Source organism: Crocuta crocuta, unplaced genomic scaffold, assembly GCF_008692635.1.
Source record: "Crocuta crocuta isolate KB4526 unplaced genomic scaffold, BGI_CrCroc_1.0 scaffold317, whole genome shotgun sequence".
Taxonomy (NCBI): Eukaryota; Metazoa; Chordata; class Mammalia; order Carnivora; family Hyaenidae; genus Crocuta; species Crocuta crocuta.
The window spans coordinates 617,692-689,780 of record NW_027530984.1 but is presented as its reverse complement, the minus strand read 5'-3'; positions in this window follow the sequence as shown (position 1 = coordinate 689,780).

Sequence of the window (72,089 nt, the reverse complement as noted above, 5' to 3'; positions counted from 1 at the left end):
ATTTTTATGTCTTTTGTATCAGGTAAGAATATTACTTTGCTCAGTATGTTTCTTTCTTTTTTTTTCTTTTTTCTTTTTCTTTTTGCTGTAGCTGCCAGGAAATTAAGCCAAATTGTGTGCCCAGCAGTAGTAATGAGGTCATCTGAGAAATCTGGTGACATAATCTACTTATGCTTCTCTAAACTTGTCTCTCTTTCTTTTTATTGTTATTGAATTTAAAGTAATTTAAAACTCTGTATTTCATGTCTAAATCATTTGAAAATAGGTGAAATCAGGTGTCCAGGTGGCTCAGTTGGCTGTGTCCAACTTTGGCTCATGTCATGATCTCATGGTTCGTGGGTTCAAGACCTTCATTGGGCTCTGTGCTGAAAGCTCAGAGCCTGGAGTCTGCTTCAGATTCTGTGTCTCCCTCTCTCTCTCTGCCCTTCCCCCACTCATGCTCTGTGTGTGTGTCTCTCTCTCTCTCAACCTCTCTCAATAAATAAACATTAACATTGTTTTGAAAATAGGTGGGATTGAAGAAAATAAAAACGTAACTTTAAAGAGCTATAATTAAACATTATATCTTTCCATAAACATAAACTGCAGATAGAATGTGATCTATCATTTAAAATTTTCTTGATGTACTTCAGCTATACATCTCAAATCTTTTTATTCATATTGTTCATATATCCATTCTTTCAAAAATACTTAATGAGCACCAATAATAGGCCAATTTTAAAAAGACTATGTTAGGTAGGGTTGCCTGGGTGGCTCAGTCGGGTAAGCATCCAACTTCAGCTCAAGTCATGATCTCACATCTCATCAGTTCAAGCCCTGCATCGGGCTTTGTGTTGACATGACAACTTATGCCTAGAGCCTACCTGAATTCTATGTCTCCATCTCTCTCTGCATCTCCCCCACCCATGCTCTGTCTCTCTGTCTCTCTCTCTCAGAAATAAATAAACATTAAAAAATAATAAAAAGACGGTACTAGATACTGTGGTGAGAAAATAAAATATGAAAATACCATTTAACCCCTTACACTAAAAATCTAGCTGGAGAAATGGCAATCTTAAATTTAAATAACATCAAAGCCATAGAACTATCAGACAATCCAAAGCATTCCAGAAAATGAGAGCATTAATTCAATTTCTCCATATGGGGTCATTATTGCCAAGTCCCCATGAAAATATATACCTGACACTGTAATTTACCCTGTAATCAGCAAATTATGGTTTTACTGGCTTCTGGATTTATCTTTTCTGTATATTCAAAACTGTTCTAATGATAGAACCACTTACGCTTAGAGTATTAGTCTTATTAACCTGGCTTGAATTAAAAGCTTGTCTAATAAAAAATAAGATACTAATTGTAAAAAGAAAAACCAGAGCAGAATAAACAAACCAAATGACTTGGCAAGTGGCCAAAGAGAGGAAAGCAGAATATGGGTCACTGACTCTCAGTGAGGGAGAATACAGATTGAATATAACAGAATATACTTATTTATGATGATATGATGGTATGTCATTTTAGTTTATTAGTTTGAATCCCTGTCTTACACCACTAGAAAACATGGGGTAGAATTTTTCCCCATCTCATTCAACCTTTGATAATTATAATAATGTTGTTCATGGAAAGAATTACAGTCTAAATGATTGATACAAACAATGAATGATGCAGCAGTCTGGAAGAAAAGAGGATTCTCTGACTCTGGAGTGTTGTCTTAGGGTTAATTATCTCCAGGTAAATAAGGATTTGAGAGCAAGTAGTGCCTTTAGGAGGTAATCAAAAGAAGCACTACTTAGGAGGTAGAGAAATAAGATGAAGAAGAGAGAGAAGTCAATATGAGTATGTTGTTGGCAGGTTCCTCTAGCAGATTACCACCACAGGTAACTGAGGAACTCTGAGAGACGCTAGACTATAACTCAGAATTATTCCTCCTAAGAGATGAGAAAGATGAAGCATTTATCCTCCAACTGCTATCCAACATTGGCTGAGGGTGAGTTCTTTGAATATTAGTCACTACCTCTTCCAGGACTTCATTCCTCCCCAGTATGGACTTAGAGAGAGGTCTCTGTCAGGGAGTTGAAAACACCTGAACTAAGATGCAGTTAGTCATGTACTGAAATGATGAGTGCCAGGAAGATATGGGTGAGGCATCAAAACTGTGTAACAAAACTCTTAATGAAACAGAGGAGTTAAAAATTTCAGTGTAACTATTTAATTTGAATCTAGCTGAAAAAAGGGAAGGATTCAAATAGACAAAAGAAAAGGAAAGCAAGAGACATGATACAAATAAGACATATTTAAGACGCCAGAGAGAAAACAAAACTAATAGAGAATTGGTTAGAGTAGGGGAGGAGGGATGGGAGAGAAGAAGAATGAGATTTAAGGATTCAATAGTTTCAAAGTTCAGGTGTCTTAAAGGTNAAATAAATAAAACATTTAAAAAAAAAAAAAAAAGGTCACCAATGACTTTGGATTTTATCCTGTAAACATGGAAACTCTGGATGATTTTGAGTACTAGAATAATATGAACAAAGTTTAACAAAAATTAATTTGTGAGCTATAGGTAGGAAGAAATGAGACATTTTAATCTTGAAGTGCTGATCTAATGATATTATAATTCAGGTTTGAGAAGCCTGGCCAGAAGGGTAGAATTAAGACAGGAAACAACAAAAAGGTCACTGGGAAATAATGGATTATATGAGCAGAACGAAGGAGGATCTTAAGACTACCAAAGTTCAAATCAGTAGGTCATGGTATATGTGCTTTCTTAAACTAATCCTAAATTTTAGAACTAATTAAAACATAATTTTCACTTTGGATATATTTTTTATTTATTTTTTTTAAATTGTTAATGTTTTATTTATTTCTGAGAGAGAGACAGAGACAGTGTGAGACAGGGAGGGTCAGAGAGAGAGGGAGACACAGAATCTGAAACAGGCTCCAGGCTCTGAGCTAACTGTCAGCACAGAGCCCGATGTGGGACTCAAACCCATGAACTGTGAGATCATGACCTGAGCCGAAGTCGGATGCTCAACCGACTGAGCCACCCAGGTGCCCCTGTATATATTCTTTTAGAAATTTTATTAGACATATGCATATTTCCTAGTTCTGATATAATTTCACAAGTTAAAATGTGATTGAGGGGTCCAAGATGGTAGAACAGCATGGAAGTTTCTTTTGCATCGCATGTCCATGAAATACAGCCAGATCAATACTAAACAATCCTACACACCTAGAACACTGTTTTAAGGATTAACACAACAATCTGTATAACCTGAACCACAGAACTCAGCAGGTATGCAGAATGGAGAGGTGAACAGGAGAGAGATAAGCCGTGGAGGGCAGAAAGCTGTTTTTGCTTGCAGAGAGAGAATAGACTCAGTGGGAGAGTATAGGAAAAGCACCCTCCCGAAAAACACCCTCCCCAAAAGCAGTTGGAGAAAAAGTGGAAAAGTGGAAACACCCACAGGGACTGAGAAAAAAGAGAGGAAGGAGGAAGGAAAGGATTTAAATTCCATGAAGCCTCTATAGAGCCCTGCGATGGGCTCTGTGCTGACAGCTCAGAACCTGGAGCCTGCTTTGGATTGTGTGTCTCCTTCTCTCTCTGCCCTCCCCTGTTCATGCTCTGTCTCTCTGTCTCTCAAAAATAAATAAACATTTTTAAAAAAATTTTTAAGAAGGAGGGGGCACCTGGGTGACTCACTCAGTTGGGCATCTGACTTCAGCTCAAGTCATGATCTCGCGGTTCATGAGTTTGAGCCCCCTATCAGGCTCTGTGCTGACAGCTCAGAACCTGGAGCCTGCTTTGGATTATGTGTCTCCCTCTCTTTCTGCCCTTCCCTGCTCACACGGTCTCTTTCTCTCTCTCTCTCAAAAATAAATAAACATTTTAAAAAAAGACTATAAACAGGGGGAGTGCAACGTCTAAAACTCTGCAGCTTGATACATGGTGGTGCCCTGGTGGGAAGGGCAAATCCTCAGAAGCAGAGAATGAGGTACAAGGGTCCTCAGGCCACATGGGGAGAGGTGGTTACCATGCTGGGAGGACATTTGATAGAAGCTGGGAGGACATTTGGCCACTCCACAGACAAAGGTCCATCAGAACCCAGAGAATAACCACATTTGCTGGTGCTAGAACAAGGACGTTAGGACCTCAGGTGAGAAGCTTGGTACCAGATGTGTGCTGTGACTTACCATAATCCATGAAACGCTGCTGCTACATGATCACAGGTACTTTTTCTGGGGCGGGCTGGCACCCAGCCATAGTATCTGGTCAGCAGCAGCAGCACAGTTCCATGAACATTCCTGGGTGTGGCTGTCACCTAGCCATTACTTGGTGAGCTCTCCCCCAGAAGGTCTGAGCAGGTCAAAGCCACAGTCCCTCAGAAGTGCTATTGAAACAAACAAACAAACAAACAACAACAACAAAACAGTAGAGCAGATCAATATAACCAGAAGCTGGTTCTTTGAAAGAATTAACAAAATTGATAACCCCTAGTCAGTTTGATCAAAAAGCAAAAAGAAGGGACCCAAATAAATAAAAACAAGAATGAAAGAGGAGAGATCAAAATCAACACTGCAGAAATACAAAAATAATAAGAGAATATTAGTAGCAATTATATACCAATAAAATGGGCAATCTGGAAGAAATGTAAAAATTCCTAGAAACATATAAACTACCAAACTGAAACAGGAAGAAATAGAAAAATTGAACAGACCTATAATCAATAAAGAAATTGAATTAGTAATCAAAAATCTCCCAAAAAGCAAGAGTCCAGGGCCTGATGGCTTTCGAGGGGAATTCTACTAAACAAAGAAGAGCTAACACCTATTTTCTTGAAGCTTTTCCAAAAAATAGAAATGGGAGGAAAACTTCCAAACTCTTTACATGAAGCCAGTATTACCTTGATTCCGAAACCAAAGACCTCATCAAAAAGGAGAACTATAGACCAATTTTCCTGATGAACACGGATGCAAAAATTGTCAACAAGATAATAGCCAACTGGATCCAACAATATATTTAAAGAAATGTTCATCACAACAAAGTAGGATTTATACCTGGGATGCATGGCTGGTTCAACATCCACAAAACAATCAATGTGATACATCACATCAATAAAAGAAAGGACAAGAACCACATGATCCTCCCAATAGATGTAGGGAAAGCATTTGACAAAATACAGCATCCTTTATTGATAAAAACCCTCAAGAAAGTAGGGATAGAAGGATCATACCTCAAGATATAAAAGCCACGTATGAAAGACCCACCACTAATATCATCTTCAGTGGGGGAAAAACTGAGAAATTGGTTGCAACACTATACACCAATAATGAAGCAACAGAAAGAGAAATCAAAGAATCAATTCCATTTACAATTGCACCAAAAACCACAAGATACCTAAGAATAAATCTAAATAAATCTAAAGAGGTGAAAAATCTATACATTGAAAATTATAGAAAGCTTATGAAAGAAATTGAAGAAGACACAAAAAATGGAAAAATATTCCATCCTCCTGGATAGGAGGAACAAATATTATAAAAATTGCCAATATTATTAAAGGAATCTATGTATTAAATGTAATCCCTATCAAAATAACACCAGCATTCTTCACAGAGCTAGAACAAACAATCCTAAAATTTATATGGAAACACAAAAGACCCCAAATAGCCAAAGCATTCTTGAAAAAGAAAACCAAAGCTGGAGACATCACAATCCTGGACATCAAGCTGTATTACAAAGCTGTCATCATCAAAACAGTATGGTACTGGCACAAAAACAGACATTCAGATCAATGGATCAGAATAAGGAACCCAGAAATGGACCCACAAACACATGGCCAACTAGGTTTTGACAAAGCAGGAAAGAATATCCAGTGGAGGGGCGCCTGTGTGGCTCAGTTGGTTACACATCAGACTTCGGCTCAGGTCATGATCTCACAGTTCGTGGGTTCTAGCCCCACATCAGGCTCTGTGCTGACAGCTAGCTCAGAGCCTGGAGCCTGTTTCAGATTCTGTGTCTCCCTCTCTCTTTGACCCTCCCCTGCTCATGCTGTCTCTCTCTCAGAAATAAATAAAACATTAAAAAACATTAAAAAAAAAAAAAAGAATATCCAGTGGAATAAAGACAGCCTCTTCAGCAAGTGGTACTAGGAAAGTTGGACAGCAACATCCAGAGAAATGAACTTGGACCACATTTTTACACCATACACAAAAATAAACTCAAAATGGATGAAAGACCTAATGTAAGAAAGGAAGCCATCAAAACCCTAGAGGAGAAAGCATGGAAAAACTTTTTTGACCTTGGCCACAGCAACTTCTTGGTCAACATGCCTCCAGAGGCAAAGGAAGCAAAAGCAAAAATGAATCATCTGGACCTCATCAAAATAAAAATCTTCTGCACAGTGGAGGAAACAATCAGCAAAACTAAAAGGCAACAGATGGATGGGAGAAGATATTTGCAAACGACATATCAGGTAAAGTGTTAGTATCCAAAAATGTACAAAAACTTGTCAAACTCAACACCCAAAAACCAAATAATCCGGTGAAGAAATGGGCAAAAGACATGAATAGACACTTCTCCAAAGAAGACATCCAGATGGCCAACCAACACATGAAAAAATGCTCAACGTGACTCATCGTCCAGGAAATACAAATCAAAACCTCAATGAGATACCACCTCACACCTGTCAGAATGGCTAATATTAAAAACTCAGGCAACAACAGATGTTGGCGAGGATGCAGAGAAAGAGGATCTCTATTGCACTGCTGGTGGGAACGGAAACTGATGCAGTCACTCTGGAAAACAATATGGAGAGTTCTCAAAAAATTAAAAATAGAACTACCCTATGACCTACAGTAATTGCACTACTAGGTATTTATCCAAGGGATACAGGTATGTTGTTTCAAAGAAGCACATGTACCCCAATGTTTATAGCAGCACTATCAGCAATAGCCAAAGTATGGAAAGATCCCAAACGTCCATCAATGGAGGAGTGGATAAAAAAGATGTATACATACAATATATACATACAATGGATATAAATATACAATACTCGGCAATCAAAAAGAATTAAATCTTGCCATTTGCAACTATGTGGATTGAACTTGAGGGTATTATGCTAAGTGAAATTAGTCGGTCAGAGAAAGGCAAATATCATATGACTTCACTCGTATGAAAACTTTAAGACACAGAACAGATGAACAAAGGGAAGGGAAGCAAAAATAATATAAAAACTGGGAGGGGGATTAAACATTAGAGACTCTTAAATATGGAGAACAAACAGAGGGTTTTTGGAGGGATTGTGCAAGGGGGAATGGTCTAAATTTTAGGAATCTACTCCTGAAATCATTGTTACACTATATGCTAACTAACTTGGATGTAAATTTTAAAAAATTGAAAAATAAAATAAAATAAGATTTAAAAAGTTAAAATGTGATTTCACAAATCTAAAATTATGATTCTGAGGGGCGCCTGGGTGGCTCAGAATGTTGAGTGTCTGACTTCGGCTTAGTTCATGATCTCATGGATCCTGGGTTTGAGCCTCGCATGGGACTCTGTGCTGACAGCTAGCTCAGAGCCTGGAGCCTGCTTCAGATTCTATGTCTCCCTCTCTCTCTGACCCTCCCCTGTTCACGCTGTCTCTCTCTCTCTCTCAGAAGTAAATAAAATATTTTTAAAAAAATTTTAAAGAAGATGTGATTATCTATACAATGGAATACTACATGGCAATGAGAAAGAATGAAATCTGGTCATTTGTAGCAATGTGGATGGAATCCAAGGGTGTTATGCTGAGTGAAATAAGTCAGGCAGAGAAGGACAGATACCATGTTTTCACTCTTATGTGGAACAGGAGAAACTTAACAGAGGACCATGGGGGAGGGGAAAGGAAAAAAGTAGTTAAGGAGAGGGAAGAAGGCAAACCATAAGAGACTCTTAAATACTGAGAACAAACTGAGGGTTGATGGGGGTGCGGGAGAGGGGAAAATGGGTGATGGACATGGAGGAGGGCACTTGTGGGGATGAGCACTGGGTGTTATATGGAAACCAACTTGACAATAAACTATAAAAAAAACAAATGACCAAAAAAAACTCATCCCTTATATGCAAGTGTTATTGTGTGTGTATATTTGTACATTTTATATGTAAATATGAACATAAAATACACATTTATATGAGGTACATATTGTCCACTTTCCCGTTTTTCCTAGGCATGCCAAGAAGTGAAACTAATAGGGTTTTTTTGGTTTTTTTTTGTAAACTTACCTCATCTACCTCTAGATATCTAGAAAACATCATTTTCTATGGCTCTTGTTTTCAATATTACTGTAAATTTTCATTTTTATGTCTATCTTTATAAGTTTTTTGTTGAGAAGTGGGGAAAAGTTGCACTGGAGACTTCTAGCTGGATCACGTTTCAAATGCTGCATAACAAGCAAGCCCTTTTGCATCTCTTTTAAATCTAAGGAAAATTTTTGAATAAAGCAAGAATAATTACTTTTAATTTAGGTTTATATTTGCATTGAATAGTTTTGTCTGTGTGTGCACGGAAGTTTTTGGTACCAACCTACTGTATCATAAAATGAATATTTCAGGGCAAATAAAGGATTATGCTGCTAAACTCCTTTCCTTGGCGAAGGTAAGTGATTGAGTGAGCCTGCTGTGCTGTATTATTACATTATGGACTGTTAGCCAGCAGCTCACACTACAACACTGAGGTGTGGTAATGTTTTTGTGCATGTGGGGTACAGAGCTGACACATTCACACCTCTCCCTTGACTGTACTCATGAGTCTTTCAGGTAGTAACTTACAGCATGTCTTAAATGAGGCACTCTTCTATACTTTACATGTATTAGCACAATTTATTCTCACAATGACTCTCTCAGGGCGGTGCTACTATCCTTATTTTATAGATAAGAAAATTGAAACAAAGAAATGAAAATAAGTTTGCCCAAAGTCACACAAAGAGAAGTGGCAGAATCAAATGTAGATCGCAGGCAGTCTCTCTCCAGAGCTGCTTTCTCAACCCTTCTTTCCCTCTTCCTGAGCAAATGAGGTCTAACCCAAAGGATGGTATTTGATGAAACTCATTTTCGATGTTCTGATATGGCTGACTCCTCCATGTACAATGGGGGAAAATGTTGAAATTTTTGCATTCCATATGACTATTATTGAGGGAGAAGAAAAGTTTGAAATTGAAATCCCTCTTTCTCATATAAATAATGCTGAGTTTTGCCAAATTTACATTGTGTAAATAGTACCAGAGTTTGTTTCTTTTTCATCATTCCGTTCTGAATTTTCCAAAGAATAGTCACACATTTGACAAATTCAAGATTTTGTTATCTGAGACCTAGTCACCACTGTAATTTCCTCCAGCTCATAGATTTTGAAACCTCCCTATAAACATGCAAAAATCTTTTCTAATTCCCTGAGATCTATAGGGATAAGAATGTTGTACCTGGCAGAGTGACAAAGGAGAAGATTCTTAAAGACCACAGCAAGTAACTTTTAAATATAAAATCTATTTCCTTAATCACTTTTTCTCCTCTTTAAAGGTTAGGAAACTGCTTCTGTTGGATTACCTATTTAGTAGTTATAATGTCCTAAGCATATATTGATTTTGTTTCTAAAATGATATATTATGGAATACTTCCCAGAGTTTGTAACATTCCATTTATACTCACCTATTTTATAAATCTATTTTTTATAAAAAGGAACTGAAATGAAATTAGGATATGTCACATTGTTACAAGATTTCATAAACCTAGCACCCTGATGGGTAAGTCTTGTGCTGTCTTTTACTTATTTATATCTTTTTTCTTTACAAGGTAACATTTCATGTAACTCAATAACCATTCACTGGCAAATACCATGTGCCAGGTACTGTGCTTGGGACTGAGATGAGAAATGAATAGAACTCATGCCCTACTCCAAAGACTTCATATTTTCATGGAAGCTACAGATAAGTAAGTATATATAAGTATAATACCTGATTGTGGGTATTGAAATCATACCCAAATAATGGCTCCCCAAGGACATCCATGTCCTAATCCCAGAAACTGTAAATATGTTCTATCACATGGCAAAGACAAATCAAGGATGCAAATGGATGAACCTTGCCAATAAACTGATCTGAAAACAGGGAGATGACCCTGGATTATCCAGGTGGGACAAATGTAATCACAAGAGCCCTTAAAAATGGAAGAAGAAAGCAAAAGAGGAGAGTCGGTCAGAAAAAGTAGTCACTCTGATTAAGGAAAAAACTATGGAGAGATTCAAAGGTGGAAGAAAGGCCTCAATCCAAGGAATCTGGGCAGCTTCTAGAAGCTGCAAAGATCCAGGAAACAGATTTTCCCCTAGAGCTTCTGGAAAGGAACATAGCCCTGATGACACCCTGATTTTAGCCCATTGAGATCAGTGTTGAACTTCTATCCTACAGAACTATAAAATAATAAATTTGTGTTGTTTAAGCCACTAAATTTGTGATAATTTGCTGTAGCAGCAACAGGAAATTAATATGCCAATAAAAAGTTTAGAGACAGTGAAAGCTCATCTAATGCTAACAGAACCCAGATGGGAGATTTTAGCCTGGAATGAAAAAATAAATGCCCCCCCGCCCATAAATGTGATAAAGATCACAGTTTTCACATTGTTCCTCTCTCTTGTTTTCAAAATGTCTATATGTGACACAGGAAGAAACACTTGATACTTCCATGAAGGTCCTTATTGGATTGTTATACATTTAAGAACAAACAGGAAAGCCAAAGACAAATGCTCTTCACTTTTCAGATCCTTCTTTTGAGATATAGTGTTAATGTATAGCAGGAAATGGAGTCCAATGGTGGAAAGTGGTTTCAGTAAGGAAAAAATGGAAAAGGTGTTTTTCTTTTCATTCAGTTAAATATGAAAAACTAGCATCTAGTTTGACATTTTAATGTTCTGTATAGGATAGATACATGACTGTGTAATTTTTTATTATAAATTCTTGAAACTTTGGAAAAACACTAAATTTCACAGAGTTGGCAATTCAAGACATAGACAGAAGGATACATGGCAAAAATCTAATCAAAGTTCTCAAAAAATTAAAGATAGGATAGCAGCATTGTGACATCTAGCATATAGCGATACATGCACTGAGTTAAAGATTATGTGTGAATATTACAGAGAAAGTGAAATGCAATCATGTCTACTGTTGGTGCACACCACAGTGATGCAGTAACATTTGTTTTTTGTATTTGAAAAAGTCACATCTATGGGAGATCAAGTATAGTAAAGTTTTTTATAACTAGATGAAAAATAATGGTAAAGCAGATCTCTCTCTCTCTCTGTGTGTGTCTCTTGTCTTTCTCAAAGCACTTAAATAAGACACTATTTGAAGGAACAAAAAGAATAATTTTTCTGCATGCCCATCTCAGCAACTTAGAGAAAACACCCCAGAATGGCTTCTAGATGTTAGTCTATAAAATTCAGACAGGCTTGATCCAGGTATCTACTGTAGGAAAACTGGAAATATTAGCGTGAATAAAAAGAAAAGAGGAAGCTAAGAGATTGCTAGAGAATTCATGGTTACAGCTATATTTTTATAAGCACCTGTGTTCACCTCTCAAGAAGAGCTATTTAGGGGTTCCTGTGACTAACGATCTAAAGATTTCTCCACTAATTGCCAGTGGAATTACCATCTCTTCCACTAGATGAGTATCCTTTGAAGTCAGTGACCTCAGCTACTCTTCACCAATAAATGTTTAGCATCAAGCATATACTATCAGGCACATAATAGATGTTTAATCAATGTTTGTTGAATAAGTCAAATGACTATTTTTGAAATTTTGAAAAAAAATTTGAAGACAGTAATTTTTCTTAAAATAATAGGTGAAAGAAACAGGGTTCAGACACTCTATGCTCCCAAATGGATTAGTGCACATACAAGGCAGAGATTAGAAGGAAAGCTCAACATATTAACAGCAAATGTTTCTGAGTGGTGGGCTAATGAGTGCTTTGTAGGGTTCCTTTCATGCTTTTTCTTTCTTTCCCAAAATCTTGAAAATAAGTATGCATTACTTTTATAACCTGAAATCTTTTTTTTTTTTAATTATTTCTAGGAGAGAGAGAGAGAGAGAGAGACAGCGTGAGCAGGGGAGGGTCAGAGAGGGAGGGAGACACAGACTATGAAATAGGCTCCAGGCTGCGAGCTGGCAGTCAGCACAGAGCCCGACGCGGGGCTCGAACCCACGAACCTCGAGATCATGACCTAAGCGAAAGTCGGACGCTTAACCGACTAAGCCACCCAGGCGCCCCTAACCTGAAATCTTTTAAGTCATGTGGCTTTATCTCAAAAGAAACATATACCTTAGCCTTAGAACTTCATATTTTCACTTTGGATTTTCTACCTTTACCTAATTTGGAGCACATTTTCTGTTCAGGGAACTGGAAACTACTAGATTTTATAGGATGATAAATCTTATTTTATAGGATTCCTATCTTATTTTTTCCTATCCAGTTCTGAATTGATACCAAAACACAGATTCCTACACAGACTCAAGTCACTCTTTATAATGGCTCTACCATCAAGCAAAAAACCTTCTCCCCTGTGGTTAGAAGTAATTTAAAGAGCAATTGTTCTGATAGGCATTCATTTCACCATTCACTCACTCATTCAATCATGGATTTATGGACATAAAATAATACATCTTCAGTCCTCAGTGTGATGATTCTATGGTTGAAAGACTAGTCTGGGTTCCCATGTATATCTGGTCTTGGGTCCCAACACTTCTGGTCTAAATAATTCACTTTGTTTCTCTACTGGTCTCCCTGTATCCTGACTCTCATCCTAATTTATCCTACATTATGCTCCCTGAAGCTTTTTAACAAAACAAATCCATTACATGGCATGTTACAGGGAAATTGTGACTTTGAGTATCAGAGAAACCTAGATTGGAGGCTTATTCTTCTACTTACCATATTGGTCATGAGTATTATCTTTGGAGTTACACCATCTCTGTTTTTAAGTTCCTATCTCTGATATTTGCTAGCTCTGTGCCCATGGGAAAGTTATTCAGTCATACTAAATGTCACTTCCCTTCTCTGTAAAATAGAACTAATCACACCTACCTGATAGCATTCAGTGACATAATTCATGACAAGTTCTTAACTCACTGCTTAGTACCTGTATTTCCCATTGCTGATATAACAAACTTCCACAAATTTGGTAACTTAAAACAACAGAAAGTTATTCTCTTATAAATCTGGAGGTCAGGAATTGAAAAGCCAGTTTCAGAGGGCCAAAATTCAGGTGTTGGCAAGACTGTGTTCCCTCTGGAGGCCTTAGGGAAGAATATATTCCTTTCTTCTACCTTTTGTCTTTCTTCTTCTTCCATTCCTTGCCTTCTGGCTGCATGATTCCGATCTCTACCTCTTTAGTCACATTACCTTCACCTCTTCTGTCTGAAATATCCTTCTGTCTCACCATTATAAAGGCACTTGTGATTGACTGCATTTACCACCCCTATATAATCTAAAATAATCTCCCCATCTCAAAATCCTTAATTTAATTGTACCTGCAAAGGGCTTTTTTTTTGTTTGTTTGTTTGTTTTGGCCATATAAGGTAACATTCACACATTCCAGGGATTAGGATATGTACCTCTTAGGGAGCCACTACTCAGCCAGCTATTGGACTCTAGTTCATAATTAGTTTCAATAAATATTAGTTATTATCTACATTATGGGATTTTGGATTACTTTCGTACTTTTCATGAGTTTCCTTATTAATCACATCAGCATAACTATGTGATGGCACCTACTCCCTACCTCAGTAATGGTATAAAAGATCATAATAATTGTTTAACAAATGTATTTTTCTTTTCCCTTCTTTAAACAGGGTGTTGTTGAGGGTATGGAACAACAATGAAGTCTGAATTCATACAATCACTTTGAAAAACTGTGAGCAGGACTTACAAACACCAACCACTCCCCTACATACCCATTAGAAACATACACAATATATTCACCAAAAGACAGGTACTAGAATGCTAAAGCAATGCCTCAAAAGAGCCCCAAACTGAAAATGAGCTAAATATCCACCAAGTATTTACCAATTGAGTTGATAAGGTAAGGTATATTCATAAAATAGAATACAGAAATGGAAATAAACATTGTACAATCATACACAGTAATATGAATGATTCTTTCAAACATTAACAAAAGAAACCAGAGACACAAAAAGTACATACAATGATTCCATATTTAAAATACATAATCAAGTCAAACTAATCAATACTGTTGGAGACTGATTGGAAGGGGACAAATAGGAGCTCTCCAAGATGCTTGAATGCTCTGTATTTTCATCTGAACAGTTGTGTGAAGCTTGAAAAATCAATCAATCTGTATGGCTATTATATATGCCATTTACTGTAGAGCATAATACTTTAATTAAAAGTTAAAATTGAAAATAAATTCTTCAAGAATTCCCTGCCTTCCAGACTTTAAGTCTAAACTTATTTTGGTTGACACAGAAGGATAACTCAACCTCACCTCACCCCACCCCATTCTGTTCTCTGAGATTCAGTGCCTGTCCTTTCCCCCATCCTATCACAGACTTGTAGGTACCAGTCCCTAAAACAAGTAACAGCCCTCCATGACCCCACTTGTACTTTCTGTTCCCTCTTCTTAGATGCCATCTTCCCTTCCCTTGCTTTTACTACTCATTTTTAGGTCACAGCTCAAATTCTACTCTGTCTTTTTAAAACCTTGTTGGACTCTATGCAGATTGAACATAAATATAACATATAACACTTTATCTTATGATATTTAAATTATTTATGAGTTTACACCTTTATATAGGAAGCTGTCATTAACACTTCAGGATGGGTTAGGCAATCAATCCTCTTCTGTCTCTCAAAGCCCCCTCGTGGATCCATCTATTATAACACATACTGTACTATTGCCATTTCTTTATACATCTATCTTGCCCTTATAGGATATAGGTTTCTTGAAAGCAGAGACTTCCTTATCTTCATGTCACCTAAAAGTAGCTGTTCAACACTTTTTTTTTTTTTTTTAAGACTAAACCCAACTACCTCTTCTACTATATTGTGAGCTTTGGAGCAAAGGAATTGGATTAGTCATTATTGAAACAGTTACTCTCCCAATGCTTGATAGTAATAGGTTCTCATTACATGTGTGTTGAATAATTAAGTCTATGCTATTTCAAGTTTTGGATTATGATATTTCTGAACCATTCCTGTTGAGTGGGCACCCTACGTCCTTAGTGTTGTACCTTGCTTTGCAGAGCTTAACTTGTGGAAATTGAGATGAGATATGTCCTTACACATGGCAACATTAATAAACTTTAACATATGACTGTGTCTTATGGGAAACCTAAAATGGGAAAGTAACTCAAATCGATACATTTAATTACCTCAGTAAGTATCTACTAAGAAACTAGAGTATTCTGCTAGACATAGTGAGGTATACCAGATATAAAAAATACACTCTGTACCCTCAAAGGATTCACTATCTAATGAGACAGCTAGAAGAATCAGCCTGCACAACTCTAACTTGTAGCATCTAAAACATGGCTTCCTGTGGTATAAAAGAAGATAAATAATAGCTATGGGAGAGAACAATTCTTATGAGGTACATCATTTCAGCTCATTTTTAAAATNGATCAAACTGTTAAGGGTTTTAAAGGTTTTTTTTTTTTTAAAGTTTATTTATTTTTGAGAGAGACAGAGTGCAAACAGGGGAGAGGCAGAGAGAGAGAGAGGGAAACAGAATCCAAAGCAGGCTCCAGGCTCCGTGCTGACAGCTCAGAGTCCCACTCACAGCTCATAGTCCCAACATGGGACTCGAACCCACTAAGCGGAAGATCATGACTTGTGCTGAATCAGTGGCTTAACTAACAGAGCCACACAGGTGTCTCTCAAATTATTAAGGATTTTAAATGACACACTGAGGTTTTTGGATTCTCTTCTGTAAGAAATTATAACTATTAAACATTGATTATTTTCTGTAGGAATATCACTTGATAATTGTGTGTTAGAGATTGAAGAAGGTCAACATTGGGAGCAGAGAGCATGTTGAAATAATACAAACAAGAAGTAAAGAAAGTTTAAACTACAATAAAGACTACAGTAGCAGGAAAAATTTGAAGTCCACTGCAAAATTAGAATGAGTATCAGTAGACAATGAATTGATATGAATGGTAGTAATTTGTGAGGAAGAAAATAGAAAGATGAAAATTGAAGATAACTCCTATGCTTTTCTGACATTGTGATATTATCAAAATTCTGTCATGAAAGAGTTATTTTCAAATTCACCAAAGAAGAAAAGAAAATGGTCGCTGAACATGCAATCATTTCTTAACCAGAAAGAATCTACAAGTTGAGGAAAATTATAGGAAGGCGGGTTATCCCTAAATTCAGGCTTACAATACCAAACAACTGGGCCAGAAACCAAGGTGTCTTTGACCCACTAGTCAAAATAGCACAAATTATGCCTTCCTGTACCCTTATCCCATAAAGTTACCATCAAATCATAATCAACCTCAAGATGCAAAGAAATCCTACTTGAGGAGTCTTCAGACATTAGCAATGCCTTAAACAAATTATATAAGTCAAAAGCCAGCTGTAATGCTTTTTCTTCTATTGATTGGGCCTATAGAAGTCAGAATAACCCAGGACATTGTTGAATACCAAAACGAAAATTATCTTTCAAATCCTGGTTAAATATATGTAATATTTGACATTCAGAGCTCCATGTAGACCTCATCAAAAATTCCAAAAACCTATGGAAATAAGGCATGAACATACAAGGATATAATGTCCTTGAAAATGAGGCAATTCATACCAAAGAGACAAGAAGGACTTCAGAGATGCTTTGCAGAGACCGTGGAGTTCTTGACAGTAAGAAAGAAAATCAAGTGAGTTTTTCTGAACTGACTTCAGGTAGGGGCAACAATCCATTTTAGTTATAATCCTTGTAAGTTAAGTCACCTTATATGGGGAGTAAAAACCAAAAACAAAAACAGGATCACAATGATACACTTACAAAGATAAAGTGCTTCCCTGCATATACCAAAATGTATCCTTCCTGAATGTTTACTCCTTCACAATCATTATCACCACCATCAGCATTAACATACCTCCCAAATAGATCTTGGAATCCCCACAGGATAGCTCTTGTATCCTCCATGGATTAGTCCTCTTAGCATGCCTAAGGCATTTTATATTTTTCTCCCTTTCTGCTCTTACACACTGTAGTGACATATCCTGTCACTGTTAAAACTGCAGCAATTCCCATTGCTGATGCCTGTAACATGGCTATCAATGCCCACATCTAGAGAACTCATTACCCTAACTCTTTTTCATCCAAAGTATTCCTAATCACCTTCTAGAGTTTCCTAATTTCCAAACATGACTTCCTTGACCTAGAGCCACCCTTACAATAGCCTGAGTTTTTTGAGACTGAACCAAAATACAAGCTAAGTGACAGATTTTCTTCTTAACTTAGAGCATTGCTCCTCCTTCATTACTACCCTTTAATAAATATAATAATAATCATTTTTTTGCACTTTTGCTATGGACATAGCCCTGTGCTAACAGACAGTAAATAAGTTCTCTTATTTAGAATTCACAGCATTCTATAATCTAGTATTATTATACCTATCTTATAGATAGGAAAATAGGTTTCATAAGTAATATAACTTACCCAAATTAATACAAGTACTAACTAGTGGCTTCAAATCCAAATTGTCTTATGCTGAACTATACAAATGACCTCTCATTTCTTACAATAAACTTATCTGATCACTTTCTTGTACAATGTGGTGACCATGTGGGCAAAGGACAGATCAACTTAGAACAGGTCCTACTGCAAAATACAGCATCCCTCCTTAATAAAGACCCTCAATAAAGTCGGGATAGAAGGAACTTACTTAAACATCATAAAAGCCATCTATGAGAAGCCCTAAGCTAACATCATCCTCAACGGGGAAAAACTGAGAGCTTTCCCCCTGAGATCAGGAACACGACAGGGATGTCCACTCTCACCACTGTTGTTCAACATAGTGCTGGAAGTCCTAGCATCAGCCATCAGACAATGAAAGAAAATAAAAGGCATCAGAATTGTCAAAGAAGTAGTCAAACTTTCACTTTTTGCAGATGACATGTTACTTTACACAGAAAACCAGACAGACTCCACCAGAAGCCTACTAGAACTAATCCATGAATTCAGCAAAGTTGCAGGATACAAAATCAATGTACAGAAAATGGTTGTATTTTTATACACCAACAATGAAGCAACAGAAAGAGAAATCAAGAAACGGATCCCATTCACAATTGCATAAAAAACATAAAATACCTAGGAATAAACCTAACCAAAAATATGAACTATGTATGANGCACTCTCAACAATAGCTAAAACACGGAAAGAGCCTAAATGTCCATCAACAGACAAATGGATGAAGAAGATGTGGTTTATCTATACAATGGAATACTACCTGGCAATGAGAAACAATGAAATCTGGCCATGTGTAGCAACATGTATGGAACTTGAGGGTATTATGCTGAGCGAAATAAGTCAGGCAGAGAAGAAGAGATACCATATGTTTGCACTTATAGAATTAAGAGGAACTTAACAGAAGACCGTGGGGGAGAAGAAGGGGGGAAAAATAGTGGGGGAGAGGGAGTGAGGCAAACCATGAGAGACTCTTGAATGCCGAGAACAAACTGAGGACTGATGGGGGTGGGGTGGAGGGAAAGGGGGATGATGGGCATGGAGGAAGGCACTTGTGGAGATGAGCACTGGGTGTTATATGGAAACCAACTTGTTACTAAATGAATAAATACATATGTGTGTGTGTGTGTGTGTGTGTGTGTGTGAGAGAGAGAGAGAGAGAGAGATTTTAAGACTTCAAAATAACGACTTGAAGATAATGCTAACACTATTTCCAAAAAAGCAAAGTGAAAGAAAGTAGAAGAAAAGATTAGAAAATTAAAGGATCCTGGTAGTTCAACACCTGATAAAAGAAGCAACAGCATGGAAAATAGAAAAAACCTAAAGAGGCACCTGGGTGGCTTAGTTTGTTGGTTGTTCAAATTTGGCTCAGGCTCATGAGTTGGAGCCCCACATCGGGCTCTGTGCTGACAGCTCAGAGCCTGGAGCCATCTTTGGATTCTGTGTTTCACTCTCTATCTGCCCCTCCCCCACTCACGTTCTGTCTCTCTCTCTCAAAAATAATACACATTTATTTATCCCAAAATGGCAGCTGTGCATCTAGCCTCAAGATTAACTAGTCCAGATGGGAGCAGGAGGGCTGAGGTCTCTGAGAATGGCCACCATGAAAAAATAAACAGCAATAAGCTAGTGACTTAAGATGGTGACATTTGGAAAATATTATTGATGTGTTCATAATGCCTCCCACATTATGCACATTATGCACATTGTGCACATTGTGCACAGGCACAAAACTAAGGATGGGTACCAGGCAAATAAGAAAACTATAAATTCTAAGAAAATCAAAAAGTGCCACAAGAAAGGATACATGACAACTTCTTGACTCTGCAAGAAATATCTTTTCTTAGACCTTAAATGTAAACAATAATGAATGATGTAACCCAAACTATGATCGAACTATATTAAGAAGAGGGGAGAAAGGAAATAAAATCTATGGGGAAGGGTGACACAACAGAGAGCCAATCTTTAGCTATGGAACTAGAGGTTGTTGATAAATAGGCAGAATTGATTATGAGCAGTATAAGAATATTTAAAGGAACCAAAAAGATAAATACCTAGGAAAATTAGAGCAGATAAAAGAGTTATAAGTGGATGTTCCTGGGAAGCAGGATTAGAAGGTAGCAAGAGCTGATCCAGGAAACCATGTTCCCCTGCAAGTCTCTGAGAACTTAATTCAACTATGTGCCCACTCTATTTGAAAAAAAAAAAAAGAGCTTTTAAATTGATAGACTGCTATAAGACTAATTTCACTGTTTGTAACAGGCAAGTCCAGTTGTTTTTATTCACTTAAAAAAAAGTTTGTAAGGCATTTATAATACGAATGCTATAATTAATAGTGCTTCATTTTTTTTTTACTTCCAAGACTATTTGTGGTCCTTCAGAAACTTAAAGTTGTAAATAAAAGGTACCAAAACTGATAATACTTTAAAATAAATTTATCAGGAATGGGAAAGTATCAGTTGGAAGATGGCAAACTGGAGATGGGCAGCACAAGGTGGAATGAATACAGCAACTACATAACATTCTAGTGTAGTATTCAATTAAGTAAACAAGGAGGCCATTAGACTGAGGTGGCTTTATTGCCTCAGTAGCCTCTGTAAGCAAATCAAACCCTAAACCTATAATCCCTCAAGGTTAAGAAATTGAAACCAAAGGACAACAAATCACAACAGCCAACTAGGCTTTCCACAATATAATTGCTTAAATTATGGCCAATTAAATAACTTCCTGGCCTTGTTTCTTTGGCCTCTTCTCTTTGAAGGAATTTCCCCCCAGCACCTCACCATGGACAGCTCCTAACCAATTCTGGTTTTGCACTGCCCAATTGGAATCAACGTTCACTCAAATAAACTTAAAATGTTAATATACCTCAGTTTACTTTTTGATAGTAAGCACTACCATAATGGCATACTCTCACTCCTAATATTATAATTGCCTTTTTAAAAATATTTTTCAAAAGTATTTACCATATATCAGGCATCAAATGAAACGTTTTACATACATAATTCTCAGAATCGCCTTAGATAGATACCATTACAACTCCCCTTTCACACTAGTAATTCTCTATCACATTATCTCCTTTTATTTTCTTCTTAGCAATTATAACTTTTCTGACTTGATATTAATCATCTTTTGGTTCAGATGTTTTTTGCTTGTCATGAAGTAAGCTTCATGAGGGTAGAGACTTAAACTGTTATTTAATACCTGGAACATCAAAGGCACTCAATAAATGTTGCATGAAAAATTAATGAGGATGACAAACTCAATCTGGAGAGAGGTTAAATAATTACCTAAGAGGAGTATATAAAACAGAAATATGCTCAGATACAGAATGATGTTTAAGAAAATGGAAAATAATTGTTATTAAATCATGTAAAATATGGTTTTTTGTGTGTGTGTTCGTGTGAATGTGTGTGAATACATACATGTATATGAAAGATTAAATTCTGGAAGTCTGTTAAATAAAATATTAACATTGCATATCTCACAATGGAGAGGTAACAAATTTTTGTATTTGTCTGCTTACTCTAATCTTTACATTAAAATCATTTATATAATAAACATAATAAAATATTTCAAATGTTTTAAAAGATCACATGCTACAGGATGCCTAGTCTGCTTGAGAACAAACTGAGACACCACAGTTCCTTTATTACAGCACCTGCATCATGAAGCTAAAATAATAGATTGTCGACCAAATCAAAGGACTAAGCCCTTTTTAATGATTCTTCTTAAGACATGCTCAGGTCCCCCTGCTGAATTTAATTCTTTCATATGATCAAAATCACCTACTGTAGTTTAGGATCAGAATAGCCTTAGACAATGTTTTTCCCTAACAGACCTGGAAATAACCAAAAATATTTCCTGTTCATGTTCCATTTTCTCTTTTGAGTCTCAACCCATTTTCTCTGTTTTCTTTTTTGCTTTCATTTTCAGGTTTCTTTTTATTAGTAGTTTGGTTTCTTTTTCTTCTTCTTCCTTATTCTTTCCACATCTTTTCTCAAATATGAAACTGCCATCTCTTGAGACCTAAATGTTCTGGTTGGTGTGGTCATGAAAATTCCCTTATATCCTTCCTGTATGAACCAATCTGTTTCTCTCCAAAGCTATTTTTGATGGCCCAGATTCAGCTCACCATGTGCTAATAGAGACATTGCTTACCTAATGGATTGAAACATGATAAAAATTTTCTCCTCACCTCATTTGATCTGCGAGTAAGCTTTCATTTCAAGTTTTCACATATTTGTATTGCTTGTTTTTTGTCTTGCTTGTAATAATACAAATCTGGCTGTGACTAGCTGACGTGTCAAATCCTATTAAAAGAAACTACTCTGTTTCATAACATATGTTTTTAGATAATTAATAGGAAACATTTACCTAATATTATGTATTCCTGCTTAACTAATAAAATGGTTTGAAAACTATATATAAATGTGTGTGTATATTTATATATGTGTGTATGTGTGTATATATATACATCTCCCAGGTAGGAGGAACACTACTGTTAACTATGTTCAATTAAGAACCAAGTGTCATATAAAACTGTAACAGATGTATTTTCACAATTCACTGAGGCTTATTTTCTGATAGATATATACAACATCATATAAAAATGTCATATTCCTGAAAAAGCTGAGTGAGATGACATAAAATGAATGGAGCAGCTTCTATTGTTATCCGTGCAGAGCAGCTGTGTGATGAACTCCCCAACTGCCTTTGGGAATAAAGCCAACTCTGGGACCAGGCACACCAGGTGCTAATCGAACAGATGCAGCATGGCTTCCAAATACTCACTGCACCAAAACACAGACTTCATCACTTAAAACCAAATAAAAGCAGCCTGTATGTAGTATTAAACAAGCAAAATAGAAAGAGTCTTCAGGCATCATTTAGGAAGTCAGTCTTCAGGTAGTTTACCAAGAAAAGAGAAATAGCAAACTGAACATTTTCCTCTTTTTTATTTCATTGAAGTAGATGCCTCTTCTATTTCACTATTAGTAACTCAATCAAATAATATATGTTTAGCAAACTATGTGCATGATGCCACAGATAGATGAAATTTGCTTTCCTCTGTTAAATATTATTTGGAGGGAAATTAAATGGTTTGAGTAAGGAGACTAAAAAAAAACATGCGTGGTGAAATAAATCTAAGATTGACTGTTACAAGCCCTAAGTAGAAAACCAAGTCCAAATGACTTTATTTCATTCTCAGGAGCCAGAATGCCAGAGTTATTATTTTTTCCCTGCTCAGACATTGATTCTCAGAATGGCCTACAGCATGTAATAACCTTTCTACTTTAGTATCCTTATGCAGAAAACTGGGATCATATATTTTATTACTTTGGTTTCATTGTCAAAGTGATGAGAGGATTAATTTATTCATAGATATTAAATATATTTTGTAAAATTCCTTTTGGAATCTGCCAAGAACCAGCCTTCTCATCTTTGATAATCGGTTGTTGTTTTTCAAATGGTTGTAAAATATTTTTTAATCACTTTTATTTTTTCATTGATAAACAAAACTTCTAGAGGAAGATCTTGAATGCAGCTTGATGAAATCAATGCTAATTTCTACAAACAACAAATTTACTTAACGGCCTGTTTTTATTTTTATTGCACTATCATGTAAATTTTACCAACTACAAATCAAACATCCCAGAAATTAGGTCTGATAGATTCAGTACATTAATGGCTCAATGCATTGTTTAGCATATTTCTTGCAGAAAGCTAATATTTTCCCTGCTATCTCACATAGTCATACAGCTAAAGCTAAAATGAATGTGCAATTTACTGAGACCTTCCCAATGGGACAAGGCATATCACATAGCAACATCTGCCAAGGAGAAAACTACATAGCCAGCTTCAATTTCTCTCTTGTAAAGATGTTTTCATCCAATTGCAGGAAATGTATGCAACATCAATGCCAATTTAAACATACTTTACCATGCATGTCTGTGGCTATTTTATTGGGTTCAATAACCATTATCACACCTTAAAATTTGCATTTCCAAAGAATTTCCACATCTGCTTTATAACCCTGTCAGGGAAGGTAAGATCATACCTGTTTTACATATGGAGTAGCTGATATTTAAAGGAGGTGTATGTCTTGATCAAGGTCATAAGGCTGCCTTACATAGAACCAGGACTAGATTCATTACTCAGTTCTCATTTCATTACGGCTTGTCATAGCTCATACATATGTAAACAAATAATAAAGAATACTAGAAGTATACAGTTGTGTACTATTAAGCTGACTATTTTATAATCTACTGGGTCATATGTATTGTGTAGGGAAGTACTACATCTATTGATTGCTCTAATTTCTGTGTAATCATAGTGCCGTTTGGTTTTTGTCTTATAAATGATGGAGCCTTGGAACTGCTGCAAATTGCTAATGTTCCTGGATACATTTGGCAGCAGCCTGAGGCAAGCAAACCCACAAGAAGCAAATTAAATCCTTACAGTAGTTTATCTCTAAGAGCTTACAGTATGCATAACAAAGGGAATGTGGATCCCAACAATTTAAATAGAAATATAAATGGTTATATATATTTATATAAAGGAACCAGGCAGTTTAGAGCATATAATACAAAGAACAATAATCAGGAGAGTCAACCTCTAACTATAGCTAAAAATCATGAACTTTGAGGTAAAAAAAAAAAAAGAAAAGAAAACAAACAAAAACACACCAAATTTGAAATATTTCAAAGGCTATTTGATATGGAAGCAAAAGATTGATAACTGAGCCAGAAGGGCACCCCAGGCAGAGTATAGTGTGAGAGGTGAACAGAGGTAGATGTGGGATTAATGGATTCAGGAGTTGAGTTTCCTCAAGAGCTGGACTCTTCCTCTGGTTAAAAGAAACATAAATAATGACCAGGCAAATAGAATATACAGCTCTGTAATATAGTTAGATATTTCTATTTCACTTTTTCTCTCATTCATCTTGGTCTATGCCATGCCTATCCTCTATTTTAGGCCAACTCTACCCACATATTTGAAAAGTTCTACCTTATGGTTCTAAGTTATCAGTTATGAACCACACATAAGGTATACAGCTGGAGAAGCAGCACAAAAGGAAATACATAAACTGTTCAAGAAAATTATTCATGATACTTCTATCATACTTTCTATAAATATAGAAAGGCAGTCTTCATTTGGGGGGACTATCATGATGGAAAGATGGGCCACTGCAATGGGGTTCTACAGCAGGAAAAAGATAGTGTGCTCAACTCTGAACAGATCCAGACATAGTAGGTGTTTATAGCCAAAAAGCAGGGGTAGGAGGATTGGAGGGTGGAAAATTACTAGAAGGACACATCAGGGGAAATTCTAATGAAGCCAACCTAACAGGATTCTTGCTGAAAGGTGGTGGAGAATGAGGAACCCCATCAAATATCAAGAGTGATCAGATACTGAGGGAAAAAGATCTTGGCTTAACTGAAGTAGCAAGGTTCTTGCTAAAGTTGGACAATGCAAACTTAAACATGGAAGCTCAACTTTTGGGGTCTAGTTGAAAAGACAGTTCAGAGAAGCCTGACTAGAGTTTGGTCAAGAAGAGAACCTTTGTCTGTAGGCACATGCATACACACACAAACACATACCCCCCCCGCGCCCCAAACACACACAAACAAACCAGGCCTCTATTCAGTCCACAAATACCTTCCAATACTCTCAAATGCCAATGCGACTATCTTGTCACATTCACTGTACCTTATCTCACCCCTATACTTGTATGCACTTTTGCCTGCTTAACACCATTCAGGAGCGATTTTCCTCATCCTCTTATAGTAGATAACAAGCCCCTGCTAATTGCTTTCATCATCCTCCTATCTGTCTTTTCCAGCAGATCATCATTATATTACTGTGTAGTTATAGATCATACAATCGACCCTTGAACAACACAGGTTCCCACGGCACAGGTCCACTTATAAATGGCCTGGATATTTTTTTATAAATATAGTACAGTACTATATATGTATTGTCTCTTCCCTATATCTTTCTTAATTACATTTTCTTTCTTCTACTTAATTGTAAGAATGCAGTATGTAATACATATACCATATAAAATATGTGTTAATAGACTATCTGTGTTATTTGTAAGGCTTCTGGTCAACAATTGGGTTTTTGTAATTTGGTGAGTCGAAAACTATATGTGGATTTTCAACTGCACAGAGGGTAGGCACCACACCCCCCACATCCTGCAAGAGTCAGCTCTAATTATATACCGGTGTGATTCGTTAATAAATACCTGCCAATCATTCAATAAAATTCCTAAATTTTCACAGACCATAAACTCCATGCAGGGTCAGTAAAGGGTATATTTTGCTCAACATTGTATTCTAGCACCTTTCACAGAGTGAATCAATAAATCCAAATTGAGCCCTTTCCAAAAATTATGCTGAAGTTGAGAGAGGAGTAGAGGCATGGAAAAAAGATAAAAGCAATTAAAACAGAGTGAACAAGAAAACTAAGTTCATTCATTCATACTTATAAAACTATCAATTTCATGGCTTGTATACTGGTGTTAAATCTAGCAAATTTTAATAGTGAGCCCCTTCACCCCTTTTGCTTATAATTGGAGTCCCTTATTGAATTACACATATTTTATAGAGCTTGGAACATAATTTTTCCACTTGCATAATTTAAAAAGTTTATAGTTGCCATGTGTTAATAGGTTTACCTGTTATGTATGTTGTTTAGCCCTTGGTCAGAAGTGAACCCACAATTATGACACTGTTTTTAAGAAACATGATCTATGATCTTCATAACTTTAATCTATATAAAACTGGTCCCATGTATTGTCTATGAAGAATAGCAATAATTCACCTCTACATAATAATGCTGATTATCAACCACAAAGTAGTACAAAGTCCTTCAAAATCACAAAAAAGGGGGGACAACTAGCAAAAGGATGGGCAGAGAAGATAATTCTGGGAATTAAAGGAGAGGCATGAGATTTGAGTAACACAGCTCAAACATATGGGTTGAGAAAATTGTACAAAAGAGTCCAAGCTTGGAAACTTTAAAATAATCAAAGTTCAAGTAAAAAACTAATGCAAACTATTGAAGAAGAGTCTGGGAGGAAAGAGGCAAAGTCTACCAGGAAGAAAATGGGAAAACCAGAAGGCCCCATAGGTCTGAGAACTGGGGGAGATAAAACCTGCCACTCAGGCATGGAGGGGAGGAATCCCCTTCTGCAGAGAGATAAAGGAAAGAGAAAGAGTAGCTGGGAAGTGCAGGACTGTATCTGGACAAGAGAAAAACCTCCAACCGGGATGGAGAGGGATCCCATCACCCCATCTCTAACTGCAGGGCCTTCTTCGGACTAGGGCCAGCTTTCCTGTTTGCTCACCTGGGGAAGAGGGGAGTCACCTCCAGGTTCAGTGGTAGGCCAGGGGCGCAGGCTGAAGAAGGAGAATGTGGTCCCCTGCCCTGAGGTGCTGCAGCACAGCCACAGGATTACATTTTGGGCAGCATCACTAACGCGCACAGAGTGAGAGTTTAGAATCCAGCTAAACATGGGACATAGGAGATGGCAGAGCAAGACAGCTCAACACGTCTGCACCCACAGCACAGTGAGGATGGATCCAAAGGAGTGATTTGGGAAACCTGGTCCATGAAGAAGGAACTGGGGGGTCTCCATTTTTCTCCCTACAGCCACCAAGGTGGGGCCTCAGGGATCTGTCTGTGGGGCCCATAGCAGACGGAGGAACCTGCCTACACCAAACCAGCCCCTCCACACTAGATAGCCGCTTTTTCTACTGGAGCTGGATAGATGCTGTGAACCATATGATCCCATCCTCCAGACCAGCACTGAGGCATTGCCTGGATTAATTCTAGGTCAATTCTTGTTATTTAGATATATTCTTCCTTTTTTTTCCTTCTTATTTCCTCCACCCTCTGGTTAGTGGTTTACTTAAACAGACATATTTAATCCATTCTCTTGATGCATGGTCTACACCTCCCTCTTTACTTTCTTTCTCTCTGGATTAATCAGGCCATATAGTTTCTCTGGGTAACTTTAACTCCATTTATTTTTCCTCACCTCCTTCCTTTTTCTCTTTTCTCTCTTTCTGCAGTAAGCCTTTTCGTCTCTCTGCCTGGTCAATGTTCATTTCCTCTTTCTCCCCACTCCTGCCATTTCTCTCTTTGTATATGCTCTTCCATCAGCACTGCTTCCACCCTGTTCTTTACTTGTAGCTGGTGTGTCTGATTTTTTGCTTTTAGATTGTTTTTTGGTTTGTGGTTTTTGGGGGGCTTTTTTTGGTTTCTATTTGTTTGCTTGTTTATTCGTGTGTTTGCATGTTTTTATTTCCTGTTTGTTTGTCTGGTTGTTTTCCTTTCCAGGGCTACTTCAAGTTACAAAAAAAGCACATGTGGTGGAGGGTCCAAAACATCACTACAAGTAGGGAAATAAAATAACCAAAGTCACAACAACAGACAGCAAGTAACACTCCCCCAAAAACATCTCCTGAATGGCCAGGCCCTGCACAGTGTATGAGCTTCCTTTAATATAGCAGTACTCACAGGCACAGAGCACAGAACAAGCTTTTAAAACTTACAAGGGGAAGAAAACTAGCCAAAATGATGAAACAGAAGAATTTTCCTCAAAAGAAGTTCCAGGAAGAAGTGATAGCTAAAGAATTGATCAAAACAGAAATAAGAAACGTAACTGAACAAGAATTTAAAATAATAGTCCTAAAATTAATTGCTGGGCTTAAAAAAAACATAGAAGACAGAAGAAACTCCATTGATGCAGAGATAAAGGATATAAAAAAATAGTCATGATGAATTAAAAAATACTATAAATGAGGTGCAAAATAAAATGGTAGCAGCCACAGTGCAGATTATACAGGCAGAAAGGAGAATAGGTGAATTGAAGATAAAATTATGGAAAATGAGGAAGCTGAGAAAAAGAGAGATAAAACGATCCAGGAGCATGAAAGGAGAATTAGAGAACTGTGTGATGCAATCAAATGGAACAATATCTGTATCATAGGAATTCTGAAGAAGAGAGAGAGAAAGGGGCTGAAGTGTACTTGAACAAATCATAGCTGAGAACTTCCCCAATCAGGGGAAGGAAACAGATTTTGAAATCCAAAAGGCACAGAGAACTCCCCTCAGACATAACTTGAATCAATCTTTGGCACGACATATCATAGTGAAATTGGAAAAATATAAGGATAAAAAGAGAATTCTGAAAGCAGCTAGGGATAAGTGGGCCTTAACATATAAAGGTAGGCACATAAGGATAGTAGCAGGCCAATCTACTGAAACTTGGCAGGCCCGAAAGGAATGGCAGGAAATCTTCAATGTGACAAACATGAAAAATATGCAGCCAAGAATCCTTTATCTAACAAGACTGTCATTCAGAATAGAAGGAGAAATAAAGGTTTTCCCAAACAAACAAAAACTGAAGGAATTTGTTACCACTAAACCAGCCCTATAAGAGATCCTAAGGGGGACTCTGTGGAGGAAATGTTGCAGGGAACACAAAGTACCAGAGACATCACTGCAAGCATGAAACCTACAGATAACACAATGATGCTAAATCCATATCTTTCAATAATAGCACTGAATGTAAATGGACTAAATGCTCCAATCAGAAGACATTTATCCATTTATCAGAATGGATAAAGAAAAAAAACAATACCCATCTATTTGCTGTCTACAAAAGACTCATTTAGACCTGCATCATAAGATTGAAAATGAGGGATGGAGAGCTATCTATCATGCTACTGGAAGTCAAAAGAAAGCTGGAGTAGCCATATTTATATCAGACAAACTAGACTTTAAAGTAAAGGCTGTAACAAGAGATGAAGAAGGGCATTATGTAATAATTACAGGGTCTATCCATCAGGAAGAGTTAACAATAAATGTCTATGCACTGAATTCGGAAGCACCCAAGTATATAAAACAATCAATCACAAACATAAGCAGTAAGAATGTGCTAATTGCAGGGGACTTTAATACTCCACTTACAGCAATGGGTAGATTAACTAGACAGAAAATCACTAAAGAAACAATGGCTCTGAACGACATATTGGACCAGATGGACTTGACAGATATATTTAGAACTCTACAACCCAGAGCAGTAGAATACAATTTATTCTCAAGTGCACATGGTACATTCTCCAAGAGAGATCATATACTGGATCACAAACNTTGCCTGGATTAATTCTAGGTCAATTCTTGTTATTTAGATATATTCTTCCTTTTTTTTCCTTCTTATTTCCTCCACCCTCTGGTTAGTGGTTTACTTAAACAGACATATTTAATCCATTCTCTTGATGCATGGTCTACACCTCCCTCTTTACTTTCTTTCTCTCTGGATTAATCAGGCCATATAGTTTCTCTGGGTAACTTTAACTCCATTTATTTTTCCTCACCTCCTTCCTTTTTCTCTTTTCTCTCTTTCTGCAGTAAGCCTTTTCGTCTCTCTGCCTGGTCAATGTTCATTTCCTCTTTCTCCCCACTCCTGCNGACAGATATATTTAGAACTCTACAACCCAGAGCAGTAGAATACAATTTATTCTCAAGTGCACATGGTACATTCTCCAAGAGAGATCATATACTGGATCACAAACCAGCCCTCAATAAATATAAAAGAATTGAGATCACACCATGCACACTTTCAGGTCACAATGCTGTGAAACTTGAGATCAACCACAGGAAAAAGTCTGGAAAACCTCCAAAAGCGTGGAGTTTAAAGAACATCTTACTAAAGAATGAATGGGTCAACCAGGCAATTAGAGATGAAAGTTAAAAATATATGGAAACACATGAAAATGAAAATACAACAATCAAACCTTTTGGGATACAGCAAAGGTGGTCCTGAGAAGAAAATACATTGTAGTCCAGGCCTATCTCAAAAAACAAGATAAAGCCCAAATACAAAATCTAAGAGCACACCTAAGGGAACTAGAAGCAGAAAAACAAAGACACCCCAAACACAGCAGAAGAAGAGAAATAATAAATATCAGGGAAGAAATAAACAATATAGAATACAAAAAACAGTAGAACAGATCAATGAAACTAAGAATGGGTTTCTTGAAAAAAATAAACAAAATTGATAAACCTCTAGCCAGGCTTTTCAAAAAGAAAAGAGAGAGGAGTTAAATAGATAAAATCACGGATATAACTAGGCATATCATAACCAACCCCTCAGAAATACAAGCAATTATTAGGGAATATTATGAATAATATATGCCAACAAACAGGAAAACCTAGAAGAAATGGACAAATTCCTAAACACCCATACACTACCAAAACTCAAATGGGAATGGAAAATTTCAACAGACCCATAACTAGTGAACAAATTGAATCAGTTATCAAATATCTTTCAACAAATATGAGTCCTGGACTAGCTGCTTTCCCTGGAAAATTCTACCAGACATTTAAAGCAGAGTTAATACCTATCCTTCTCAAGCTGTTCCAAAAAATGGAAGAAAAACTTCCAGACTCATTCTATGAAGCCAGCAGTACTCTGATTCCCAAACCAGAGACCCAGCAAAAATGAGAACTACAGGCCAATATCCCTAATGAATATGGATTCATTCTCAACAAGATACTAGCAAATTGAATTCAACAGCATATAAAAGGAATTATTCACCATGATCAAGTGGGATTCATTCCGGGGTTGCAGAGCTGGTTCAATATTTGCAAATCAATAAATGCAATATATCACATTAAAAAAAGAAAAGATAAGTACCATATAATCCTGTCAATAGATGCAGAAAAAGCATTTGACAAAATACAGCATCGTTATGGATAAAGAAGATGTGCTTTATATATTGAATGGAATACTACTTGGCAATGAGAAGAAATAAAATCTGGCCATTTGCAGCAATGTGGATGGAACTGGAGGGTATTATGACCAGTGAAATAAGTCAGTCAGAGGACAGATACCATATGTTTTGACTTCTATGTGGATCTTGAGAAAGTCAACAGGAGTCTATGGAGGAAGGGAAGAGGAAAGAAAAGTTACAGAGAGGGAGGTAGGGAAACCATAGGAGACTGTCAAATAATGAGAACAAACTGAGGATTGATGGAGGTTGGGGGAGAAGGGAAAGTGGGTGATGGGCATTGAGGTGCACTTGTTGGGATGAGTACTGGGTGTTGTATGGAAACCAATTTGACAATAAATTACATTAAACACACAAAAAAAAAACTAATGCAAAGTACTAAGTTATTTTATGTGTATGCTTAACTGGCATACACATACATGTTTAATACATATAAGGTTTTTCCTCTAAAGGGGATCAGAATATGCTACCTCAAAATGTGCCACTTTGACATCAGGATTATTTTGAGCTGAAAGCAATTAAGAAACTGCAAATACAAGAGGAACTCTGCCCTCTCCCTTCCTGCCTAAAAGAAGGGCATATATTTCAAATGCTGAAGATGTTGCTGCTCCCATCTTCCATACCAAAAAGAGAAGAATGACTCTGAAAACAACTCAACTCTTATCCCTGGAGATGGCCCCGACTTAACCTTACTAACCAATGATTATCTTCCATTAGTTTCTTCTTATATTTACCTTCAGATAATTTACTGTTTCTAAAAGCCCTAACCTCTTTTCCTTCATCTCATCATCACATCTCCANGGAAAAAATTCTTTGGAATTTCTATTCTTTTTTGCAAAGTCCCATGTGCCTATATCATAAGCCTTTCTCCTTTAAACTTCTTTTATCATTTTAATTTTCAGGACCCATGTACTAAACCTAAGAAGGTAGAAGAAACATTTCTTTCCAACCCTACACTTCCTATCTCTAGTTTTTTACCAAAAGAAATGGTTATCTTGTAAGTTGTCATCAAGTACGAAGTACCTCATTGTAGACAACATTGTTTGGAAAGCTTTCTGAAGTGGGATATGTCATGTAATGTATTACATATTCACTGAAAGCATATTTATTAGGTACCCACTATATGTCTAATCTACAGATACAAAGGTTTCACTGAGAAACAATGACTGTCTTCATAGATGCTATATTCTAGTAGAAAGAGTCAAGAATTAAGCAAAGAAACACAGAGTTAATCATTTCATAAGAATAGTGTTAATGGTATGGAAGATAAGTAAAGAATATTGTGAAAGTATATTGCTAACAGACCTGACCTGGATTGGGAGAAAGAGGTGATCCATAGAGATATTGTTGAGAGAGTTAAATGTTTCAGCTGAGTGCTGAAGAATGGGTAAGAATTAACTACTATTGTTATTTAGCCAGAAAACATCTAAATCCTTTTTTTAAAAATAAATTTACCTTTTAATGACTTTTGGTAGGGGCAGAGCCTGCCCTTGAGAAAAGAAATTTTAAAAAATGCTGGATACTCATTTTCCCAGCATTCCTTGAAATTAGAGTATGGCCACCTTTGCATAGGTTCTTGCCTCAGACATGAGTATGAACGACTGAATTGAAAATGAGTGACACATAAAAGAATGGGCAATGGGAGGGATATTTTCTGTAGGTATCAGCTGATGTAGCAATAATGAGTTGCTTGGGTAACAAACTTGGCAGGGTGAACAGCCACATATGGGGCTTGGTGTTGAGGACCTTCATGTCTGCACTGCACTGTGTCTGGAGTGATTTGGCATATGGTTCCTGGCTTCATGGCCACAAGCTTTGTTCTCTAGCCACCCTCTGTCCCAAATAAGTCTGTGAGCCTCCTAACAGCTTTTAATACTTTTTTTCTCCTTAGAGTTGAGTTATGTTGCATATATCCAAGCAAAGGAGTAGGGGGGAGTGAAAGAGATCCCTAGTGGAGATGAGAGTCAGTGTGCCACAGCCTGAGCAGCTGGAAGATAATGATAAACAAGGCTTGTTGAGGTAGTCAGGGACCATGGAGACCGTGCACTGAGACTATGAAAAAGATTCTTCACTTTATTCTAAGAGCAGTGAGAAGTCAGTAAAGTGTTTTAGACAGGCAGGAGACAGAATAAAATTTGCATTTTTAAAGGTCATTCAGTGATTGGAGACTTTATGCCAGAAATTACTGTAGCTAGATAAAGAATGTGGCTGTGGAAATGCAGAGGAAAAGCTAGATTTTTGATATGCTGTGAAGTAAAATAAATAAGTTTTGGCAAGAGGTCAGATGCGTAAGAGTAGAGCATTTTACACAACAACCTGTTACTTGTTCAACAAAAGTGGATGACAGATGGAGGGATTCCAATATGCATGCATTCCCTGGCTGGTCTGATTCACATATGTTCTGTGAAGCCAAATATAGTGAATAGAATCACATACTTAGCACACAAGCCTGTTATTTCCCCTGTTCTCTTAACCTAAAATGGTTAAATTAAGTTCTTCTGCACTTCTGTAGTTGTTCTTCAGTAGTTTATAACACATCATGTCTTCAATATCAAGGTCCACATTTTAAACTCCCCAGCATCTGCCGTTGTTGAAAATTGATGCCCTGTCTGTGCATTCTGACTTCTCATCTTCTACTTCTGAGTCTTACCAATGGCATACTTGTGTCATGCTTCTGGTCCTTTGCTTTTGCCAACACCAGTCTTGAGCTGTGGTATAATTATTGGTTCTGATTTGTGCAGTTTCCATCCCATTATTGTAAATCTTGTCCTGGATTCTAATGTTAGTGCAGTGTGACCAGGGATTGTATCTGTAGGACTTTAGGTTGGCTTTTCTCAGTTCTTTGTATACTATCTAACATCATGAGGCAGGGCACTTGTGTGTTGTAGTCCCCAAGGACTCTGTTCACATGGCAACCTACAACACAACTGACATTAGTTTATGAAGCAGTCCTGCCAGTAGGTCTTCAATAAATATCTACTGCATGAAATAACAAAAATATAGTCATTATACAAAAGGTCAGAAATTATTAAAATTATCCATGTTAGCCTATTCTAATGAATTTAACCATAAAGCTCATTTAATTCACTGTGTGTTTGAGTTAAATCATTTGTATTCAATTCAATATTGATTAATACTGTGGTATTCTCAGTTATTCCTCCCAATTCTTCATTACTGTCTCCTAATACACTTACAGCCATACTCTTTGGCATGTGATTTTTGTGGTATCTCCCTTAGACATGGTATATATGCCCCCATCTCCACTAACATTTGGCTTAGGTATATGACCTGCCTTGGAAGGTAGAATATAAGTGTAAATGTATACACCACATATGAAAGGCTATAAAGGTGATTAATTTGGCTTCGTCTCCTGGAATTGTGAGCCTCAATCAGAAGAATGTTCCCCACATAGCCATTTCCCCTTCAACCTGACTCCAGGAGTAAAGGATGTGGAGTAAACCTGAATCCAAATCAAAGTCAGCTCAGCCTACACTAGCTCAAGCTCGAGAAGAGCCCAGCCAAGATCAACCAAACAGGAGTTGACCTGAAGACTCATGAGTGAGAAAAAGACATTTTTATTGTTGGATGCTATTGGGATCTTTGTTGGATCCTTGTTATCAGCATTATCTCAGTGAAAAAAAACAAAACTTAGTAATGCCAATCTGTGTTTCAAAAGTACTCCTAAGTAAAACATCCATGTCCCCTAAAGTGCCACCAGAAACGTTAAATAGCTAAACATCTATCATCAATTTTGATGAATTAATTTTATTTAGAACCTACACATTCATTTTGAAAAGTAGGTCAGTATCTCCCTGTAGCCTTTCATCTGTTCTACGTTTAATGAAGTAAAATTTAGCACTATATAATCTTTCCAAATCATATCATCTTGAAGAATAAGAAACATATTTTGAATGATCACAGAATGTCATGTTTTAAACTAGTTTCATCATAAGCACCAGTGAGTAAAACATCACCTTGATCTAAAATTTAATGAATATGGCACCCTGGAACTTTCTAAATTTACATTAAATGTATTTCTTCGATATATACAAAATAAAGCAATAAAAGCTAAATATAGTTGGAAGCTATCTTATCACTGAAGTTAACTGACAGTCTTGATGTAGGTACAGAGGTAAAAGCCAACATAACAATGACTTCCATTTACTGTGACAGGCAGTGCTATAAGGCATTTATGTATATTATTTCTAATGGTCTTGATAGCTCTGCAAGGCAGACATTATTATTTCCATTGAAGAGATGATACTGAAGCTCAAAAAGGTGAAGTGATCCATCTGAGAATACTCAGCCACTAAACCAGGCTTCAGACAAAAAAAGATGTGTCTGATATGAGAACCATAGTGCTACTTACACAGTGCCTAGGGCCATTTGTCTTTTAATATTTCAAATACCTAGATATTCATAGAAATGTTTGCTGAGTTGAATTGAGAAAGGACAGATACTTAATTCTACAAGGGATAGATCAGCAAAAGCAGCCACTTTACCTCTTTTTCTACCTTTCCCCTCTGGCAAGAGTAAAATTATTCCCCTTAAGAATACCAAGCTGTGTCCAAATTTGTTTTGATGTTGTGTTATATTTATTTGTTTCCATAAGAAATATAGGAAATTAACAATGTCTTTAGCATCCATGCATTAATGGCTCCTGTACTGGTCAACTTCTTAACCTAGACTTCCATCTAATATGAATAGGTCTGCAACCCAGCATGAAATTGTGATTTTCCAGAAGCAATCCCTTTAGACAATTAGGAACATCTTCTTTATGATTTTTTTTCTCATATTACATGCTGCCATATGGCAACAAGAATCTACCCAGCAGAGCATATGGAAAACTTGCCATGCATGGGAAAACATTAAAGAAAAACTATGGAAACAAGAGATGCTGCCATTGCTCATACCACTGCATAAGAAACTGCCTCACCACTCGTGCCAAAGCATAAGTAGTTGAACATATCTCTTATGTGTGATTTCTATTTTACGTGTTAAGTCTGGCTTACCAAGCAATACCCTGCCAGTGTTAGTTCCTGTTTGGATGCCAGATGGAGAAAAATGTTTTTCTATCTAAACTGTGGTCTAGCATGGGTAATCCAGAATGTTCTCTGCCTCTCACCTTGAAGAGCCTATTTTAGTCTTAATCTTCATTTACATCACAAGTGAATTAGTTTCTCAGACTAAATACCTCTAAGCCATTCTCAATCCTCCTCTCTCACCTCCCATATCCAACCAGACACAAATTCCATCACTTTTACTTGAGAAGTATTTTTAAATCTGGTTTTTCATTTCTATGCTCACTGCTCTTATATTTAAGCATTTCTCTCTTCCTTGAAAAACTGCAGTAACTGTCTGTTTTCTCCCATCTAAACCTAGTCCTCCCTCCCACCAATCTATCTTCCAACTGCCACTGGAGTTAACATTCTAGAACACAATTCAGAGCAAGCCACTTGTGTAGTTCAAAACTACTATTGATTTGACAGATGGAAAAGAATGAGACCCAATTTTTTTAGCTTAATATCTCAGGGCCTTTATAATCAAGGCCAATGAATCTCAACTTCATGAATGCTGTGCTCCAGCCACACCATTTTTATCTCACCTTTTCCTCAAAACACATCAGACCCCTTCATATCTCCATGTCTTTTGTAAACTAATCTTCCTGCCCTGGAAGCTCCTTCTCTACCATCTTAACCTTGTAAATTATAATTTATATGCGAAGTGTTACCTTCAGGGAGGATTGGTTGCTTCTTTGATGCCTCCAGAGCTCTCAGGGTGTACTGCTATCTTTTTCTGGGTTTTAGTCTCCATCTCTGACAAGTTTCATAATATCTGACATCTAAAAGATACTTAATAAGTAATTGCTAAGTAAATGAATGAATGAATGGTTCAGTCTATTTTAGAATGATCTTATTTTCAACACATATAGAGTTCTTTAAAGCAGACTTTGGAAACTGTAAAAGAATAAGTTTAGGGAGGAAAAATAAACAGAAATGTAGGGGGAAATGGTTTTATATGCAATATTACATTATGATTTGTCCCAAATAAATTTATTAAGTGGATCCCCAAATACACTTTAATAAGAAATCAGTCTTAGGTTAATGTAAGTCATCTAGATCTAGGTAATGAAGTCTCTTTCCAGATCCTTTAATAATGTGACATATTTTCTCCCTGTCCTTTTGTTTAACATAACAAGGAAATGAATCCTTGCAAATTGGCTGCTACAGATTGCCAGAATCTTCCTGAATTTCAGATTCAACTTCAAATATTATTTGTTGAATGCTTACCATCTATCCCACATTACTTTCACTACCTTTACATATATATTTGTCTTTAAGGGACTAGTCCTTACTAGTAATTTTTTTCCATACCCCAGCTCTTATTATTGCTGATTACTGCTGCTTCTGTGTTGTTCTTGCAACACTGCCTGGTTTACCTGATTCATGAGTGTTACTCATGTGCAATACTACTTATGTTAGATGTAGTTTCCCATCTTTCCTGTTTGTTCCACGAACACTCGCAAGGCTAAATCCTTTCTCTTTGGGCCATTTGCCCCCCAATATTAGACTTAATCTTCTTGAATCTCTACAAACTCGGACATGGCCACGTCCTTACATAATTCATGATGCTATTGATCATGTATCCTTTCTGGTCTTGCTAACAACTCTGACTGCACAGCTCAACTTGCTACTTACTAATAGTCTAGCTCAAACTATTCATATCTGTCTCACAGCCTGTTTTGATAGCATCCCTAAATCAAACATCAAAGGCTTACTAAAATTATAGATAAGCCTCAAAGCCCTTTTTAAATCCTTTAACTTCCTCTTTAATTTGTACTAATCTCTCTCCATATGTAAATTGCATGTGTATCTACGGAGGTTCTAATTTTCTTAGCCCATTCTCAGATAATCAACATTGATTATCAGCTTTTAATAATTGATGAAAGTAATTTTCCTAAAGGAAGAAATTATAAACACCTTCTACATGTATTATTCATCCTTTATAGTTCTGTGTGAGCCTCAAGAAAGAAATATATTGAATCATACACAGAGGAAAGAAGAAAAAAAAAAACCCCACCAGTGCTACATCAACCTTGAGGCTGCTAAAACAACTATCGCAATAAGTAAATGTCATGGTCTTCTTTACCTACTGAATACAAGTTTCTGGCAGGACTGAAAGAAGATGCTCATAGTTTATATTTAGATATTCCAGTGCTGTTAAAATACATTCTTTATTCTGAGCAAAACACCATAGAGGTAAGTTTATCAAAACTCACCATTTTCTCGACAAATATATATAGCTCACCATTTGTGAATACAAGTATTTTCCAAAAGTTTGCCTATAATATGCTCATGTGGAACTTCATTTCCCCCAGAGGACTAAAGTTTTAAATTTGTCACCCCTTGACAAAAGTTAATTTCACCAAATGTGACTAAAACAAATACTAATAGCATTGATTCCACTCCATAAAGCCCTCACTCATATTTTTTTTCATGGCAGCATATATTTCAGATTAAGATTTGGGTGATAGAAATATATCTTCCCCTACTAAAATACTACTGTCAGTTAATGTCAGGAAAGATAAGGTAGGAAGCAAGTAGTCCCCGGATTCCACAACGTATGACTTCTCAGCATGTGCAGGACAAAATAGAACCCTATAGATCAAGCATTCCAACAGGAGTTAAAATTAAGCAACAAATTCTTAGAGTCAAAAGGCTTTCCTAATATCCCCATGAATCGAGCAAAGATGGATAACATATCCATACGTGTAAGGAGAAATTAGAGAGGCTGCCTATTTGTCATTTCAAGCCAGTATTTTCAAAAAATATTCATAAAATCAAATTGAAGTTCCTAATCCAGGCAGTCCAAATCTAAAAACAGTAGGTCGATAGGTAGATGATAGATTTTAAAAAGTGAACCATATGACAAGTAACTGTCTTGTCTTTTATTTTATGCTTCTGTCTTACTTAATTTTCAAAGCCCAACTCAACTGCTAGCTCCCATCAAATTGTAAAGAATTCTATCTGTCTTTCTTGGCACATAGTAGATAATTAGTAAATATCTGATTCACTAATTAAAGGATTAATCTCCATAAAAATCTTCTCTGATCTCTAATAATTTCATATTCCTCTAAATTTTCATGGCATTTTATCTATACTCTCATCTGTTTTAGGTTTTGCCTTTCTTTCTACTTCCTGTGTGATAATTTATGTTAGTTATTTATGTGCATGGTCTATGACCCTCGTATTTAATTTCTTTGTGGACAGGGTTTACATATGATTAATTTTCACACACACAAGTCAATCAATATTTGTAAAAAGAATGAGCATCTGGAACATCTGAGCAAATCAAGTTTTGTCTCATTTTTAAACACTCGTACATAATGGAAACATGGTGATAGGAATATGTTGCACTCATGTAGCACTCTTTGCAGAGTATAGAGGGATCACCAGTACAAGGGGAAGTTTTAAAAATAAAATTCTACTTCCTAAGGACAAATCAGTTCTAAAGTAGTAATTTAACTCTCCAGAGATGCTTTAGTAAAACAGGTTATCAAGATTTCTCTAAGAACTACAGAGTTGGTATGTATGATTTTATTTTGTAATTATAAAAATGACAGCTTTGGGAATAATAATAAGTTTCTTATAGTTTTTAAAAGAATTGAAAAAAGAAAAAAAATAAGAATTATTCTCAGCCAGTCTGTGTATGACACTGAGCCTATTACTTGTTATTTCTAGCATTAAATATAAAATCAGCAAGAAACAGGAGGAAATTACTCAGTGTTAGGCCCCCAATTCACAGAGAAGCTAGACTGTCACTGTAGAAACTGTAAAAGACATGACACATGAAATCAGAAACACAATTGCAATATGAAGTCACAATTATATTTGTTCTTTGATAATGAAAAACACCAGGAATGTTTCATCCAGATAAAAAAGGAAGAGCAAAGATGGCATGAATGCTAGGTCATCAAGAGTTGCAGCATTGTCACATCATACAATGCACTAGTCACCATCAGTCAGCCCCCCTTTTGGACACATGCACATGCACGCGCGCACACACGCACACACGCACACACACACACAGAGCCGACTGATGAGCACAAAATGCATAAAACAAAGAACGAAGTTCATGACCAGAAGATAGTATTGTTCAAATAAAATACTGTGTGGCACATGCATCTTCTAGTGTAGAAAATTTATTTGACCTGCTCTTAATCTAGGCCATTTGGAAGTTGATTATTTAATTTATGGATAGTCCCTCACTTTCTTTGGTACTTGTAGCAAAAACCAAAACAAGGGAAGGGGTGATGGTGAGTAAAGAAAAGAACTCCACTTAGTTTCTTTGCAGAAAATTGGTTAAATATTATTGGGAGGGGAAACAGAAATTTGTAATAAGTTTTTCATGACCACTGGATTTCATTTTTTTCTGACTCAGAACTCAATTATCATGGATAATTGATATCCATCTTTAGGGTATTAAGAAAAATGCTAATCATCAATCAGTGTCAATTTGGAGGGAGAAAACCGAGAAAACTGGAAAGCAGACAATCTGCCCTTCTGCTCCCACTTCTGGCCCAGCCCCACCACCGATACTCTTCGGAGGCTACACAGAGCTGCTTCCCTGTGCACAGAGTGAGAAATAGAGCATGATAAATATCACCTGCGCCTTTCAGAATTCTGGGTTACCATAGCAGCAAAGCACTTCAGGAACACTGACGTCATGTGTTTGGAATTGGAGTATTAACCTAAAGAATCTAACGCTGTTTCTCTCAGATTAAAAAATAAGTAAATAAAAAGCTTGCTGATCAATATACAGCAACACTGCTTTACCTTAAAGTGAAAGTTTTTAGATTATCTGCCATGAAAATGGTTGACAGAAAATCCTATGTACTTACAACACCCCTACTGAAAGATCTAGGAGCATTTAGTTGAAGAAAATCTAAAACTGTCAAGAAAGGAACTTTATGACATAATCCTTGTCTTGCTGAGAAATCCTGCAATGCTTTCATCAAGGACATCATGTTTTCTCAGATGTTCTATGAACCAACCCACTCTGGCAATTATCTGCTGCTGAGTAAGTCCTTTGCATTTATTCAAGGCTATCCACATAAAACCCAACCAACATGGCTAAAACTGATTAACTTCTCATCAGTATGCTTTAAAAGTAATGTACAACAGATTCCATTTACCCCCTAAAATTTTTTCTAGAGAGATTATATCTAAATCTAGACATTGCTATGGGCCTCTCCAAGGTCAAACAAGATTTATAGGATAAGTCAGTTTTTCCAGAAAAGATTGCAGTAGATTTTGATTTCTCTTCTCCCTAATGGCTAANCTTAATCACAAACAAATTAAATAATTTTGAAGAGTATTTTAGTTTATTGTAGTACTTTAAAAATAGAGGAGGATCATACGGTTTACAACATAATCAGAATAACTGACCAACCAAAGCATTTCATTTCCAACCATTCTAGATAATATGATTTACTGAAATTGACTGTAATTATCTCTCTATATTAGTCATTAGTAGTTGATTAAAGGCTAAATTCATAAAAATCCTGTTTAGATTTATTCAAAAATTATTAAATTACTTTTATATGTCTGCTCTAATGGAGTAGGCAGCTAACTTTTATATACTGGATATTATGCTAGAACCTCTACTTGATAAGGTGAAATTCTGTGAGGGATATATTCTTCTTTTCCTTCATTTTTCCTTCTTTTCTTCCTTTTTATCCCTCTCTTTCACTCCCATCCTCTCTTCCTTTATTCTGGCTTCCATTCACATATTAAAGTAGGAAATTTAGTTAATATATTTTCCAAGACTTCATAAAAGTTTAGGATGCAAAAAATGAATGAAATCTATTATTAAGTTTAGAAGTATATATACACTAATCCCCATAATCTGTGAATATATTATTTAACATGGCAAAAGAACTTGGCAAATAAGATTAAGTTTGCAAACCTTGAGATGAGGAGATTATCCTGGATTGTCTGGATGGACCCAATTTAATCACATGAATCTTCAAAAGCAAAGAACATTTTGGCTGCAGTTAGAGAGGAAGGAGATGACTGGTCATCTGAGAAATGGCAATGGAAAGGACTCACTACTCTCCTGCTAGTTCTGAGATGTAGGGGGCCTTTAGGAGCAAGGGCAGCCTCCAGCTGACAGCCAGAAAAGAGACCTCAGTCCTACAACCACATAGAACTTAATTCTGCCGACACTTGAATAAGCAAGCAAATAGATTCTCCTCTAGAGTCTTCAGAAATATGTCAACAGCTTGGATTTAGCTCAGTGAGAACACTGGACCTCCGATCTATTGAGCAACTCTAAAATAGTAACTTAGTGCTATTTTAAGCCACTAACTTTGTAATAATTTGTTATGACACCAATGGAATTCTAATACAAAGGGCTATAATCTAGTGGAAAACAAGAAATATGACATATTAAAATGTGATATGGCAAATGCTTTAGGATTGGAATAAAGAAAGTAATATGAGAGTATTAATTTCCTGGGACTGCATAACAAAATGCCAGAGATTGGGTGGTTTAAACGGTAGAAATTTATTTTCTCATGGTTTTGAAATCTAGAAAGCAGATTTGGTTTCTTCTGAGTCCTCTCTCATTGGGTCATAGATGGCTGTCTTCCCACTGTTTCCTCACATGGTCTTTCCTCTATGTGTGCACGTGTTGTTGTCCAAATCTCCTCCTCCTATAAGGACACCAGTACAGGGTATAATAGGGCCCATCCACATGACCTTATTTTACCTTAATTATCCCTATAGAGTCCCCACCTCTGTATACAGTCATATGATAAGAGTTAAAATGTCAACGTGTAAATTTAGGAGGAACAAACTAAGCCCACAAAAGTGGAATTACTGAGTAAAGAGTAACTTGGAAAAATTTTTATAAAGGAGATTGATTATATATTTCATCAGGCTACTTTTCAGGCCAAAATAAAAGGGGGCAGGCATTAAGCTTGAATGGATTACCATATGCAAAGGCACTGATTTTTTAGAACTACTACATTTTCTTTAATAAAAACATTTGGTCAAAGAGTACTAGAAGAATGCATATTTCAAAGTCAAATTCCCTCTACCTGCTCTCTACCATCTGACTTCAGACAAAGACATAACCACTCTTCATAGTCTTGTGTATTCTTCCATATGATTTTAATTCACATGCAAGCATATATTTATTTACCAAAAAAAGGATATTGCTGGGCTACATGATTTTTACAATTCAAAGATATGTATTTAATACATATCTCCATAGTTATAAAGAAAATACAGTATTCTATCTCAGGAATATACCATAATTTATTTAGTACCATTTTTTTTTTTGCTCTTGCAAATAAAGCATTTCTTTATACCCTTATCTTTATCTATAGTTTATAAAATAGGCTGAACTTAATGGATGCAAAAGAAAGATTGTTTTGTTATTGTTGTTGATTTTGTTGTTGTTGTTCTTTTACTACTGTTTTTAACAATTGTTCTAAAAGTATGGTCCCTGAACTATTAGCATTAATATCAATATCACCTGGAAATTTGGAAATGCAAATTTTTAAGTCCCAGAGACCCTCCCAGGCCTACTGAACCAGAAACCCTGGAAATGAATCCTGTAATCTGTGTTTTAACATGCCCTCCAAGTGCTTCTGATGCATATTAAAGTTTAATAATCATGGCTCTAATCTCTTCCCCATTCCTACTCCTTCAGAACACCTCAGGCAGATCTGTTACCTTCCACATATCATTCCATTTCACTACTATTTTCAGGCATTAAAACATCTTATAGAGTGTAAATAGAAAATTTGATTTCACAATCAATTCTAAACCTAAATAATGATTTAGCGCAGAAGGGGAAGATCATCTATTCTTTGACTTTTGTCTTTTTCAGTCCCATTTGACTAAGCTATTTTAAAATTCTTTTTCTTTTCTGAAGTTCTAAGACCTGGAAGAAGAGTTGTGGAAAGGGGGTAACCATCTCTTAAATGATTTGTGCTATTGTAATCCACCATCAGGATCCTCACAAGGCAGTTACTCAAATGCAGATTTTCTGGAAGACCCCACAAGCATTTCTAGTTTGCACAGTACCAGGGGAGGGGTGGTGTATTCTCTGGTTGACCTCTTGCAGATCACCACTCCATCAGCCCCAAATCCTGCCTCTCCATGGCCTGTCCTTGGTAGCCCATTGCACAGTCTCTTATTGCTGGAATTATCTTGCCCCCAAAGTTTACCACCTTGATTGATAATGGCTCAAACCTGGTTATCTTCCATAGCAATGGAGGAGAGCAAACCCGTAGCAAAGTCATGCATCTGTGTCATGCTTATTGTTGGGAGTATAGATGAGTCTTTTGCTATCCCTTCTCTGTCTCGTTACAGTTTGAGAGGTCTTAATAAAAAGTAATCCTTTCTCCATCTGAAATAAAAATCAACTACACGAGAGATATAGGAGTCCAAAAAAAAGGGGGAGATTAGATATTGGTGTTATTATTGATAGAAGCTTGTTTGCAGGAAATAGCTTAGAACTTTGATCATAATATTTGCTAATGCATCACCCCTAAATGAGATGGAATTATCTACCCAGTCATAGGCACAGCTGGAAGACTGTAGTACTTTTCCCACAAAGGGCTGACTCCCAATCCTTAGCAGATGAAGAAGCATGCTTCTGGTGAACAGGCTGTCACCCAAAGAATGGAGAAAGGGAAAGACTGAGCCAGAATAGTCAGCTCCTTTTCCCAGATTCATCAGATAAATCATCCTCTTTCCAAGTAATGAGTGAACAATGTAAGGAGAAGCAAGACTTTAGCCTAACTCAATACTGTTCAGCAGAAATATCATATGAACCACAAATACTAACCACATATAGAATTTTAAACTGTCTAATAGCCACATTAAAAATGAAATAAAAAGTGAACAATTCAACAATATGTTTTTATTTAATCAGAAATTGCCATTTCATCATGGAACAATATCTTAAAATTCATATATATTTTTTTCTTATGCTAAACCTTCGAATTCAATGTATATTTGACACTTGCAGCACATTTGAATTAGGACAAACTGTATTTCAAATGTTCAGTAAAAGCATATCCAATATGGCTATCATATCAGATATTACAGGGCCAGCTCAACACTTTCAACAATGAATATAATGAGAAGGGATGGTAAGCTCTTCCTACCATCAGCCAACTTTCAGATTTCAGAATGTTCCAGGCATAAAAGACACAATGGTTCCTATGTTCATGACATCTCCCACCACCACCCTTAGGTCCAACACCACAAGTCATGAGTTATTGCTCCTCCAATTTTCTTTTCCATAAGAATTAAGACGGACCTACAAATGTCTGCAGCCTGGCAAGCAGCCCTGCTGAGAAGTGTGATCTCAGTTTCCTATAATTTGAGTATCACTCTGATCACCACAAGCATATTTTTACATGCCCTCTTACCTTGGATGGAAAGGAAAAGTTGTCTACATCAAGAGTCAGAGGACCAATTTAAGTTTCAGGCTCTGTTGATGAGTGTGTATGTAGGGGAGGAGCAGTATGCTTTGAAGTAGTTATTGTCTATCATCTCCAAATTTGGAGCTCCATGGACTTCTGAAACACTAGAAAAATTCCCATTGAATATCTTATATTATATCCTTGGAAATATATCTGAAAGATACATTCATGAATGTGGAATTGCTGGATTACAGGGAATGTACTTCTTGTTTTTATCATTTGATAGACATTATTAACAGCCTATTGCAAAGCCATATGTCTCCTTTACCACTTCTCATTAAAATGGTTGGAAGCCAAATACTAGTTTTACCAATCTCCTTTGGATCTAGGAAGGACCTTAGGACTCTATTTGGCCCTTGAAACATGAGCAAAAGTTTCTAGAGGAACACCTGAAGATCGCTTTGCTTTCCTTAAAGCTGGCATAGCCCTTCTCTCTTCCACATTTTTTCTGCTTTGGGTCCAGAAAAGACACCTGAATTACCAACATCATTTTGGGACAATGAGGTGAAAGATATGAGGAGCAGGCTAAGAGAATCACAGAAGAGCTGGCACTGACATCATTAACTGCTGACCCAGAAACCTACTTCATACTTCTCGGCATGTAAGGAAAAATAAACCTTATTTGTTTAAGCCACCCTAAGTCCAATTTTCTATTACTTTCAACCAAAGCATTCCTAAAAGGCCCATCCATTGCCAGAAGCTTCTCTAACAAGTTGTATCATATCAACCAGAACATGTTTATACCAACAGTATGTAAAAGTGAATGTTCATTTAGTATATCCTTGCCAATACTACTTAAGAGTGTTAGTCTCTGTCAGTTTGATAGGTGAGAAGTGGCATCTCATATTCTTTTAATCTCCAAGGACAGAGATTTAATTTGTTTATTTTTAAATTAGCTCACTTACCTGTAGAAAAATATTCCTGTCCATATACTGTTACCCAAAGCTGTCAACCTCTGTCAGGATATGTCATTAGTCAAAAAAATGAAAATGTTTTTAAATACTTTAAATTATACTAATACAAATTTATAAGCTATAATAATATTTATAACCTAAGGATACACAATCACCCTATTATATATTCTTTGCAATAGACATAATACACATAAAAGTATCAAAATAGCCCATTTTAACACAAATATTATATATGTGACTTGTCCTAGACAATGGGAAAATCTGCAACTTAAAGGCAATGAATAAACTTTGCCTATAAAAGTCCTCAAAATTTCCAAAGAATTTAGAACTCTATGTATCTTAAAGATTTATCTTCTCTTGATCTTGCTCAAATAGGAAATACTCCTAGTTTATTCTTATTTGGTGCATCAAGCTATCATTGCCAAGATCTGAAGCTTCTATTGGTTAAAAGTAGAACATTTTCTTGTTGCAAAGTAAAAAAATTTTTTTATCTAATTGGATCATAAGAAAAAGTCTATTTTTAGTTTTAGTTTTATTTTTTATTTTAATTTTTTTAAATNGGGGCTCGAACCCATGAACCGCGAGATCATGACCTAAGCAGAAGTCGGACGCTTAACTGACTAAGCCACCCAGGCGCCCCTATTTTTAGTTTTTTTTTAATCTTACTTTTATTTGTTACAGTTATATGTGAGCTAAAAATATGTTCAAAAAGATTTCAATTGATTTTTATGCCATTAGGCCACATATTAAACTTTTACACAATTACTTATTATACTTATTCAATTTAACCATATTTAAAGAGTCAGCATTCATATCAAATATGTTTTCTAGCATACCCTATGTACACAATTAATTCTCTATTAGCGGTATTACTGTTTTCTTAGAATTTTGCATTATCTGTAACAACATACTGCATAAATTTGAGATGTTTGGAATATGATAATTTTGTAAGTGTGATAAGATTTTCTTAGTAATGTTATAATTACCACAATCAGAACCTCATCCCAGTTGATTGTAATGAGCATGCAATCAGCAACAACGTTAAAACTGTCTGCTGCAGCAACAAATATTGAACCTAGATAAGATGTGGCAGTTCCTCAGCAAGCTCTCTGTGAGGAAGTCAGGCCATCTATATTAGCCTCTCCCGCATGAGCATTTGTTGCCTCTGAACTTCCCTCAACTCAGGGCGCCTGGATGGCTCAGTCGGTTGAACATCCAACTTCAGCTCAGGTCTTGATCTCATGGTTTGAATTCGAGCCCTGCATTGGGCTCTTTGCTGACAGCTCAGAGCCTGGAGCCTACTTCAAATTCTGTGTCTCCCTCTCTCTCTCTCTCTCTGCTCCTCCCCTGCTCATGCTCTCTCGCTCTCGCTCTCTCTCTCAAAATAAATAAATAAACATTAAGGGAAATTAAAAAAAAGAGAACTTCACTCAACTCTTGTCCCCCAGATCATTGGTACTGGTCCTGGTTGGTACCTCAGATTACTGAATACTGCACATTCCTTTTCCTTCTTCTTTCTGGATAGGGCTCTTTCCAATATTACATTTCCAAAACCTCCACAGTGTACTTTACTGGGTCTCCAAAGCTCTCTGCCATTTTAAAATTTCCCTAAGATGGTTATGTTTGTCAGAAAGGGGTCTAAATTTGAAACATCTCTATTTAAACCAAATACCCCATTTTAGACCCTTTACTGGGAATGCTGATTTTGCCCTCTTTTGTCCTATATTGTATTAATTTCCAATCACCTGTTCACCCTAACTAATTAACAAAGCCATAGGGTATAGTAGTAGAGAGTACCTGTGTTCAAATTTCTAACTTAGTTATCTATCTACTCTCTGTGTGATTGTGGAGAAATTACTTAAATAATTAGCAACTGTTTCCTCATCTATAAAATAAGGATAATAACAGCATCTCCTTCACAGAACTGTTTGAAAGACGGAAGGAGTTGATACCTACAGAGCCCATAGAAAACATCTGGCATGTAGAAAGTATCCTATAATATTTCTTATTAATGACATAATTTAATATGTAGCCAATTATAAAAACCCCCCAAATGTTAGTATCATAAAAATTATTCATACTAAAGGATGAAGGAACTAATGGAACTAAATGAGGAAGAAGAAGGAAAAGAGATCAGTGATTTCGGTATCAATAAAAAGAAGGAAAAAAAGACCATATGAAACTGCTTTTTTTTGTAGGTCAAAAACTGGTAATTTCTTATTGATCAGCCCCACAGAGAAGACACTAAGCAAAAATAGTGTCTGAGATATTGCTGGACACGAATGAACTCCACATTGACATCAGAGCCATTCTAGAACTAACTGAAAAGAGATGAACAGGCAAACACTTGAGAGAGAAGGGTTTTTCTGAGAAAGAATAAAGAAAATGAATTTTCAAACACCATAAATCCAATAAACTAAGTAGGGAAAGGAAGAAGAATGGTGAATTAAAGTGAAGTCTGAATACCACATTTTGACTAAGTATATGAAATCTTTGCCAGCCATCATATAGGATTAAAATTATCTTTATGAAAAGGTGTTGGCATTTCAACACTGGGATAAAGTAAACTTATAATGCACAGGAAGCTTTTAGGAAAAGCTTTTTCTTACTAAAATTATGTGAACACAATAACCAATTAAAACTGGGAAGTGTATAATGATTATTGCTATTATTCTCATATTCAAATTAGATACTTAATGTGTTAATAGAATATTTAAAATTTGGAGTAATTTCAATTTTAGCTCAATTTCCTGCCCCTTGAATATGCAAGAGATAGGAGAGCCTATCTCATATAGAATCCAAACTCTTTACCGTTGTCCTTGGTGTCCTGCATAATTTGACTGTTGCCTCCTCCTTTAAATCTATTTCCTACCACTTTATTCCCTCCCCTTTTATTCACCGCATTAGCAAGAGAGACCATACTATCTATAATCCAAACTAAAACAATTCTAAGTATGAATATAGGCCTTTAAAATAATTAAACTAATATAAACATTAATTTCTTGCTGAAAGTTATTTTTATTATCCTGTGAGATGTATAAAATTATTCTATTTAAAAACTATTTCCAAAATTGAAGTTCTATTTAGAACATAGAGATAACATACACAAATATACAGTAAAGGGGGAAAATACTTTATCTTGATTATCAGAATATTGAAAAAGGACAGACAGCATAAATATTACTGGTACATACATAAGTAGTTTTAATAAGTTTCTCAGCTGTATCTGCCCCTAAACCATACCTCACTGGTATTTGTCTAAAGAATGTATTTTTAATTGACTATTTAATATTTTTATAAAACTGTCTGTAATCTCTTCAAAACCAGAGTGTTAATAAATTTGAAACTGTTGATATCTTCAATAGAATCTTTTCTGTAATTATAATACTTTTCACTAAGAAAATGTTCTCTCTACAGAACTGAGGTAACTGATAAGCTCAAAGCAAATTCTTCTAAATATCAGTATTCTCAATTCTAATCTTTCATTATTTAAATGAGTAAATATTCCATCATAAATATTTTTTTAAGTATGTCTTTCTTACCTATAGTCAGAGAATTTATCTTTGACAAATACTTTTACATGAAAAATTTATCAAGTATGTCATCTCTATTTATAATTGTTTTAGATGTTCTGCCAAATTTAGATCTTACAAAATTATAGGCCTTCTTCATAATTCCTCATGATTCAAGAGGCAGAAAAACTGGGTCTCAGTTTGAGGTTTAAAATCTTAATCACTCAGTAGAAATTCTAGATAGCTTTCTGCTGTCCATAAGACTTTTCATATCATGCTCTAAAAGAGACATGCAAAGTGAGAAGCTCCTACCTTCCATGGTTCAATGACTGCAGAGAAGTTAGACAATCTCACTAAGATATTCATGGTGTTAAGAATATGATGACGTAAAGGCAGTCCTACCCAGAATAATGGCCTTTTGAGGTTATAGATATGCCATTTTAGGGGGAAATTGTTGCACTTTCATCCTTGTGGATTTTTATGAGACCTCTAACATTATTAAGAAGAAGTGAAAAACCAATGAAGAAATTATGAAATTAACTTATTTGGCTAATATCCCCATATCTGGTTCTGCAAGCTTTTTAGAAAATAGATGAAACCTGTTCTCCTGGTTTAATTTTGGCACTCTCGGGTTTGGAGTTAGAAGTCTATGAACTCTGATTATAATTATTCTTCTAGTACTTGTCTGAGTGGCACCATTCAAATGTGTGTCTCCAGCACCTTAAATGTTGTTGTACAGCCACTGTCCTATCAAGTGATTCAAAAAAATGATCATCTTACAAGAGAACAAGAAAACTTGACCTATGTAGCAGTTGGTATGACTGGCCATCACCAACTTGCTATGCAATCATGACTCTCCAAAAAATGATGTAGTGGGGTGCCTGGGTGGCTTAGTCGGTTAAGCGTCTGACTTTCGCTTAGGTCATGATCTCACGGTTCGTGGGTTCGAGCCCCGCATCGGGCTCTGTGCTGACTGCCAGCTCAGAGCCTGGAGCCTGTTTCAGAGTCTGTGACTCCCTCTCTCTCTGACCCTCCCCTACTCATGCTGTCTCTCTCCTAGAAATAAATAAAAACATTTAAAAAAAAATAAAAAAAAATGATGTAGATCTTGATGATGGTTTTCCTATATGATAATGATATACCTATTGCCCAGCTTGGGCTGAAAAATGACAAATAGGGTTGGGGAATTGAGACCATGTGTATCACTATGACTTGGATAAAACTGTAGATCATCTATGTCAACATGACTTAGTTGTTTGTTTCAAGAAATTGTGCCAAGCAAAAATAGGGCTTTAAATCTATAAATAACTTCAGTATTTGCTTCTGAAAATTCTCACAGATCAATTTGTTGGAGGCAAAAGACTGCTCAACTGAGAAACCACTTGCTTGGTAATCAGAGTTTATACATCAAGATTTTGCATCATGACCCTTGTTTCTCTATGTTCACCAATTCTAAACTTTATATCATTAACCTTGTCTAACCCCAATTAGTTCCCTATCTTTAAAGACCTTAAACAACTTCAGCTTTCACATTGAAGACCTATAACAATTACACTTCTGACCTTTCCTTCCTGCAACACTGCTAAGACTCCATTAAGATGGTAAACTCCCTTACTAGAGAAAGTTTTAAAATAAAAAATTTAAATATAAAATAAATTAAAAATTTATTTAAAATAAATTAAAAATAAAAATAAAATAAAAATAAAAGTTTAAATAAAAATAGAAATTTTTATTTTTATTTATATAGTATTACATATAGTAGAATTATAATAAAATAATTATTATATTTATCTGTTTGTCTAACATTTATTAATTATATGTATAATATATAACATATATTAATTATAGGTTGTCTAATGATTTCTATAAAATTCAACATATCGTATCATATTTCATTGGCCATCAATCTCGCATTGTCCAATGTCATTGCTCTCCTTAGTCCTAAAACTTCCAATACATCTCTGTCTCTCCTCTCTTCTTCTGAGGATGCCTGTTTATTTTACTTAAAAAAAAAACTATAATCAATCAAAATATAACTTCCATACGCTCCCATCACCAAATCTATCAGCCTACCTGAATCTGTATCAGCCTACCTGGACCCAAATATTATCTTTTTTTTTTTTAGCTTTTTCTTATTAGACAGACACCCTTCATGCTCTTCTCAGGCCAGCCCCATCACATGCACTGGAGTTCAGCTTATCTCGGGGAGTCAAGAACTACTCATGTACAATTTTTAGTAAGTACAGAGCCAAGATTTTATGAACATCTAGAGACTTTCCATGATTCTACATTCTTCTTTCTGACCACATTCCGTAACAGCTCTCCTGCTCATTGCCCTATAGTTTTACTGGACTTCTAGTTGTTCCTCAAATGTATCCAGCAAGCTTCTGCCTTAGGGATTTACACCTGTTCTTGCCTCAGCCTAGAATCTTCTTCCTTAGAATTCCACAGAGCTTGCTCTCTCCTATTCTTAAGTTCTCTGCTCAAATGTTACCTTGTCAAATGGAGGCTTTCTCTGGCTATAATATAAAAATGGTTCTTCCCTGCTGCCATTCTCTATATCCTGAATGTGTTTTATTTTTATTCACAGCATTAATCACTGCTGGTTATATTATACAACTATCTGTCTATCTAATTATTATCTTTCTTCCTCCATGAAACATGGCTCTACCATAAGAGCAAGGATTTTGTCTTAGTCACTTCTGTGTCTCCTAAATATAGAACTGTGCTTGGCACATAAAAGGTGAACAATAAATACAAGTAGATGAATAATGCCTTTTAACCATAATTTTCATGACAATTTTCGTGTCTGTTATGTATCTTTATGAACGATATTTATGACAATTCATTTTAAAAGTATCAGGGTAGAAAGAATTTGTTACTATTACAATCATAGTCACCCTTTTGTTTCATACTGGTTCCCATCACTTTTTCCATAAACACTCCATTTTGTAATATATATATATTACTTGTTATATATATCTATATAAAACAAATATTGTATATAACAAAAAATATATATAACAAAGAATATACTTATTAAAGTTTCAATAAATAGGAGTTTTTCATCTGACTAAATATTATGACTCACAGAAATACCAATAGTGAGAGTAATGACATTTGAGCCAGTTGTCTGAGCCCCAAGTTCCCAAAAGGAAAGATGAACAGGGCCCTAATGCCTACCTAGTATGCTGCGCTCCAGAAGAGACATCCTGAGTTTAGGGCCCTCAGGTCTTCCACAATGAACAGTAAGTCAGCCTGACTTTTGTCCAGAAGGAGACATTACTATACTGGACAATAACTTGCCCTTTGCTGCAGAAGAAGATACTATCTCCATTTTGTAAAGCTGCTCACTATACACACATCCCTGAAAAGTAATCTTTTGCAAGGGAAGATAGCAGCAATGCATCTGCTCATAAGATATACAGGGATGGGAGAGCCTGTCTCCCCACAGGCACAATTAAACATTAATTCCAAATACATGTGGCAATAAAGTTTCTGAACTTTGAGAATTCTTTTCTGAAACTCATTTTTTTCAACACTCCTCCACAATACCATTTGTCTTTCCCCTATTTGGTAATCAGATAATAAATTGCCTAGTCTGGGAAACTCCCATGATCCCTTGAGGTTAAAATAGGTGGCCCTTATTTCCACAGAATTCTGAACATACACTAACTACAATATCACACATCATTTTGTATTTTAGTGGCCCTATTAATTGTGCTTTTCCCTTCTAAGCCATCAATTTGCTTCTGAAAACTTAAAACAGGATTTGACCTACGGTTAATTCTCACTAAACATTTGACCTTAAGAGTATGCAATTTTGGGGGCACCTAGGTGGCCCAGTTGGTTGTGTCCAACTGAGATATCATTGGTAGGATTTTAGTTTTAGGAAAAATCGGTTTGATTTCTAGCTTTATTACTATTAGGTGTGTGAGCTTGGGCAAGTCACCTAATCGTGAAGTGTAGTTTTCTCACAAAATGAGGACATTAGGCTAAATGATTTCCAAGTTTCCAGCTAGTCCTAGAGTTCTATATATCTACATAGTTGAATTATTTTATCACGCTGTTGCTGGGGAATATGACTAACACTTTTGAAGCTACTAACTTTATGTCGAGCTTTAAAGTCCATAATTGTTATTTTCAGAAAATATTATTTGACCTACAGTATGTCCAGGTCATGATCCTAGGGTTGTGGGATCAAGACCCGCATCCAGCCCCACACTGAATGTGGAGTCTACTTAAGATTCATTCTCTCTTTCTCAATCTCTCTCTCTCCCACTACCCGCCATGTGAAAACTCTCCCTCTCTTTCTTTCTCTCTCTAAAAAACAAAAAAGAGTATGGGATATTTAAGAGATTTTTATACTATCACAATTTTTTAACTCTTTATTAATATTTGAAATTATGCAAAATATTTCCTGAGGTGCATCTTCATGTAGAAGTGACATTTCAGTTAATTCAGAAAAAACAGGTAAAAATTCCAATTGAAAAGAATTTAAGATACCTGATAAAAAATTGATGTCACTAAAATTAATTCTAAAGATATATATTTTAATAGTCTGTCACAATGCTCCATTAGTTATCCAAGAATCCTAGATAAGCAGACTCTAGTACAAGCAAACTATATCTTTCAATACTAGACAAAACCTGGTGATTATTATCAAATTAAAGAATGATCTGTTCTAGAACCAATACCCTAGGATAGTCTTGCATTTTCTGAGAATTGCAAAGAGAAAAAAAAGTATTTTGTCTCATATGCTCTGATATATTTAATTAAATCTAGGCAAATATTCTTTTCTTTTTTTCTGGTTTCTTTCCTGAAATAGGAATCTCAGGAGAGTGGCTTCTAGAAATACTATGGAATTAATTGTGTTATAATAAAGACAAGTACATTACATCCTAAGCACTACCGGAAATAAGATTTTCATAATAAAAGTAAACTCAAAACTTACAATACATCATATTTTCTCTATTTTTAAAACTTAAGTTACCATGACAGCAAAGTAACCTGATGAATGTAATGGCTCTTTGTTTCAATTAAGATTTTTTTCCCCAAGAAAACAGAATATTTTGTTCTCCCTTAAGAATTTATATTGTACTGGGCAAAATCTATAAAATCAGTTAAAATTAAAATCTCTGATTAAAACAATGCATCTTTAGAAATAATATGTGCCAGAAATTTCAGAATCCTACTGAGTCTTGAAATTATTCATTCTTCTACTTAATCCCCAGGCATCTTGAATTTCAATACTTTTCAATAATTTCTCTGACAATGCCATATAGAACTAAGGGTGAAATGGCAACAAATTAGCTATGAATTGGCATTTTGAATGACATTGCAAAAGCTCAACGTTAGTTGGGATTCAGCCAAAAGATCATAGGATAGAGAAGTGACATTCCTTCCTTATTAATTTGGTAGTTCTAATATTGCACACTATTTTAGGAATTTAAATAATTATTTTTATTAAAAATGTTAACGCAGATGCTAATTTCTAAAGAGTTTCCACACCAATATTGATTCAATGGTGAGATCATTCTAAAATCCCACGGTACAAAATATTACCTTAAAATGGTCCACGATATAATATATTTTAGCCCACTCATTTGTATCCTTGACAACAAAAGGGAATGTGAAGGTTTTTTAATCATGACAATTAAAAGTAAGTACTGAGAAACGTAATATTTTAGACATTTTTGTAACTCTCATTTATCAGGTTAAATACACTTGCTTCTACATATTTTAACTGAATAAACTTGGCCTATAACTAAGATTTTTGTAATCATATCCCTTCATAATTTTTTGAGATTACAGTTATCAAAAGTAGTAAAAAACAGCAACAATAATAACCAGTAGAGAAAACTAAATTGAGCCCAATATACTACCTTTCCACACCTAATGACCATCACGTAGACACACTAAGAGTTTCTTATCAAGTTAATAGCTATCAGTCTAATAAAGAAGCCATTAGTATATGAATAAGGAATATAGTTAATTCTACTAATTTGTTAAATGTTATTTGTTATTAAATATAAATACAAGATTTTATGTATATTCACAGTCCTTTGTATCTGAAAGAAAATTATCAAGATAGTAACTATTATGCATAATTAAATCTATTAACTATTAATAACTAAATCATAACATATATATGTGATTTAAAATCTGTTGGCTGGGACGCCTAGGTGGCTCAGTCCGTTAAGCATGAACTTCGGCTCTGGTCATGATCTCACCGCTCATGGGTTCGAGCCCCGAATCAGGCTGTGCTGGCAGCTCAGAGCCTGGAACCTGCTTCTGATTCTGTGTCTCCCTCTCACTCTCCCCTCTCCCCGTCCCCCACTCACACTCTGTCTCTCAAAAATGAATAATTGTTAAAAAAAATTAAAAAATAAAATAAAAATAAAAATAAGATCTGATGGCTAAGCAAAAATATGCAATGTGCAAGCAGTACTGAAGCTAACCTTTTGATATTTTGAGCAGAATACATTATTCTAAGTTTCTGCCTCACAATAGATTATGTAAAATTGAAAGTAGTCATTGACTAACAGTCAATGACACTGTGTGCCAGATTCTATCCTAAGCATTTTATTTTTTAAATATTTATTTATTTATTTTGACACACAGAGAAGGAGAGAGAGAGCATGAGCATGGGAGGAGCAGAAAGGAAGAGAGAGAGAATCCCAAGCGAGTTCCACACCATCAGCACAGAGCTAGACACAGGGCTTGAACTCATAAAACCCAAAATCATGACCTGAGCCAAAACCAAGAGTCAGACACTTAACCGAGTCACCCAGGGACCCTGTCCTAATAAGCATTTAATAAACATAACTATACTTAAGCCTCACAGAAACACTAAAAGTAATTATTATCCTTCCCATTTCATATGGTGATGAAACTGAGTCTCTCAGAAAGACAGCCATGACTAGAAATAGACAGTGGAATTCTGAGCAGTGATTCTGATCAAGGTCTCACTCCAGAGCTGGGCTCTGAGTCACATCCTATAACACATTGGTTTAGTCTCCTCTCCAATTTTTCTTTGATTGACATTTTAATTGTATGCCAATCTAATCCTAAAATGGCTACTATGTTTGTAGCCTGTCACTCACAGCAGCTTTTGGGTGCCTTAGGGTACATTAGTTATATGATCTGAGGCACCACTGGGAGAGTAACATGAAGGAACAGGTTGTTGACACTCCCTCCCTGTAGGGTCATCAGATTTAGCAAATAAGAATATAGGATACCTAGTTTAAAATTAATTTAAGATAAAATTTGGATTTCAAATATTGCCTAGAACATACTTAACACTAAAAATTATCGGTTATTTATCTCAAATTCTAATTTAACTGGGTGTCCTGTATTTTGCCCAGCTACCTACTCCTATTCACCCCCACATACAGCTGTAAATACTAACTGTAGCTCAAATTCCAAATGAGACTTTGGAAAACACATCAGCATTAATTTTTTAAATGTTTATTTATTTATTTTGAGAGAGAGAGTGTATGTGTGCAAGCAAGGGAGGAGCAGAATGAGAGGAGAGAGAATCCCAAGCAGGCTCTGGCCATCATGTGGAGCCTGACAAGGGGCTCAATCTCACGAATCATGAGATCATGACCTGAGCCCAAATCAAGAGTCAGAGGCTTAATCAACTGAGTCACCCAAGTCCCCTGTTAGCATTAATTTTTAAAAACCATAACTGGAGATACCATGGTCGAGGAACCCAAGGCCTGGGGAGGAAAAGAAAAAAGACTATGAATAGACTTATAAGACACACTCATTTTACTTGTACTAAAACAAAAAAGAACAAAAAAAATTTAAGAAAATATTAATGGGATGTTAAATATTTTAACTTTGTAATAATGAATATTGGGAAGTTGCTTTCTTTAATTTATCTTGAGATTTCACGGGAGAAGAAGGATGCTATTATAACAGTATTTATAAAAGACAAGAATTATATAGATTCCAAAGTCTGTTTTTGTGTTTGTGGCTTTAGTAGGTTTCTAAATATTAGCTTTTTAAATGTCAATATACAATAGTTCAAATTTTTCAGAAAATATATCCCTATATTCTACTTTTTCATCCATATCACTTTATTTTTGAGAAAACATGAAGTCTGAACTAAGTGCCTTTTCTGAAATTCTGTTTATCCTCTTTATAAAGTTGTAGCAAAATAGTCGAGTTTCTTCTGTAGATTTGTCCTTAGAATATGATTACATACATGCTCAAGGTACAAACTTTTTATACTAGGTCTTTTTTCAGTTGATTTCAAAGAAAGGCCTAGCTTCCCTTCATTACAGTCTCCAAAACCACATCTGGTTTCTTTTGTAAAGCTGCAATGCACTGACATTTTCATGCAAAATACTCAGTGTATTTTTTCTGAAAGCTGAACTGCCCTGGCCATTACCAGCATTCTGCACACTTCGGCAATAGAAAGGAGAGTTTAAAAAAAATTCTATACATACCTATTTACATACATTTTACATAATTCTCTCTTTGCCTCTATATTAGTCTATTTGGCTGGATTATAATTTATATTAAAAAAAACTGCAAAACTGTACTGACTTCAGAAAATAATAACTTTCTGATTTTAGTTACATGTACACTTTTGTGCTTTGCCTGCCATAGCTCTGCTCCAAGTAATACTTAGGTTTCATACCTGCTACACATATTTTCTCATTTGAGGACCCACGTCAAAGGAGCAGCTTCTGTCTGAGACATATCCTTCTCTTGACAGAGGGCTCAAGAACAAAAGGCCTAGCAGAAACTTTGAAAATGGCATGTATCTTGTTTCTTCACATTCCATTTACCAACATAAGTCATATGACTGAGCCCAAAGTCAATAGAGTGTGAAAGATCCTTCTCTAAGACTTTTTATGGTGGCAGGCAGGAATAAATAATCCTATTGCAAGACAGAGTGGATAGCTAGCTATAATGATACAATATACCACAATTTCTGAGATATCATATACTTCTGATTTTGCTCCCATTTCATTGATTCTTCTTCTTAGTCTCTTTTTGTCCATTCCTCATACTCTTCCTTTTTAAAAAAATTTTTTTAACTTTTTTTTTTTTGAGAGACAGAGACAGAATGTGAGTAGGAGAAGGGCAGAGAGAGAGAGGGAGACACAGAATCTGAAGCAGGCTCCAGGTTCTGAGTTGTCAACACAAAGCCCGATTCAGGACTGGAACCCACAAACCATAAGATCATGACCTGAACTGAAATCAGATGCTTAACCGACTGAGCCACCCAGGAGCCTCGCTGTTTCTTTTTAAGATAGAAGAATTCCTAAGATTATTGAGTGAGCTTTTTCCCTTCTATATGTACATTCTCTTCCTACTTTATCTCTATAATTCCAATGGTATTGAAATATTAACCATAATTAAATGATGCCCAAATGTGCATTTCATCCCATAATCTACTGCTCTCTTAACATCTACAAAACAGAACTTTTGATTGATATACATCATAAACCTTATGTTACCATATATCACTAAGTAGTTTCAGTTGTATAAGAAAAAAAAAACCATAGGATTTATCTTGATGATCTATTTTTCTCATTTGTTACATCTAATCCATCAGTAATTTCCAATAGTTTTGTCTTTAATATATATTTGAAATTGTTTACTGCTCTTTATTTCTAATACTTCACTTCATCTCCAAAGAACCAGAATCATGGTAGGTTTAGAGCTACATTAAAAAAAAATAGACACAATCCCATTTCTCAAAGAGATTACAATTTAACATGGACCAACACGTGCATTTTTAGAGCTGTAAGTTCACATCACACATGCTAAATATAATATTTTAGTGCCAAGGGTGACACATAAGAAATAAATTAATGGCTTTTTATAGTAAGAGAAATTAACTATGAAAAAGATATCTCTTAGGTTTTTCCTTACAAGATTAGTAGAATTTTATCATGCATTTTGATAATGGGTATGGATGTGTTGGTGGAGAAGATTTAGGGGAGAGTGAAATCGATATAAAGAATGGGAGAGAAAAGAAAAATATAAGAATCTGGGTGACCAGGTAGAAAGCTGATGAGCAATTCTGAGAACCTGAACTTGGATACTCGATGTGGAGGCTGAGAAAAAGAAAATTCTATAAATAGGAGTTTCTTTCTTGCATAACTCAATTTTAATGGTGGGAGGAAATAGATAATTTTACACCAAGGTATGGAACCCTCAAGATATTTACAAATCTTGCTGGCTTCCTCGATATCTAAATTATGTGGTATATTTGAATGTCTCTATTAATAGCTAAATCTACAACATTAAAAAAGTATGAAAAGGAACATCAGAATAAAACAAAAATAAATTGACCTATTACTAGTCTAGAATTATTTTGTTTCCTATGCTTATTTTTAGAAATGAATCAAAGATTCCAGAAAATAAAAATATATCACTTAGCTATTACAAGTATTTACAGATGTAAATATTACCTTAGTCTCTCAAATTCTTAGTTTTATATCATGTTAAAAATCAATGAAAGTATTATTGATCTAGCATCTGAACATAAAAGCTATAAATTCAGAACTCAGATTGTAACTGTCCATCAGCCTAAAGCAAAAGGCTGTTGGAGGAATCTGAAAATAAAATTTAAGGTAGATAGGCATCCAACATATGACTTATTCATGTTTTTATATTTTTAGTGCCAGTACTGAAGCTGAAATTGCCACTATTTTATGTTGGATTTATCTTGAATATATTTTAAACATCAAGAATGAAGTGACAGATCTGATAAGTTATTTCAAGACTTTAATCTATAAAATGCCCCCATGAGGTTCTACATATGCCCATAGAAAGACAGTAATATGTTCTGATAAATATACATAAACACATTATTCCCTATTGTCTTCTGCCAGTCCGCTAAACAGATACAATCTTGGCCTGAAGGGGCAGAGGTGAGGTGACCTGTTCTGTCTGCCTAGAAATCCCTGTTTGCTGATCCATGCTGTGTACCTTCCGCAGGACAAGTGGGGCCACTAGAAGAAGGAAAACTGTAATGAGATAAAAGTCCATATAATAAATCCCATAGCAGTTCCTCTGATTAAATCCAGCTTTCTATCCTAGATCTCCATTGCATTTCTAAAACTTTGCTTAAATGCTACCCATTCTGAGATCAGAGGTTGCATGTTCTTATTTGGGGTTTTAAATAAATGCAAGTAGAGCCCTTACATATGTTAAGCACTGTACTAAGTGACTTGCATGGGTTATCTCATTTAATTCAAATTCAATTCTTTCAAACACTTAGTGAGGTTGGTACTATTACTATCCCCATTTTTCTGATAAAGAAGTTGAGATTTGCAGAAGATCATGAAGCTAGAGTACAGGTACTCTGGTCAAGATTGTTTCTTCAAGAATAAATCCTAAACCAGAAGGGTCATCGAAGCATATAATGAGGCATTTATTTTCTTCCAAAGCTAAACATTTCCCCATTAAAGTTTAAGACATTTTTTTTTTCAAGGAAACATAGAAGGGTAAAGAGGCAGAATGGGAATTATATCTCTTTAATTGGAGCATAAGGCAATTATTTCTCTTTATGGAACTAAGTTACAGTGCTCTAAAATAAATGAGTTGTCTTCATACTTTAGAAAGACAATTGATTCACAGTGCAATTTAACAAATATTATATAATCATTTCATATTTTATTATTTTGTTTACATGTTTAGGCCCTACCCCATTCCACAAAGGAATTGAGTTACTCATACAATGTTATTTACGAAGTCAAATTAGGTCCCTCCTCATATAACCAAGAATTGTAAGGTTGACAGACACCTAGAATCCTATCTACATCAACCACACATAAATTACTTCAGTCTTCCTTTGTATCTATCCTACTGTAAGGATCAGGAGTGAGTAGAAACTCACCATGTACAGAGGCAAACCATTCCTCTGTTTATTTACATAGCTTTTTCTCATACGTTGAGCCAAAACGTGTCTTTCTACACCTTCTATTTGTTGATCTAATATTATCTCTTGGGGCTATTCTTTTTACCAGCGATATTTTAGAATATTTAACCATCACAAAAAGAAACACTATGTCCTTTAAAAATTACTTACCATTCCCCTGTAATGATCTCCTGAGCCTAGACAACAATCTATTTTCTGTCACAATAAATTCCTAATTCTGGGCATTTCATAAATATGGAATCATACAATCTATATTTTTAACTGGCCTCTTTTCCTTAGCATAATGTTTTTAAGATTTATCTACATTATAGCATGTATCAATACTTCATTTCTTCTTATTGCTGAATATTATTCTATTGTATGAATTATATTGCATTTCTGAAATATATTATTTATTTATTAATGAGCTGATGGATATTTGAGTTATTTCTACTTTTTAGCCATTTTAATAATACTACTACAAATATTTGTATATATGTAAGATTTTTGTGGGCATACACTTTCATTTCTCATGTGTATACAGTTGACCCTTGAACAATGCAGGGGTTTGGGATACTGACCCCTCATGAAGTCAAAAATCTACATATAACTTTGACTACCTTAAAACTTAACTACAATGTAGCCTACTATTAACCAGAAGTATTACTGATAACATTAACAGTCAATTAACACATCTTTTACATGTTTTAAATGTTATACACTGTATTATTACAATAAAGCCAGAAAAAGAAAATATTAAAAAATTCATAATAAAGAAAATGTATTACAGTACTTACTGTATTTATCTTAAAAGAATGAATGTATAAGTGAACCCGCACAGTTCAAATACATGTTGTTCAAGGATCAACTGTATTCCTAGAAGTAGGATTTCTGTGTCATATGGTAATTATACATTTAATACTTTGGGAAACTGCCAAACTGTTTTCCAAAAGGTTGTACCATTTTACATTCCCATCAGCAGTGGGTATGAAGGTCCCAAATTCTCTACATCTTCACTAACATTTGTTATCATCCATCTTTCTTACTGTAGCCACTCTTGTGGGTGTGAAGTAGTATCTCACTGTGGTCTTGGTTTACATTTCCCTGATGGCTGATGATATTATCTTCCTTTTGTGCTTTTGGCCATTTGTATATATTCTTTGGAGAAATGTCTATTCAAGTCGTTGCCTGTTTTTTTTTTACAAATTGTGTTACTTTTAGTTATCAAATTGTTAGAGTTCTGCATATATTCTTTGAAGTCTTTTATCACATATATGATTCGCAGATATTTTATCCAGTTTTGTGTATCCTCTTCACTTTCTTGCTATTATCATTTGCAGCACAATAGTAATTAATTTTGCTGAAGTTCAATGGATCTATTTCCTGTAATGGCTCTTCCTCATAATGGTTCTTCAAATATTTGAAAACAGCTCTAATGTCTGCATTAAATCTATAGCTTACCTGATCTGTATTTCTTCATCAAGCTTTCTAAACTCAATTTTCAATACACTAATTACTTTTCTCTTAACATAATCATCTTCAAGTATGAACTGGACAATTCAATTATTATCTAGAAAGTTCAGAGAAGTTAAGAATTTTATCTCCTTTGTATTAATTTTTATACTTCAAATGCTAGTTCTTATCGGATCATATTGATTGCACAGATTAATGAAATTTCTAAATTTTTTGCTGCTGTGTATATTTGTGTACAAAGATCTATGACCAACATTATTTTGAACATAAAATATCACTGTATATTTTATGTGCATGTGTGTAAAAATTCACCATAACATTTTTATAAATAAAACTACATATTATTTAAATGATGTAAGCCTGTCTTTAAAAGAATGAGATACTTTAAAAGAATGAAATGAAACATTCAGGTTAAAAATAGGTTGATATATATCACTTAATCACTTATTCACACACACATATGTACACACACATACAAGCACACTCATACACAAGACTGGTTAAGATATGTGCTGATAAAATAAATAAAGCAAAATACAACAAAATGAAAGTGGCTATATATGAATAAAATGTTAAATGTCCCTTCTGGTTTGTTTTCTAAACATAGCTCTTTGAGATATATCATGTATTAAAAATTATAAAAATATATGCTTATACTGTTTAAGATATATTTATAAAACAGAAACCTAATTTAATCATGCAAAGAACTAGGACATTGACAACATCCTGGAAAGCCTAGAATTAAGTCTTCTTCCACCAGATCATTCTCCCTCCTGCCTGAAGATACCCAATATTCTGACTTTTATAAAAATTATCCTTTGCTTTTAACAATGTAGCTGTTTTTTCTATTTTGAACTGTAACTAATTGGAATAATGTCGTACACACTGTTAAATGACTTACTATTCTTAACATTATATTTGTCAGATTTATTCATTTATTATTAAATCTAACTATATATTCAATTTAATTGCTATATTACTTTTCATTCTGTAAGATACCACAGTTTTTTAATTCATTTTTCTATTGATGAACTTTAGTATTGCTCTCAATGTGGAGTTACTTTTAAAACCTGATGCTACAAAAATTCTTTTCACTATCTCTTGGTACACACATACAAGAGATTCTCTAGGGAATAGTTCAGGAGAGGAATAACTATTTTGCATATCTACAACTTTACTAGGTAATATCATACTGTTCCCCAAAAATATTTATCAGAAAATCCTACCCTTTTCATTCTTGTCACACTTTTTTAAATTTCACATTCTTTGTAATGAGTCAGTAATGATACCTAGCTATGACTTCACCTTGCAAATACGATAGATCAGCTTTTTTTGTTGGTTCACTGACCACTTGAATTTCCTATTGAAGACTCTGTTCAAGTTTTGTTTCACCTGTTTTTTCCACCAAAATATATGGTTTTTCTCATTAATTTGTAAGAATCTCTAAATAGTATGGATATGACATTTTATTGCTTACATAGACTATAACTTCTACTTTGTGAGTCTTCATTGTTTTGAATTTTTGAAGAAATTTTCCATTTTAATGTAGCCAAACTAACCAGTCTTCCTTTATAGCTAAAAGTTTATGTGTCTTATTTTATGTCTTAATGAGAAAACCTTTCTATATATCAATACATAAATGTATTCTTTTACTGGATATTCTAAAATCTAACTTTAAATCATCTGCATTTGATTTCTGTGCATGGTATAAGAAACCAGTTGTAATTTCTGTTCATTTTTTGACAAATATTCAATTACCCTACTATCAGAAATTGAAAAGTCCATTTTTTTTTACTTAACAGTAGTACCACCTCAGTTATATATATATCTGGATCTATTTCTGGACTCTGCTCTATTCCATTCTTCTATTTGTCTAAACCTGCTCCAACATAGCACACTCATTATTTTACAGCTTTATATATAAGAAGGCTTTTTAAAAAAATTATTTATTTATTTATTTATTTATTTATTGAGAGCATGAACAGGGGAGAGGCAGAGAAAGAAGAAGAATCCCAAACAGGCTCCATACTCAGCACAGAGCCAGATGCATGGCTCCATCTCATGACCTGAGCCAAAATCAAGAGTTGGTTACTTAACCAACTGATACACTTGAAAGGTGTCTCAAAATCTGTTAGAGCTAGTTTTCCAATAATCATGTATTCTTTCTTCAAGAATATCTTGGTTGTTTGCATTTTCATGGACATTTCAGAGTCAACTCTTCAAACTCAACAATAAAAACGGCAACAAAAGGGGTGCCTGGGTGGCTCAACTGGTTGAACATCTGACTTGATTTCAGCTCTGGTCATGATCCCAGCATTGTGGAATGGAGCCCCGCGTTGGATTCTGCACTGAGCATAGAGTCTGCTTAAGATTCTCTCTCTCTACCTCTGAGCTTCTCCCCACTTGCACTCGCTCTCTAAAAAATAAATAAACACACACAGCAACAACAAATCTATAGTGACCTTAGTGACAACTGTATCAAATCTACAGATCGATTTGGGGGCAACCGACATCTTTATAATACTAATACTATAAATGAGTAATATATCTGTTTATTTACATATTTAATGACCTTCAAAAAAGTCATAATTCTGACCACAGAGCTCTTCCACACTTGTGTTAAACTTGGTCCTAAGAATTTGACATTTTTGTTGCATTGGGAACAAAATGCATTGCATTATATTCTAAAATTATATATTCTGTTTGTAGCTGATATAGCATTATACATCAGCTTATTACCGGATATTGATTTTGCATCCAGAATCTTTGAAGAGCTTTTGTGTTAATTTGCATAATTTATGTGTATAACATTAAGTAGAATTAGTATTATCAAGTATCCAGATTCCAGATGCAAAAGAAAGCTTTTGATATCTTGTGAAAAACTGGTAGTATTGATAAAATGTCATGAGCCTTATCAAATGAAATAGAATGTTTCCTCTGATTCTATCCTCTAGAAGAATATGCAGAAGATAGGAATTATTTCTTTTTTGATTTAGTGATCTGATAAAAGTCACTAGCAAAGCTTGCATCTCGGTCTGAGGTTTTCTTCCTGGAAAAAAATTTTTGGTTACTTAATTCATTTTGTATTTGTACAAATATTANTCCTTCACCTTCACATATATACATATAAATATATATATGTATATAAATATATTTATATGTTTTGAAATATATAATTTGAACATTTTTCAGTTTTTCAAATTTATTGGCATAAATGAATTATAATACCATCTATCTTTTCTCGTCTATAGCACCTAAAGTTATGTCCCTTTTTGCATTCTTATATATGAATTATTTACATCTCCTCTCCTTTTTTCATGATTCAACTTGCCAGAGGTTTCTCAATTTTCTTGATCTTTCCCTTCCAAACCAGCTGACTTTTGGATTGGTTGATACTTTCTCTTGTGTACCTGTTTTTAAATCATTAATCTCTGCTCTTATATTTATTATATTCTTTCTTATATACTGTTGTTGTTTATTTTGCTGTATTGTTCTAACTTTTAGAGACACATGGCTGACCATTTTTAGCCTTATATTCTAAGATACGTTATTTAAGGCTGCAAATTTCTAATTACTCTGTTAGCTATATCCCTCTACTTAGATTTTCTATTTACTATTATCAAGTTAAAAATATCCTGTTTAAAAGAAACAGTTCAAAATGGAGTTACTTATGTTAAACCTCACCAAGATTTAACAACTAACCTAATTGCAGTTTCAATCTCTCCCAGGAGTGGAATTTTGGTCTAGAATTTCCTGATCAGCACTAGTGAGGTACTCTGTGTGAAAAGGTCCCCTGTTTTCCCTTAAGGAAAGGTAACTTAGCCTGAAATAATACTTTCTTTTCTTTCCTTAATAACCTTGTCCTGCCCCAATTCTGCCTATGAAATCTTTCCATTTTCTTACAGCTCCTCTTGGAGTTCCTTTCTACTTGCTAAATGGGATACTGTTTGATTCACGAGTGGTTGAATCAAGCCAGTTAGATCTTTACATTTATTCAGTTGAATTTTATTTCTTAAACACCTCTAACTTCTGCTATGATTTCTTCCTTGAACCATGAATTATATAAAACTGTGTTTCCTAATTTCCCATTGTATAGAGATTTTCTTGGTAACTTTTTTTCTTATTGCTTTCTACACTTAAATGTACTTTGGTGGGAAAACATATCACATATATCATTTCAGTTGTTTTACATTTTTTGAAACTTTCTACATGGAACACGGTCAATATTTTTAACTTTTCCCTATATAACTTGAAATGAATATATATATAATATATATTCATTTATATAATGAATATCTANTCTGTGTCGGGCTCTGTGCTAAAAGCTCAGAGTCTGGAGTTTGCTTCAGATTCTGTGTCTCCCTCTCTGGCCCTCCCCTCCTCACTCTCTGTCTCCCTCTTTCTGTCTCTTAAAAATAAATAAAATGTTAAAAAATATTTTTACATGTATATACATAGTGCTATTGAAATTATTAAAAAGAATTTTGGGTTTAAGACATGTAGCACAGCATCTGGCATACAAGATTCATGAGTTCAAATGTTTTAGGTTGCAAGGTACAGAAAACTCTGCCTCAGCTGTCACAGTAGGGAAGTTTTATTTCACATGTATATCTCAAAGTAAGTTTATTCACTAGATCCAGGACATTATCAGTGTTTGGGGTCTTTCTTTCTTCCCTGCTGTTCTTAGGCATGTTGGCTTTTTTCCTTCCATGGTCTCCAGAAGGCATTAACATCTTTAGCCATTTTTCCTTCATGCTAGAGTCCCAAAGGCCTTAAGAAACATTCTCTCTTTCTTCTGTCTCTCTTATGAGTTTTCCCAGCAAACTTTCCTTATAAGTCAAAATGCCCATTTCCAAATCATCATTGGCAAATGGTATAGGGTCATAATTGTTGTCTTAAAATGAGTCATGATTCTCGGGTTGTGGATGATGTTTTTCCACTTGAGCACAAGGCTGCTATAAAGAGAGTTAAGAGCTAAAGAAAATTACAGTTTCATTGAAGGAAAAGGAGGAAATTGGCTGTGGATAGAAATAAAGTCTTCTAAAGTTTCTATTACTATTCTTCATTATTATTATTGTTATTCAATACATTGATAAAATGGATTCCACAGGGAACAGCCAAAGCTAGACCCTTAAACACACTGTTAGAAAATTTCTTATATCTCTACACTAATTTAATAATCTGGACCTTTTTGGCAGAGTTACAAGATTGATTGTTTTTCCATTTAATAAGTCCAGTGTCTTGAATTGAATTAGCAACAACAAAATCTCTATCTTGTTCACATCATGAAAGAATTTGTCTAGTGACTTACTAAAGTTCAGAAACATTGTACCTAATAATATTTAGGGGGTGAAGTGTTTTATCAGTCTAGTATTTCTGTCAAAAGGAATTTATTTAGACTGACACGATTCATTGAAATTCAATCCATCTTGGCTCCTGATGGCCACTTCAGCCTTTTTGAGCCTCCCACAACCACTATTTAAATAATTTATTTTTTTCTTTTTTGATCAGGAGTTGACATCAAGCACAAAGGTCTCAAAGTTACAGCTGTATATCTTATTTTCTTCATCTCATTGAATATTGTTATAACTTTCTTCAGCCTTCTCATCCTCTTCACAATTCCTCACAGATTAGAAATACTATCAGTTATAAAGATTATAAACATCCATATTGGCAGCAGCAGGAAGAGTAGAGATAACATTTTGGAGCAATTCACTATGTGCTATGCTTGTGCTGGGATTTTTAAATATATTAAGACCCCTAATCCCTACAGACACTCTGTAAATTTCATGCTGAGGATAAAAAAGACAAGTTACATGTCCCAGATAAAAGCATCCTGGATCTGGAGCCCACGTTCTGGGCTACTGTTCAATAATGGAAGATATCAGGTAGCCCATTCAGTTATACCATAGCCTCATAGAGAATAATAATCCAAAATAAGGCCATTTTCATGAGAATTTTCATGAAGATCATACCAAGTTTCTACCATATTAAGTCTGATTACTTTTATTGCCTTTTTTACCTGCCAAGCATCTCAATCTTACTTGGATTGGTAAGATTATATTAATATACATTAATATCTTATTAATATTGCTTCTATTGATGCCATATGTCATGTTTGAGATCTCCTTAGGGCTATAAATTATATCACTGTTTCCTAATCTAAACCAGTGTATTAGGCCATATTTTTGAAAAAAAATTCACAAAACCTTCACATCAAGAAATACTGACAAAAGTCCCTGAAATATGTCTGAAGAATTACAAAACTATTCTATAAGTAACCAAATTGTTGTAGTAACCAAAGTGAACATTTTCAACCTTATTTTTAGAACATGTCTGTATGTTAAAAAGGAAATACTGAATTACATCTTCCTCTATTTGCTGGCTCTAAAGGGGGAAAAAAGTTTAATATCAACAAGTAAAATTTTCTGTTAAATTCACACACATTTTGTAGACTTAGAATAATTTTGCAGTATTACAAATCTTGCTGTAGACAATTAATTAAAGCTATCCCATCACTTTTTTTCTAAAACACAAAGCATCTTCCATATACAATATATCACATCATTGCTGTCACTTTTGGTACAACCATTGTTTTTATCATAAATTGGTGTCATTAAGCTACATCACATGTCTAAGTCATCATTTGTATTCCATCTACAGCTTTTTTGTGTGCATTTATTTATTTTGAAAGACGGAGCCCAAGCAAGGGAGAGGCAGAGAGAATAGGAAAGAATCCCAAGCAGGCTCCAGTTGTCAGTGAGGATACCAAAGCAAGGCTCCATCTCACAAACCAAACCATGAGATCACGATCTGAGCAGAGATCAAGAGCTGGAGGATTAAACAACTGAGCCATCAAGGCACCCGTATACAGCTTTTTCTAAATCCAGGACATTTTGTATTCCCACCTGGATGTTGGTACACAGTTGTACTTCCTAATTTTATTTTTTGAGTTTATTTATTTTGAGAGAGAGCACGCACATGCATGAGCACACACCTAAGTTGGGGCGGGGCAGAGAAAGAGGGATTGGGAAAATCCTAAGCAGACTCCACACTGTCAGCAGAGAGCCTGACATAGGGCTTGATCTCACAAATCATGAGATCAGGACCCTGGGCAAAATCAAGAATCAGAGGCTTAACCAACTGAGCCACCCAGGTGCCCCTACTTTCTCATTTTATATATAACTGCTTCTTGGTTCAACATAATAAAAAAAATACTGTATTAATATCCAAACATAGCAATGTTAGCAAATCCAGGCTAAATGTCAGATTTCATAGGCAGTAAATACCTTTAGGAAGAGATGAATAACAAGCTACACAGAACTCTTGGCTTTTCTGTCTTTCCAATTATTCTTTATCTTCCCCCTCTTTTCCTGAATGTCCTTAATTTTCTGACCCTGACTCTCTAGATAACACTATGTCTGGTCCTTAAAATGGTGGTTGGTATGTAGACATCTTTGAAAAATTAGTATTGATGCATCATCTCACTAAAATAATGCCCATATGTACATATGTACACACACACACACCCTAAGTGGAACAAATTACCTACATATATTTATATCATTTACAAAACAAATACTGTTTTCTCACCCACTAATGAGGAATTTAGATTAGATGACTGTAGTTTGGCAAGCTATGAAAAGAAACAAGAAACAATTCCTCATTACATAAAGTTCCCACACTTGGAGGTGTGAAGCATTGTAATCACTTTGCTTTTATCAGTGACTTTGAGAAAATTGATTAAAAAGGTATTTACATTTGAGGAATTAATAAGTGATCCCACTGGTACTTAAATAATAAGATTTTATTTTCCTTCCCTCACTTTCCCCCCAATGAAAGCACAATGACCCTATCATGGGCTTTACTTTGGTCTCAGATGGTGGCCTTATTACTAAACTAATTTTAAAAAAGGAATGAATATTAATTATGGAGAAAATACTTTCCTCTTTTTGTGCATCAATCTTAATACTTTTTTTACTTGCATTTATTTTGAAATAGAGAACAACAGTAAATTCAGCATGGGAGTCAATGTCACACAGTCTAAAATGTGGTTTGCAAGCTTAACCACTCTGATTTTCTCAGTTTGGAGTGGAGTCTTTTCCTACATTAATTTTCTTGTTCTCTGATGACTTGAATTAAGACAGTTTATGAAAAGCTACAGCCTTTGCATTCATTGCTACCAAGGTTTCTTTCAAATGCCACCTCACTTTTTTTGATGGTGGAGTATCCCTCAGGGTTTGATGCATATCCCTCATCTCTGTA